This window comes from Plecotus auritus (assembly GCF_963455305.1).
Source record: "Plecotus auritus genome assembly, chromosome: 4".
Lineage (NCBI taxonomy): Eukaryota > Metazoa > Chordata > Mammalia > Chiroptera > Vespertilionidae > Plecotus > Plecotus auritus.
In genome coordinates this window covers 85873414-85945502 of record NC_137775.1, presented here as the reverse complement: position 1 = coordinate 85945502, position 72089 = coordinate 85873414, and positions in this window count along the sequence as shown.

The following is a 72089-nucleotide window of genomic DNA, read 5'->3' as shown; positions in this document are numbered from 1 at the left end:
GCATATGTATCAGGCAGATACAACATGGCACCTTTTTTTAACTTATCTTTTCCTTGTAGCATTCCTTGCCAGCAGGAGGGCCCCTCTGCATTTTTTCAGCATATATTCTGAGCATCTCTGTGGATCGCAGCTGTGTATGACACTATCTCCTCTTTGCTGGGCCAGAACATAGTGGAACAAATATGTCTTTAGCAGATAAGCTTTTTCATTTTTATGCTCACGTACAAAAGGCACAAACATCTACAATACAGTGAACATATCATTCACAATTGAGTGAATAAAAAGTAGCTGAAAACCAAAAGCTGGAGAAGGAATTAAAACAGTATCATAAAAATGAAATGGAGTTTTTAGGCTCTCAACTAGTTGATTTTGAAGTTCCACAGAGGCCCATTAATGGATGTGTTTATGTTTACATACAGCAGATGGCTGGGACAGGCAGTGGCTGTTAAATTTTAACAACATTTTGGAAATGGTAAGCAACTAATGCTTCTCCTAGCCAATACATGTCCTCTTTGCATCTCTTCCAGAACTTGTTTACTCATTATCATTATTGCTCTGTATGTTCAACTAGTTTATTTCTATTTTCTTCTTACATTACTATGATCATTTTACTTAATTTCTTTAAGGTAGTTCCAGTGCCTTATACCTGAGGGACAATCACAGTAGTCAAGTAGTCCTGGGTCTCTTAGAAAAAAGACCCTCCACTGTTTGCCCTTGAGGGACTCTAGGGAGAGCAAACTGAATGTTGGATCTTTGCAAATGCTACCAGTGTCACAGGGAAAAAGTATTTCAGAGAGAGAAGGGTAGTGATATTACCCTTGTTTCTTTTTCTTTCTTTTTTGTTTTGTTTTGTTAATCCTCACCTAAGGATACTTTTGCCATTAATTTTTTAGAGTGGAAGGGAGGTAGGGAGAGAGAGAGCGAGAGAGGGAAGAAAGAAAGGGAGAGGGAGACAGGCAGAGAGAGGGGAAGAGAGAGAGAGAGGGAGAAAGAGAAAAACATTGATGTGAGAAACACTGATGTGAGAGAGACACATCTATTGATTGGTTGTGCTGGAGGCTAGAGGCTAATTCCAGCATGTCATAATAATGCAGGAAGTTCATCAAAAGGTTGATGGAACTTGAGGCTTCAGCAGGGCAGCATCTCTGCTGCATTCACCACCATCTGGCAGCCGACCCAGAGGAGCAGGTCCTCCCAGGGCCCAGGAAATCATGGGACCCAAGACTGTTCTGTTACACTAATAAAACTTTCAGGGAGCCAACATATAAAAATAAACATAAATATATAAAGTTGCAGAGAAAAAAATAATGATCAAATACAAAACATACTGATCAATCCTTTTTTATTCCTTCCTCGGTGCAGGGGATGCCTAAGGACCAGAAGGAAGGTTGCTGACGGAGCACAGAATCCGACGATAGGTAATGTCATAGAGTGGGAATAAATATAATAAATGGATTACTTTCAGGTAACTCAGACAAATTCAGTGATTTATAAAAGATATTTTAAGGTTTAACTGTCTAAACATACACCGTTTTCTTCTTCAAGTGACATCTGTGTGCAAAGGGAGCTTTTGTATCATCGTTCATAACCTTTCTCATCTTAGTTTGTTAGCATCAATCAAAGTACAAAGTGTTAATAAGTATTTGTTGAATGAGTAAATTAATAAATAGTAAAGTGTGCCCAGGTTTAAAATATCCATGGTAAATTTATAAAAGATAGCTGATATTGAAATAATTGCAGATTCTTGATTATGAGGGAAGAGTCTGTCTTACCTAGTTAAAACTTTTGGGATCTGAGTATTAAGGTTATAATGTCTAATACTTCTTATGTAATTTTTTCCCTATACCATAACTTTCTATCATCAGAATATCTAAGCTATGAAGAATCTAATTTGTAATATTACACAATGTTTTCCAACTAGGAGAGTATTCCAAAACCTAGGGCAAAATTGAAATCGTACGTCAAATTTGTCACACTGATCAAATTTGAAGAATTCAGAGACAGGTATCAGAGATGATAAGATCCTGAAATGTACAGGACATTCCCACACAATAGGGAATCATCTCACCTACCATACCAACCACCCTCTAGTTGAGATTCATAAATCTGGGATGTCAGAAATGATGTTTAGCTGATCTTTATCTAAATTCAGATTCTGGAACTCCACCCCCCCACCAAAAAAAATTAAAGGAATGATAACTTAGGAACAAATCTGAGAAGTCCAGTTGGATTTATCATTCCCACAAATCTTAATAACTAGATTCATGGATATTTGGCTGGAAATCAGGTTGATTCAGTGTGCTAAGTATGTACATACTATGCTCCCTGAGTAAGCTCTGGGGGGAGTGTGTGTGTGTGTGTGTGTGTTTGTGTGTGTGTGTGTGTGTGCGCGCGCACGTGCGCACATGTGAGAGGAAGAGAAAGATGGAAGGAGAGAGTGACAGAGACTAAATATGTGTTTTAAGTTGCTAAGCATACAGTTGATCATTTTTTTCTGTAGCAATAAATAACGAACACTCCTGTTTGGAGGAGTAAGGACAGACATTAGATATTACTTTCAAAATTGAACAAAGGAAACAATCCAGAAATCCGTAGATTAGTGTTGATAAAAGGCCTTGTAGTAAATGCACTACATGCACATTTATATGTAAATGCAGTAAACTGGAGAAATGCGAAGAGAAACTCAAGTTAATAGCAAGTTTTTTCTAGCTGGCATCCCATCTATCTCATGACAAATGTTTTCTGTTACCTGTAAATAACAGCAAGGAGTTCGCTTGCTAATCATACCTTCTGTTCTCTAGTACGAAACAAAGAATAAAAAGAAACTTACATTTCAATCAAGGGAAAGACAAACAGAATATTTTGCTCCCCTCCTGCCCCTGCTCTCTAAAATCTTCTCACTTATCTTGCTTTGTTCATTTTCTCCTTGGAAAAAGGTAATGTGAATGTTACAATGTAAGAATGAAAATAACAGCCTCTCTTGCCTTCCTCCCAGTTTAATTTTCCATTCACTTCCTCAGAATATAGATAGTGCCAATTAGCTTATAAAGAACTTGCAGCTCAGCAAAAATATTTGCCTTATGGAAATGGTGCCATGCAGCTGAAAATATCTGTCATGTGGAAACTGATTGGCCTTAGTTAAATAGAGGTTGTGTTCCACAGAATAAGGAACTAGAACTTAGAAGCTAGAAAACACTCAAATTTGGAAATTGCTTCAATAATGTACTAGCGTTCTGACTCCTGTTTTTAAATCTCACTGAATCTGTTTTCTCAATTGTAAAATTGAGATGAAAACACTTATCTTGGTATGGTTTTGATAAATATATTAAGTAATAAATATAATGTCCTTGGAATCTTGTAACAGTTTATCAAATAGCAACTACCTTCTCTCAGCCTCCTTCTCGTCCCTTCTACCACCACGAATACACTGGCAAACGTACATTTCCCCCCCACACACCATTTTCTTCTCTTTTTTAAAAAAGTTTTCATTCTTTTTTATTTGATTGTCTAATTCTCTGCTTTTTAAAATCAAAGTGTAATTGACATTCAACATTATGTTAGTTTCAAGTATACAACATACTTTTTCGACATTTGTATACATTGTGAAATGATCACCGCAATTAAGTCTATTTACCACCTGTCGCCATACAAAGTTATACTTTTTTTATTGTGATGAGAATATTTAAGATTTACTTCCTTAGCAACTTTCAAATTTGCAACACATTATTGACTCTTGTTACCATGCTGCTCATTAGATCCCTATGCTTATTTATTTTATAATGGAAAATTTGGACCTCTTGATCCCTTTCACACAGTTGCCCACCTCCCAACACCCCTCCCCTCTGGCAACCACCAGTCTGTTCTCTGTATCTAAAAGATTGATTTTATTTGTTTTGTTTTTTAGATGCCACATATAAATAAAATCATGTGGTATTTGTCTTTCTCTGTCTAACTTGTTTCACTTAGCTAGGTCCATGCATGTTGTCACAGATGGCAAAAGTTCATTCCTTTTTCTATGTCTAGGTAATTTCTATGGAACAACAAAAGATCCTGAATATCCAAAGTACTCTTGAGAAAAAAGAACAAAACTGGAGGCATTGTGCTCCCTGATTTCAAACTATATCACAAAATGACAGTGATCAAAACAGTATGGTGCCCTGGCCAGGTAGCTCAGTTGGTTGGAAGATTGTACTGATACTACAAGGTTGTGGATTCGATCTCTGGTCAGGAGACATGCAATGAGACAACCAATGATTACATGGATAAGTGGAACAACACATTAATGTTTTTCTCTCTCTCCCTCTACATTTCTCTAAAATCAATAAAGAAATAAATTAAAAAAAAAACACAAAACCACACAGTATGGTACTGGAATAAAAACAAATACATAGATCAATGGAATAGAAGAGAGAGCCCAGAAATAAACTCACACCTATGTGTTCAATTAATTTACAACAAAGGAGGCAAAAATATACAATGGGGAACCCAGCCAGTGTGTCTCAGTGGTTGAGCATTGACCTATGAACCAGGATGTCACAGTTCAATTCCTGGTGAGGGCACATGCCTGGGTTGTGGGCTAGATCACCAGTAGGGGGAGTGCAAGAGGCAGCCTATCAATGATTCTCTCCCATCATTGATGTTTCTATCTCTCTCTCTGTCCCCCTCTCCCTTCCTCTCTGGAATATATATATACTATATATATATATATATATATATATATATATATATATATATCCTCACACACACACACACACAATAGGGAAAGGGCAGACATTAATAAATGGTGCTGGGAAAACTGGAAAGTCACATGCAAAAGAATTAAAATGGACCACTATCTTACACCATACACAAAAATTGAATTAAAATGAATTAAAGATTTGAAATGAGACCTGAAATCATACAACTCCTAGAAGAAAACACAGGCAGTAACTCCTTGCCATCAATCTTGGCATTGATTTTTTGGACCTGACTCCAAGGACATAGGCAACAAAAGCAAAACTAAGCAAGTGGAGCTATATCTTACTTAAAAGCTTCTGCACAGTGAAAGAAATGATTGACAAAATGAAAAGGTAGCATACTGAATGGGAAAAGATAAAATCCTACAGCTATCACTTTCTGCAGTTGGTTGTTTCTTGGAGAAAATTATGGGATATGTTGCTCTTAGATGAGAACTGATCTCTTGTATAGGCCAGTAAAGTCAAGTTCATAAAAACACTTCAGCTTATTTCTGGACCTGTGACCTAAGTTCCTTATTTTCCTGTGAAGGAAATGGAATTGTAATGTGAGTTTATGATTTCCACAGTTCATCTTTGAAACACTCAACTGAAGCTGTTCATCAAACCGAATAAGTCTGTGATTCCAGGCATTGACATCCAGGCAGGTTAGCTTTCAGAGATAAAACAGAACAACCTCTGACTTTAATTCAGAAAAAAAAAAGTTATGTTTATATGAAGCTCTGATTCATATTTACATTTAAGAATTTTCCTTCATATTTTAAAATGTTCAAGCTCTAATGAGTTTCTATAGCAGTGATTCAGTTGCAGGCCATCCATGCCTTACACCGGTAAGAGGACATTTGTGTGTTCCTTGACAGAAAAACACATATTTGCCTTTTCCCCCTGTTTTATAATTAAGTTGACACATGCTACAAATTCAGTATTTGGGTGGTCATAATTTTTGTTGTGTCAGAACAGTTGTTCTGCTTTCTCTTGCCATTAATTAAGTTTGTATATTAGCCATGAAGAAGGAAGTGACTTTACTTTGGTCTTGACTGGATGTCAGACTATTTACCTCTTGACTCAAAGGAAATCTTTGAAATTAGATGAATTGGAGTCCTGTTTTCAGTGTGCGTTGCCTGATATAACTATCTAATGCTTCATTATTTGTAATTTGTTTAAATTAAATTTTGGAACATAATTTTTTTGTCAGTGTTAGCTTGTGTCCACTCAGATATTGGAGCTGCACTGTTCTCTAAACTGTATCAAGTTGAGTGGTGGTCCTAGAACTAGACAACAGATTAAATCTTGAAAATCTTGAAGCATAACAGTAGGGGGTACATGTTCAGGCTTTTTGTTTCAGTTATTTGCAAAGAGGTATTAATGAGGTTGACATCTTAGATTTAGTCAACTGAAATCCATATATATATCCTTACCTCAGAGTATTTTGCAAGTATCTTATCATTTGACTTCAGGAACAATTGCTAATAACTGGGTGGAAAATCTCTCATTTTTATCTGAAAGCCTTACGGATGCTGGATAAGTAGAAGTGATGGGCTTTAGCATAAATGGAGTAGATATCTTTAAAAGTCAAGGTGCTATCTTAGTTTGGATTTCCTCCCCAAACACTGCAGACACAAGAACTTACATGAGAGAAGGTTTGGGGATGTGATCTCAGGAAGTGCATGAAAATGGCTGAAGGGGTGCATTAACAAGTTTCTGTTCTAGGTCATTACCTCAAGTCTGTAGGACCTCTGAGAACTATATAGAATGATACCCAGAATTGTTGACCTAATAGAAAGGAAGCTGTAGCATTGATCCTATCACTGATCTCTAATTGCTCAAGGTTTATCTTTGGGAGCATTAACAACCCAGCACTTCTGAAATTTTCTAGCATGCAGGGGCAGCAATAACTTTTATTAGAAAAGACCCTAAGGCAAAATGAGAAAAGATTGGTGGTGGGATTTACAGTGAGACATTGGTAGCACAGATGAATTCCAACCCCTCAGAACTGCAGCCTGGGACATACATGCCAAAGTTCTCTTATAATTATTGAATAGATCTTTTCCTTGAATTCTTCTTTAGCTAATTTTTAAAATCCCCTTATTGGGAAAGAATGATTCTTATCCTTTTTATCAAAGATAAGTTCAAAAGATGAGTGCTCCTTATAGTTCAAAGAGTCAGATACCTCATCATATCATTATGGAAATGGCTGTTTCTATCAGAGATCCTGAAAGGTGTGAGCATCAACCAATGAGAAGAGAACATTTACAGCTAAGTCTGATTCACTTCATTTTCCTCAACCACTTGATCATCACTGATTTCCTAGCTATAAGCAGATAGAGACATTGTTTAAATTATCTATTGCTGTGTAAAAAAACTATCCCCAAACTCATTGGCTTAAAATTACCATTATGTTTTATCTCAAGATTTTGTGGGTTTGGAATCCAAGCAGAGCACAGCTTGGGTGAGTCTTCTGCATCAATTAAGGTCATTCGGTTGTATTTAGCTGGTTGATATGCTGGCTCTGCATGGATGTCTGACACTTTGATGAAGATAGGTGCAAGATTGTACTAAACTATGACTGCCAACTGGAGGACCTGTCTGTGGCTTCTCCTGCATGGTGCTCTCAGGATAATTAGATTTCTTACAGAACTCTCAGATCTCTCACAGAGAGTAATCCCAGAGGCGTAGGTGGAAACAGAAAGCTCTTAAAACCTAACCTTGGTAGTACCAAAAAGCCACTTCTGTCTCATACTATTAGTCAAGCATGTCATCAAGCCAGCCCACATACAAAGAAAGGAGAATTAGATCCAACTTCTTAATGCAAGGAGAAGGGAAAAATTTATATCCATCTTTCACCTACCAGAGCTGTGATACTTTATCTTGATTTGAAATCAATGTTATTTTGAGAGATGTGAAGTTTTGCTTCCCTGCATTAAGGTTTCTTCTCTTAAGAGGCAAGAAACTAAATTTCAGTTTACATGCCAGTCTCAGGAGGAACGAGAGATCAAAGAGGAAATCAACAGAATTTTGAAAACAAATGGAAATTCAGCCCAAGATTATCATACTGCTATTGTTGAAACTTTGGAATGTAGTTTACTAGTTGGGTTCATACCTTGAAATAATTAATATCATATAGTGAGTTGATATTTTTGACAAGATAGATTACATGAAAACAACTGATCCAACTAAAATATTTGCAAAGCTTCTCATAAAATGTTTAGTCACCTTTAGAACCAAGCATGTGCTCGTGTTTAAATTTGACATGTTATTGAGTGTGTCTGAAGGTATTATAGTATTTTCAGAAAATTAACTTTTGTTGAATTAGCTGCATCAGAATCTTTCTGCTCTTACAATTTTCCAGTAAATAGTTAACAAATCCTACCTCTATAGGAGTAACATCCTCTCAGGTTTACTCTTGTAGTTCATTTTATTTGTAGCTTTTAAAGTAAATCGGAGACTCTGTGTTCCATTTCTCCCGTGTCATACCGGAATGTGCTCAGCCTCTGTGTGCTTACTTGGATTGCAGTGAATTCAGAGGCTTGCCTGTTTGCCTTAGCATTCCCCGAAGCACAACTTGAGCAAAGATAACAGTCATAGAGTCAGCACGATTGAGCAGAAAAAGACTGTTTGTAGCCTTGGGGCGCTGCCACTGCTTGCTAATTTCCTCTGAATCTTAAATTAACAGAAGAGCAGCTCTCCCTTCTTAGGTTCTTATGTGTCAGTCTAGATTTTCCCTTTCACTCCAATGCTCGGGTCTCACAGGGCTAGTAATGGGACCACCAACCAAATTGTTAATGAGATGATCTGAACTCTGAACCCAATGTCAAGGTTTTAATTTAGAAGCAGTTTGACTATAGATCCCACACATGTTCCCATTCAGTGCTTCTGTCTCCTGTTTTAGAGTATTACATCTTCCTAGGTATCTGTCCTGGTCAGCAAAAGGCCTTATTTGCCAGCTAGTGTTCTCATTTGAAAGTCTGATATGTCACAAGAATTTTTCTAAATTTTCTCTTGTATCTAATATTCCCCACCAATCTAAAAATTATTATTATATTAATCATGCTAAAGGAAAATTAAAGTTTGTAAAGAAGGGGAAACATTATGGCCTGAAATTTTGCATCCTCATCCATAGCTTTGTGCTTCATGTCCTAGGTCGTTCTATCATCACACCTCTTTAATTGTTTCAATGTCCTGGTCTACTCCCCTATCACTAACATGAAAGCTCATCTTAAAAGCTATCTTCAGGAAGTTATCCCCCATTTTGAAACTAAGATGATGATTTTTACCTTTTCTGGAACTCTATTATAAATTTACACATTCATTTTATCAAGTATTTTTGTTTGTTTTGAAGTATAGATATTTTTACTTAACCTCTCCTTCTTCCCCACTGCATCACTTTTGAATGCTCTGTGGACAAACATTTACTTTACTTTAAAGTGAAGTTTTCCCTTATTAGATAGTTTGATTTGAAAAGTCAAGTAACCAATGCACTTTGTAAAAAGTATAATCAAAATAAAAAGATATACAATGAAATTTAATGTCTCTTCAAGTTACCTCCACAAAAGCAGCTACTGTTAATAGTTTATACTTCAAAGGAACTCTACTACATACACTAATGTATATTTTCATATGTATATATGTGCATATATTTTTTTTTAAAATATGTATGTGAGAATGTGAGAATAGATATGTTCTATGCCATAGGCTTTGTTTTCTAATTAACAATTTATAATTTACAGTTTCTGCCACATCAGCAAATATTCACCCATTTATTTATTTTCAATATGTGTGTAATATGTCATCGTATAAATGTCCTACAACTTTTTTAAATACTACCTGTTAACTCTACTTAGATTATTTCTAGCATTTGCCATTAATCATAATGATGCAATAAAAGTTCTTGCATACATATTTATGAGCATATGTGAGTACATCTGTAATAAATTTTCTAGAAGAGGTATTCAAAAGTAAACATAGATTGTTAAATTGCCCTCCAAAGAAGGTGAATTGATTTATATTAAAGGCCTATACTCCCTTATCCATACATTAAAAACACAGAGTTTGCACCCACCAAAAAAGGAGGCTATTTGTTTTTTATGGTGTACTCCCTTTCTAGCTATATATTTGTTTTAAAAGTAGACCATGCCACATAATTTGGCATGAGAGAGACACATGGCTAAGATCTGAGGCAGGGCTCAAGTCTCTGAGAGCTGGTAGCAAGGAAATGGTGACCTCAGTGCTATAGCTTCAAGGACCTGCATTCTACCCATAGCCTGAGTAACATCGGGAGAGGACCCTGAAATGCAAATGTGATCACTGTAGCCAGTACCTCAATTATGGTCCTGTGACACCACAAGCAGAGAGCTAAGCTCACCTATACCCAAACTTGTGATCTGGGGAAACAGTTTGTGATAATGGTTACACAGCAATGCAAAACTAATATAGCCTAAGGGACAAGCAAAGGTAATATACCGTAGTTGTTACGAGCACATTACAACTAAGAATGAAAACTAGGATCTGTTTACAGCATTTCTACTTTAGTACAGATATGACTTTTCATACAAGCAAGCATCCAATACCTATACTCAATGATTGCTAGCAGTATCAATGAACTAAAGCAGGTTGTGTACTTTAACACAATGCTTGACATACTATAAATATTTAAATAATGTAGCAATGAATATTGTGTAAAGAAAAGTCTTTATTTTGGGGTTGTGAATATCCATAGTCCAGGTTAGGCCAATTCCACAGGATATGTGGATTGTTCTAAGAACAAATATGCACCTGGAGAAATTATTTTCTTCTGAAATTAGGAGAGTAGACATCATATTTTCCTTGTTTATTATGTCCCCCTGATTTAAAGTACCCCCGAGTTGAGATCTGGTGAGTCATAAATTACATTCCAACAGTTTTGATAAAGATGGCTTTATGATAAGTTAGGACATTATATACCACATGGATGTGTGTAGTCTCTGAGAAAATAGATGCTTCTACAACCAATTTCCTTTCTTTACTCTGGGCCTGCTTTATATGATGATAAAAGGAACTGGAGTCTAGTCAATATGGGAGAGATCAGTGGTCAATGTCAAGGACACAGACAGTCTTGAATGCCATGGTAAAGAATTTAAGTCTTTACCTTGGATGTGATTATAAGTCATTAAAGAATTTTAAGAGGAAGACAATAGAAAGGCCCATGTGAATTTTTTAGGAATACATCTAACTAGCATAAATCTTCCATCATCTTAGATGGCAGAAATGTTGTGAAAGTAAAGAATTCATTAGGTTTGAGTATGGTTTGTTAAAAAGCTAAGGGGTAGATCAACACATATTTAATAAATAAATGAATAAGGAATAAGGAAATAAGACAAATGATATGTTGAAAGCTTTTATTATACTTCTCAGTTTGTCTTATCTTTTTTCCCTCTCCTCCACTTCATTACCTACCCTTCTATCTCTATTCGTCTCTCTGTCTCTGTCTCTCTGTCTCTCTTTCTCTTTCATATACACACACACACACAGCATGGTAATTTGGACTGGTGGATTAGATGGGTCAAATTCACTTATATAGAAAAACTGTTGAATCAGAAGCATTGATCACCTTCTTAATAGCTTCTGTTAACCCTAACTAGCCAAATTTCTCCCTAACTAGCCAAATTTCTCCCTTTCTCTCCCTTGACCATAATTCTTTAAGCTCAATATTAATACCCATTATTTCATAGAATTTTTAAAATTATTCACAGGAAGGAATAATGATTTATTATTAAGCATTAAGTGAGGTATTGATGTTTTGAGTTATAAAATCTCAGTGGACTATATTTTAAAGAAAATTTTTCATATATTAAAAGTGTTTTTCTTTTTTATTACTCTGGCTCTTTTGTCACTTTTCCTAGGTAAGTGCTTCTCAAGAACTTACCCTGATTGATAAATATATAGACTGTATGTAGAGGATATATAGACTGAAATGCAATGGCCTTGATTTCTCCCTGTGAAGAAAACAATGGTATGAGTCACTATTGAGTCTTATAATGGAGTGTTTCTATTAACTTATCAGACTTTAAAACATTTTTCAAGGTAACTCTATGGAATAAAGACTCAAAACCTTCAAGATGATAGAAGATTATCTCAGGATGTGAGATTTTTATGTTATACTAGAGGCCCGATGCATGAAATTCATGCAAGAGTAGGCCTTCCTTCCTTGGGCTGCTGGCACTGGCTTCCCTCTGGCATCCGGGACCCAGGCTTCCCTTGCAGCCCCGGCTTCGTCCAGAAGGTCATCCAGAAGGACACCTGGAAGGATGTCCGGTCTAATTAGCATATTACTCTTTTATTATTATAGATTTTGTGTGAGAAAGAATTAAATTATGTAGCTTTTAATTTTAAGAATAATCTGCAATATAGTTACCACAGCACTAAAAATTTAAGCAAAATTATCAGAGGAGATGTTTTTGAACTAAATAAATTAATATATAAAGAAAGGACAAACCCTCATTTCTAAAGTGCTGTGTAATTCACCTTCTTTGAAATGTAAGTTCTAAAGTTTAATTAATAATGCATTTAAAAATATTATGGTGCTACATACTATACATAGACCCAAGAAGTTTCTTCGACCTTTATATAAGAAAAATTATAATTTATTTAATGTAAGGAAAAGAAAAAGTATACTCTGAACACTTGAATTAACATTGAAAATGCACATGTATTTAATAAGTTAACTGTACTCCTAGAATGTTGCTGAAGTAGACTAATTTACCAATAGAAAAACCTAATACTTTATGCTGTTTTATGTTTCTCTGCCTTCATTACTGCTCTCTCTGATGCCTAAACGTCTCTGCCCCTCTTTCCCAATTATTAAACTTCCATAAATAAACTCAGGTAACTCATTTTTTTTTTTGGCTTCCATAGCATTTAACTTCTTCATCCCTCTTTTCCCAGTACCTCTATTTTGAATTCTCACACTAGATCATAGTAATTATTTCCTTTTCATTTCTTACTGTAGCCAACCCATCTAACTAAAAAATAAAGACTAATTTTGGTGACTGTTCAATAATATTTTGTTTTCACAGAGAAAACAAAAAATTAACATTACTATTCCTCAATATTTTCCAAAGAACTATGGAAGAAATGTAAGTTAAATGAAGCAGTACTTTTGAAGGCATGTATAAATTACTCACCTAAAATATATCAAGCAGAGTCATGAAGATACCTAGTTTCCATTGAAATCAAATTCTCAGTTCATCCAAGCAAAACAAGGTTCTCCAAAATAGTTCTGAAGCAACAATGAGCCCCAAATAGGAATACATTTGAAGGTGGTCTAAACCTTACAGAGAGCTGAAAGTAGGTGACCCTGTGTAGACCTCCAAGAGGTCTCATTTTGGATGATTTATACCAATAATTGGTGCAGAGACCATTTAGAAATTCATCTCATAGAAACTTAATGACATTTTCTACTCTGCTTTTGAAAAATATTGAAGTTCTTTTTCCTTTTTCCTGTCTGACATGCACGATTGGAGAATTGCTGAAAACAGCCCAATAGCCCTGCCAAATGAACATCTTGGGAAATATCACTTCTATTCATTAGAGCAAGGCTTGCTGTTTGGGAAGCCTGCTCACCTGCTGGAGTAGGGGAGAGAATTAGGCAGGCAGATGTTTGTGCTTCTTAACGTGGCAAACAAACAGCCAATTTTAAGGGCTAGAGCATTAGCTGAAGAACTGCCTGGAAGAAAAATGGACTTTTGAACTTATTTTATAATGTTTTCTTAGTGTTCCCAAAATGCTACCATTTTTTATGAGGTGAAAAGAAAAAACAAATGTGGTCATGTCTAGTATTTTCCCACAAATTTAAGCCAGCAAATGTTATTATTCTATTATTTTATTGTCTTTTACATTTTCAACTTTACATCTCTTTTGAAACTATTTTAGTATACTTAGCAGAGGATCTTTCTTGAATCTTCACCCTCATAGGAACTGGAATGTTTAGCATTGTCAAATATTTGAGAATGATTTTAAGGAAAAGGTTAAAAGTATTGATCCCTGTGTTTTAGAGATAGTCTTGCTTGAAGAAAATAAATTTTAAGTCATTGTACCTCAAGTTTTCATATAATAGACCCCAATAAGTAACTATATAAAAAATCTGGAGTCCCACCATATGTTTATTTATTCATTCAATATTTTAAAACTGAATCTACCATAAAACAGGCACTGTTCTAACAACTGAGAATATACCTATTTGGCAAATGGGAGAAGAGATTAGAGAGACAAGAAATATAAAAAGTCCTATCTAATAAAACAGTAATATGCAAATTGACCATCACTCCAACACACAAGATGGCTGCCCCCATGTGGTCAAAGATGGCTGCCCCCATGTGGACACAAGATGGCCGCCACAAGATGGCCAGCAGGGGAGGGCAATTGGGAGGGACCAGGCCTGCAAGGGAGGGCAGTTGTGGGTGATCAGGCCTGCAGGGGAGGGCAGTTAGGGGTGACCAGGCCTGCAGGGGAGGGCAGTTAGGAGTGACCAGGCCTGCAGGGGAAGGCAGTTAGGGGCAAACAGGCTGGCAGGGGAGCAGTTAGGCATCAATCAGGCTGGCAGGGGAGTGGTTAGAGGGTGATCAGGCTGGCAGGCAGAAGCAGTTAGGGACAATCAGGAAGGCAGGCAGGTGAGCATTTGGGAGCCAGCAGTCCTGGATTGTGAGAGGGATGTCCGACTGCCTGTTTAGGCCCAATCCAACCAGGATCGGGCCTAAACGGGCAGTCGGACATCCCTCAAGGGGTCCCAGATTGGAGAGGGTGCAGGCTGGACTGAGGGACACCCCCCCCGCCCCGTGCATAAATTTCGTGCACCGGGCCTCTAATATATATATATATATATATATATATATATATATATATATATATGTATATATATATATATATATATATGTGTGTGTGTGTGTGTGTGTGTGTGTGTGTGTGTGTGTGTGTGTATCATTATATAGTACAATAGGAGGTGATAAGTACTAAAGAAGAAGTAAGGGAAGTTGAAAGAGCTACATTAGAAGCTGCAGTTGTAAACAGGATGGCCCGGGTAGGACAAAGATTTGAAGAAGCAGAGGTTGTAAGTCCTGCTGATATCTGTAGGAAAGACATTCCAAGAAGAGAGAACACAAATGCAAAGCTCCAAGATAGGATTGTATTCCTGGTAAGCTCAACAAGCAGCAAGGTAGAGCAAAGTGAGCAGAAAAATAATTGTAGTAAATTATGTCAAGGTATAATAAACACCATTATTGGGATTTCATATTTACTCTGAAAGAAATGGAATATCACTGGAGGTTTTGGAAGAGAAGGTGTGACAAAATCTGATGTACATTTAATGGGATGTTTTGAGAATAGACTTTATGGAGACCAGGGTGAGATTAAAAAGACCAGCTGAGTGTCTAATGCAATTATCGATAACAGAGATGCTAATGCTTGGAATCAGAGTAAAAGTGATGGAGATGGCAATTAGCAAGTGGTTCTGGATATTCTTTTTTTAAAGTATATTTTATTGATTTTTTTACAGAGAGGAAGGGAGAGGGATAGAGAGTTAGAAACATCGATGAAGGAGAAACATCGATCAGCTGCCTCTTACACACCCCCCTACTGGGGATGTGCCTGCAACCAAGGTACATGCCCTTGACGGGAATCGAACCTCGGACCCTTCAGTCCACAGGCCAACACTCTATCCACTGAGCCAAACCAGTTAGAGCTGTATATTCTTACTTAATGTGTACTACGTAGCCGTGACCCTAAGGATATTCAGTATTATTTGACAGAAAATATTATAAAATCACAAATTATAGTTTGGCTCTAATCAAATCATTCAATTTAAGTAAAAGATGTGTACATCTTTTATGCTGACATTCCTTTATGAAGATAAGAGCACAGTAAAAGTGAAAACTGTTAAGGCTGTTTGTAGTTTAAGTATTGAGGTTAACTAGATATGTTAGAGAGACTATAATGTGGGATTCAGAAATTAAACTTCTGCAGGATATCAAAAAATGACCAGATTTCAGCCTGTTATTCTAAGTAAAATATAAAAACAGAGTTAAAATGTTTAGTAACATTGTTAAATGTAATTTTTAGGTAAATGTCTATTTAAAAACAACTGATGGGAAGTATTCTAAAAAATTCAGAGAAAAAGTATTTCAGTCAAAATTAGGAAGTAAACAAGCGTGTCAATGCATACCATTGTTATTTGACATTGTATTGGAGTTGCCAGGGAATAGAATCAGGTAAATCTCTGTCACATATGTTGAAAATAAATTATCATTGACTATGATAGTATACATATATAAAAAACTCTATAGAATCTATCTAAAACATTTCATCTATTTATCAATCATCAGTAAAGATTTTATAATGGAAATTGGAAAAAAATTCTAGTAAAAAAAGGAAACTATAAAATAATTAATACTAAATTTGACAAGGAGGGCATCAGATTTATATCAACAAATTTAAGAATTTATTTCTAAGAACCAAAAAGAAATAAATCAAATGGAATTATAACATGCTTAGGTTCCAAGATTCAACTTCTAAGAAGCAATTCAAATATAAAATTATAAATTCACCAGGTTCCCAAACTTAATATTATTTTAAATCTAATTCTAGATTGATATACAACCAAGTGGTTTTTATTGTATCAAACTGATTTTAAGTTCACATAGAAAAATAATCTTCCTAGAAAAGGCCAGAAATGTACAAAAATAGTGGCCATATGTGTGAACTTGCTTACCTGGTATACAAACAAACTATAAAGCTGTAAGAATCAAATCAATATGTTACTATCATAGGAAAAGAGGGAAACTTTTTTCAGAAAAAGAGATTCCTAGAATAGTTTACTATGTGTATGAGACAGTAATCTTTATAAGGCAGCATTGTAATTTAGTCAGGAAAGAAATGAATAATTAATATATTATTAGGACCCAACTGGCTGTAGGATTGGACCCTGTATCAGGCAGGAATGTTTCCTGACACAAATAACAGAAAACAACTGTCATGTCGGTGTTGATCTATCTCACGTTGCACAAAGTCTACTAGTCAGTAGTATAGGCCGAGTTAGAGGCACCAGGATGTAATAACTAGTCTCCAAAACTAGTCTGCTACTAGCTTTCTGCTCTTCCAGGTTTGCTGAGAACTTTATACATGACTCTCTGCATGGCTGCAAATGTCTAAGGCAACTCTGGGCATCCTGGAGATGAAAAGGAAAAGCATAAAAGAAAAAGGACTTTCCCCTAGCTAGGTTTTTTCATTTTTTAAAAGAGACTTCCTATACTAAGCCTGTATCTCTTCGGTCAGAACCTGACTTTTCTGGCTTTAGGGAAGGCTACTGGAAGATTATATATTGAGCTTTCCAGCCACTATTATAAAAATAGGGCTGTAAAAGTGGTTGAATTAGGAAATTGAATAAGAAAATTTCAGACACTGAAGTTACCACTAATCTATATCGAGCACAAAAAAATAAATTTCACATATATTTAATACTTAAATGTAAACCACAGAAACCTACAGGAAATCTAAGAAGACTATCTGAACCCTCTAGGTGTGAAAGAAGCAATTTAAACCAAATTCTCTAAGAAAGAAAATAGAATCTTATCAGACTCTATAATAATTAAAATACTTTATTTGGTATGACTATATTGAGTGATACAATTATATTTTTAAAATTATAATGAAAATGGATGTCAAAAGTATAGTTTCCAAAAATATACCCTAAAAAGCACCTTTATATGTTGAGAATAAAGGAGCCAGTTGAGAAGTGAGGGAGAAACATACATTCAAATCTAAAAAAAATGAAAATGCCCTGGTCAACCACACAATCTCCAAGTTAATTCTTGTTTTGTCTATTTCCTTCATCTCTTGACGAAGCTGTTGAATAAAAGTGTCCATGCTGTGTACCTTTTCTCACCTCCAACTCTGAATTCCACTCACCCAATGTAGTTTCCACCTCACTTTGCCACTTAAACTGCTCTTTCAAAGATAACCTCCTTGAGGCTTAATCCAATGAACAGGTTTTAGATATTTTCTTCTTCATTTTGTTGAATGCTATTAATCATGCCCTTCTTTGCAACATTCTCTGATCGTCTTTTTAATTTTGTATTTGCACTTATTATAGACTGACAAGAAGTTGCAAGCATAGTACATAGAGTCAGCTTCTCTGAACTGTATAATCTGGTATAATTGTAGAATATCATCAAAACCAGGAAATTAACACTGGAATAATGCTATTAACAGGACTACAGACCTTATTTAGTTTTCACATGCTTCACATTTTGAGTGTGTATGTGTGTATAGTTTTATGCATTTCCCCCCATATAAAGTCTCATGTAACCATTACTAAAACCATGTCTTGGTTTTAGTAATCATCACAGAGGAACTCCCCTGGTGCTACCTCTTTATAGCTACCCACTCACCCACATCCCTATCCTATGACATTTCTTTTGTTTCTATTACGATGCAACATTTTGCTGGTTTTCCCTTACCTTGTTGCTTAGCATCTTTAAGCATTTGTATTCCTCCCAGCTCTGCCACTAACTCTTCTCTTTGCACTCCATATCAGTACTTTTTAGCCAGAGTAACTCTTCTCATGCTCAGTCTTCTAAATCAGAATCTATCCGGCCCCAAGGCATTTACACTCTCTGCCTTCAAGGCTTTTATAATCCGCCTGGCACCAATCCACCTACATTTTGCTGACCACTCATACCATTTTATCTCTCAGGAGGCTTTTCTCTCCTTCTGCCCCATTTTATTAAGTTAGGTCAGCTTTTTATGTACTCCCTTTAGCACTTGTACTCATTATAGTAGAATCATAATATGTTATTTTAATTACTTATTTAATGGTGTGACTTCCCTGGTTAAAAAAAAAAGAAATGTAGCCCATAGGGGCAAGAAACATATCCATCTTACTTTCTGCTGCACTCGCAGAACTTAACCTTACGTTGGCTCATATTATGCAGTCCATAATCTAATTCAATATGAACGGATGAACTGAGTCGATTTCATTGCTGGTCTGACCTCAAATGGGAAGTCTATTGCCATTATGACCTCTTTCTAGTTCTGATAATGTTCTAGCCATCTCAGATATTGGCTTATAACACAGCAGAGCCATATGGAAAAAGAACAAGGCATGATATTAAAAGACTATTTGTGTGGTAGGCAAAATTAAGCAGAAGAGTATTGGGCAATTTCTGATGGATCAGGTTTCCTTGGAGAGAATGAAAACTCCCCTTACTCAAGCAATCCTTTCTGAATATTGCTAATTTCAGTTAATAAAGAAATTTCTATCAAGTGGAGAAAATGAGGACATATTCTATAAACATGCAAAAAGGGTTAATGTACTACCTCTTCATAAATCTGTTCTCTCCATATTTATTTCTGTCTTGAGCCCAAGGAAAAGCCAAACACCCCAATACACAAAGGAGGATTTCTAGTTTGGATGCTGTTTTTAACATTTGACAACATGAAATTTATGTGCAGTTTTATTAAGCTAAACAAAAGTTTTTTCCAATTCTCAAGTATATTTTCATCTACTTTTCCTAAAGCCTAATAGACATTTTCATTATTGTCATTTCTCTTCCTCTTTATACATCCTACTGTCATTTCTCTTCCTATTTATATATCCTCTCTATTTTCCAAATGCCCAACTGCAGTGCTCATTCCTTCATTTCCCAAATTCCACTTCTACTATAGGCCTAGGGGTACACAGGTCTTTGACTTTTCATTACCCCTGCTCATTTGACCTTTCCCTACTCTGTGCACACATATTCCTTCCTGTCAGCCATTTGAGATTTCCCTTCTGATAATGGTGAGTAAGTCTGACAACAGAGCCATAGAAACATAGATGGGGGAAAGGATATAAACTAAATATCTTGTTGAGGGAAACATTTTAATATGCCTACTCCCATCCTTATTTGCTTTGTAACACTCAATAATCTCAAATGGAATGAAAAGTGTTATTGTTTGCGGTTTTATTTTTCTCATCATTTTTTTATTCTGGTTTAACTTTTTTAAAATACCAATTCTCCAGTAATAGTTAAGCATATGCCTTCTCTTCACCAGGCCCATTTAAACAAAGTATTTGTTCTACAAAAGTGTAGTTACTGGGAAGTCTTGCAACATCATTCTGCAGTTGATCAAAATTTTAGTTATGGCCTGACTATGAAAGATACAGGAGTAGAGGTTAAATAATAGAGAAACTGACACAGAATAGTTCTTAATACTTATCATTAACCATGCTACATTTATGCCCTTTATACAGAAGTAGTTTTATTATATACTAGAGGCCCAGTGCTCGAAATTCGTGCATGGGCGGGGGGGATGTCCCCTCAGCCCAGCCTGCACCCTCTCCAATCTGGGACCCCTCGGACATCCCTCTCACAATCCGGGACCACTGGCTTCTAACTGCTCACCTGCCTGCCTGCCTGATCACCCCTAACTGCCCCCCCCTGCTGGCCTGGTTGCCCCCAACTTCCCCCCCCCCCCGCAGGCCTAGTCACCCCTAACTGCCCCCCCCCCACCAGCCTGGTAGCCCCTTACAGCCCCCCCTGCCGGCCTGGTCACCCCACACAGCCTGTTTGATTGTCTATTCAGTTGTTTCAGTTGTGACGGTTGCTTAGGCTTTTATATATATAGATGGTGTTAATCTGAAACTACAGCTACTTAGAAGACAAAAGAAATAGGGGATAGTGTTAAAATTATAGTAACTTTGGAAAAATTTTATACATCATATGATGATATTATTATAAAAGAAGGTACTAAGCTAATTTATAAAAACTATTCCCCAAAGATGCACATTTTTATTTTAAACTCTCAAAATATTTAACCAATTTTTTCTCAAATGACTTATTTCGTAAATGCATTAAATTGAAATCAAAGTTACACTGAGTTTTTTGGTAACCAAAATGTATAAGATCTATGGTATAGTTGGAGATTCTCCTTTATATGAACTAGAATCTAGTTACTAGATGAAAAGAAACATTACTGTGGATGTTGTATACTTTTTTATTGCTGAATCTTTAAAACATGAACTTGAATGAAGTCTATGAGGAATAATAAAAAGAAAGTATGCAAAATATGCTTATGATGAAAGGGGCAACTTACTGCCAAAGTAAATTATTCTCGTGGCTTCCTGTAATGTTTGTAAGCAACTCATTTTTTCCTCTTACAAACCCATATTTTTTCCTTTTAAAAATATGTTTTTATTGGTTTCAGAAAGGAAGGGAGAAGGAAAGAGATAGAAACATCAGTGATGAGAGAGAAACATCCATCAGCTGCCTCCTGCACACCCCCTACTGGGGATCAAGCCCACCCAGCTAGGAATGGAACTATGACCTCCTGGTCAATGCTCAAACACTGAACCAGACCAGCCAGGCTAGGCTGGCATTTTTAATATTCAAAATGATCTTGCCTTCATGATACTTTAATAATTCTCTGTGTTGCCAAGTATCACTAAAAAATTCAGCAGTAGAAGCAGTGTAATGGACTAAATAATTATCCATATTTAAAATTTTCTTTTGTTTCTGTCTCTTTGCTCTAACCCACTATCAATTTGAATTAACAAAAAGTTGAGTGCTTGGCACATGTGCATAATTTGTTTGTTTCCCTAAGAATTTCAAATATAGATCTAAAGTTATGCCCCTTTTCCCTAAAGTTGAATAAAAATGTTACATATGGGAAAAATTAAAGGTCTGTTTTATTATTAATGTAATTATATTAATTTTCTTTGCCTTTCAAGCTGCTGTGTGTCAAATACATTTTTTTAATTTAGTGCAGCTTCTTTTTAAATTGCATTTTCACAAATTCCCAGAGCAATAATGGAGGATAACAGAGGAAAACAAAAAATCGCGAGTGGCCTCAAAGATTGCCTCAGTTGAGCTTACTAAGTAGATGGAGAGCATATTGAACACACTCATCAATAGTTGTATCATGACACTTTAATAATAATTTTGTCTCTTTTAAGGAATATATAATTTAAAATTCTGATTCTGTAATATTGTTGTTAATGGTTTCTATAGGATAGATTTATCATTTAGAATTCATCAATGGCATGAGAATTATCATCCACATGATGTAATCTTTGGACTTTATCACTAAAATATCTGCCTTCCTCAGGGAAACACAAAAATAATACACAATACATGATAACTGTACAGCAATCAACAACTAACAAAGTGCTATCTTATCACATTTTAGCTATTTTATTTGGGCTTTATAACTCACATACTAAAGGGGTAAATCTATGAATATGCTCCTTGATGTGTGGTATACAGAGCATATTGGAATGAGAATGCAGAGCCGTAATTTGGTTTAATTCTTAACTCTAAAATTAATTATCTGACAGTGTTTGGGTAAATCACTTAATTTATCTAGTTCTGAATTCTCTCATCTGTAAACTTTTACATATGTGTGTGTATGTAAATATATACAAACACACACATATACATATATATACATACATTTAAGTACATACACAAAGATATTACCCTGTCTCTGAAAAAGACCAAGACTTAAAAATTTTCTTATCATTCAAGCTTCATTCAGCTCCACATACTTTTTTCATTTTTGTTGAAGACAATACCATCTATCAAGTGATCTATGTTAGAAATTTTAGGGTCATTCTTTTCTAATCTAGTCACGCTTACTCTCAGGATCTTATGAGCCAACAAATTTTAAATATGCTACTTATGCAAAGCTCTCAATTCTGCTTAGATGTTTGTAAGATTTGATTCCTTAATACAAAGAATTCCTGTATTTACCATATATTGAAAATAAGAATAAATAAAAACTGAAGGCTAGCTTCAAATCAACTTAACCACTAATTGGCAGTGTGGAATCTAAAGAAAAAAAGTCAAACTCATAGAAAAAGAGAGTTAAAACATGGTTTCAAGGGGCTGGGCATTAAAATGAATAAGGTCTAAGGACCCACATAATGACTATAGTTGATAACACCATATTGTATAATTGAAATTTGCCAGTAGAATAGAACTTAAATATTTTTACACACATAAAAGAAATACATAAGGTGAAAGATATATCAATTAACTAGATGGGGGTAATCCTTTCACAATGTGTACTTATATCAAGTCACTTTGGTGTACACTTTAAATATCTTACAATTTTAGATGACAATTATATCTCAAAAAGCTGAAATAAAAAATAAAATCACTGATTGGTTTAAAAATGACCTACCCCTAACCTTAGATGCCTGAAAAATGTTAAGGTAAAGCCTCATTGGAGGAAAATAACATAAATCCTGAACTTCATTTCATCTCTTTATTATACACCAAATATTGAAGTTATCATGAAGAAAAATTAATGCCACATATATAAAGATATACTATATTCATGAACTGAAAGATCCAGTAATAAAATGATAGCAATTGACTTAAAATTGACTTGTAAATTCAGTACAATCACAATGAAATTCTCAGATGTTTATTCTGGAATTTGACAAGGTGATTTTAAAATGTATTTGAAAATAAAAATGAACAAAATAGTTAAGACAATCTTGAACAAAATTGCTGAAATCAAACTACCATATTTTGAGACAAAATTATGGGTTTGATCCCCAGTCAGGGCACATGTAAGAAACAATCAATGAGTCTACATATCAGTGGAACAACAAATCAATGTTCCTTTCTTGCCCTTTCCTCTCTCTATAAAAATCCATCAATACAAATTTTTAAATAAATAAAAATACTTAAAACTCCTAGAATATAAAATTAGTGAATATCTTTAGAAGTTTGGGATAGGCAAATATAACTTTAATAGCACACAAAAAAATCAGTGTTACACTAAATTAAAAGTAGAGTTTTCTTTTCATCAAAAAATGCCATTATGAGAGTGAAAAAGTCTGCCTTCCAAAGCAGCTAATTGTTAATCCGTAGCTGAGCCTAAAAGGTGGGGTCCAAACACTAGTGCTTTCTACCAGAACAGAGTTCTCAGCCTCATCCAAACCTGGTGGGTCAAGTGTCTGAAGTCATGTGACTCAGCTGTGGAGGAACTGACTTAGGCACCTTATTCCTGATAGCATAGACTCTCTTAGGGCAATTGGCACACTGCATTGTAATGATTTGTACCTCTGCCATCTTGACAAATTTTAAGATCATCATGGCTTATCTATCATTGTATCCTCAGCACATCACTGGAGCATGGAACAGGTTCAGAAGTACATTTTTATTGAAAAACTAAGAACTACTAATAAGTGTCATTATTTCAGTGTGGAGAGCGACACATCCACATATGTAACTGTATTTTTAAAATGAAATTAAATCAAGTTTGTAAATCCCGTGGTGTGATGTTCTATTTTCTGTGCTTTTCCAAATGCCCCAAATGGTCCAGGAAATCAGTCAGCACATACATTTGAAAGGACTCCAAGTAGCTTCTTCAACTTAGCACTTCATTTATATCAGCTGAAAGCGCTTTATCCCTAAGTTCTCCCAATGTAAGTATACACATTTACTTCCCCTTTCCCTGATCATGAGTCTTTTTGTCATCCCATGACTTGTTTACTCTACCTCATAAGGAAACCAAGAAGCCAAGTATAAGAAAATCTAATGAGTTACATTCTAATTCTCTTGTAATTTGCCCATAAAATAGATTTTAAATTGTAATTAAAAAAACAAATAATCCTACTAATTGGTCAGAATGTACTCTCCATTAGTTTTTATTTTCTTAACAACCCCAGTGGTGTAAGGGTCCCAATACTGTGTTTCTGTGCTTGTATACAAATTTGTGTATTTGTGTAAAAGAGAAGAATAGGGGACAGAGAAAGAAAGCACAGAAGGAGAGACTATAGTTCATTAATACTGTAGTTGTATTAGTCTGGGTTTTCCAGAAAAACAGAAGGGGATGGGAGAGAGAGAGAGAGAGAACACCTACTATGAGGAATCATGTGGATCACATGATGATGGAGGATAAGAAGTCCCAAGATAAGCAATCAGCCAACTAGAGACTCAGGAGAGATATTGGTGCAAGTTTCAGTCTGAATCTGAGTCTAAAGGCAGAAGATCCATGCCCCAGCTTGGAGACAGGAAAAGAGAAAAAATTATTTTTCACTCAGCCTTTTAGTCTATTCAGGCCCTCCGTGGAATTGATTAAGTCCACCCACATTGCTTTACTCAATCTACTGAGTCAGATTCAAATGCTAATCCCTTCTGGACACATTCTCATAGACATATCCTGAAATAATGTATAACCAAATATCTTGGCACCCCTTTGCCCCAATCAAGTTGACACATAAAATCCATCATCATAATAGTTAACACCAATCATTTTTAAACATCTTTTGGACAATGCCTTTAAGAGCTGCCTTGGTTGGTCAATATCAGAAATAATCAAGGTAACAAATGAGGGGACTCCGATTCTACTAGAAATTTATATTTGCTCCTTTAGATGATGGAACAGAAAAGAAAGAGCAAAGTGGAGACTGAAACAAGGAGATGGAACATTTGGTACCAAATGGAGTGTTTTCACAAGAAAATCTCCATTATTTCCTTTGCCAGGGTGGGAAAAGAATTCTGAATAAGACTGTCTATGTGCAGCTTTAAGTTGCTTGATGTGGATATGCTTTGTTACTCATTCCCAGGACCAACCAACATTTACAAGCAGAATCCTTATATTTGTAGTCGTTTGCACAGAGAAGTTGGGGAAACAAGACAAATGTTTCCCCCATCCTTACTTGTCTCCCCCATCCCCTGAGTCCCTATGGCACAAAATAAGAAATACAATAAAATGCCAAATACAAATAAAGTTTTTATGGACACAAACATTGTATCCAGAAGTAATAAGGGATTTGAGAAATCTTACATCTGCAATTTCAAGAGCATGGCAAAGGAAAACTGAACCCATCTCATCTGGGTCTCCAGTGGCCAGGAAACTTGAGAGAGAGAGAGAGAGAGGGAGAGAAAGAGAGAGAGAGAGAGGGAGGGAGAGAGGGAGGGAGAGAGAGAGAGAGAGAGAGAGAGAGAGAGAGAGAGAGAGAGAGAGAGAGAGAACAGCACCTAAAATCTATGTTCTTAGCAAATTTCCAATATTCAATGCAATATTATCAACTATAGTCATCATGCTGTACACTAGATCTCTAGACTTATTTATCCAACATAACTGCAACTGTGTATCCTCTCACCAACATCTCCCATTTACCCCACCTCCCTGCCCTGCATAACCACCATTCTACCCTGTTTCTATGTGTTTAACTTTTTTAGATTCCACATATAAGTGAGATTATGCAGTTTTTCTTTCTGGCTTATTTCACTTACCATATGTCCTCCACTACTTTTTGTAGTGTCACTATAAATATCAAGGATTTATTTTCTAAATTCCCAAATAAAAACACTGATAAAATGCCAGTGGATAAATTAAGCCTCCTATCTTGACTCCCTTGAGCTATTGAGTTTGGGCAAATGAAAAGAAGGGTTGGGAGAACCAATCTAGTCAGATCAGTCAGTTGACTCCATTAGTAGGTAAAGAATTAGCCAAAAACTTTCACTTTGAATTACCTGGTAGGACTTTCAGACACTCAAACAATATCCAGTAATCCTGAGTATTCTTTATCAGGGCAAATAGCTGTTATGCAAACAAAGCTGTTCTAGATGTTATAATTATATTGGATTTCACTCTTGATATAAATCTGGTAAAAATCACACACAAAAAAAACACCAAAAACAACAACCCCACACCCATCAATGAAGCACTGTGATCACGTACATGTCCCCATCTGCAACAAATACAGAAGGATCCTCATGCCTGAAGGACAAACAAGCAGCCTCTTTTTGCCTCTCCAGTGCGGAAGTGTGCTCTCCACTTCTCTTGCAGGAAGAACAGAATTGAGACCAGTAGAGAGGGAGATGAATGTGTTATCAGTATCTCTCTCTGTCTGAGAATTTCTTCCTTTTATTTTGTAAGTGTATTCATCAGCTTCCTTAGATAAGCTCTCAGGCTACACAACCTCCCCCTTCAGCCCACATTCTTCATGGAGGGGCCCTGTCCTAATCACAGGCTGCCCTCATTCTCACAAAGCTTCCTTCTTCTTTATGTGTGGAACCTACTGAGTGTTCTGGACTGCTCTCTGGAGTTGAGGAAGGAAGTTAAAGTATAGTAAATAAATGCTTTCAATATAAAAGAATGTGGTGGGAATTTTTAAGAAATGTGGAAAAGGTTTTGAAAGTGTTAAGTTAACGAAAAAGAGAAAAATTTACATAGTAACTCTGTTTCATAACACAATGTTAATAAACATAATCTTCCTTTTCCTGGTTTCTCCATCTTCATTTTGATGATGTTTTGACTAGCTGTTTTCCCAAAACATAGGGCTCTAAAATTTTCCAGCATTTTCTAAAGTCAACCCTGAGGTTAAACCAATATAAATTTTTATTTATTGCCACTGATTGCAACCTCCTTGAGCTCCAGGTGAGAGTGTGGGAACACAAAGAAAAGTGGTACTAAGAAAGAAAAATGTAAAAGAAGCTAGAAGCAAAGAAACTATAAAATCAAATCAAGAATTGAGACAACTTTGTAGTAGGTAAAATACACAAGTAAACTACACTCATATATTTATTATAAGAAACCTCCAAGGCTTAAGTGAGCAGTGTTCGGGAATGCATCAGTGTATGCAGGATTATGTATTTATGTGACAGATTGAGAGCTATTTTAAAACACTAAAGTTGGTTTATATGTTGCTTGAATGACTAATAATGTTAAAACAGATAATCAACATATCAGTGTCATACTAAGATATAGCTGTGACAGAATCATGTGACAAACGTCCATGGTGTTTGGAATAGTGTCATTTCTGCATGCTATTGCAATGAAAATAATACTGCTTGAATATTTTTTAAGTTCATTTGAGACTAACCAGAAATTAACATACCAAAACAGATATTAATCTGATAAAATGAAAAATATAATTTATTAAATTATCTGGTTTGCTTGTGGGTGTCATTCCTAGACATAGATTCAAATAACTCTGACTCTACATATACCAAGAGTATTCCCAGAGGATGAAGTATTACTACCCTTTCTGACATTTAAAATAATGTTGCTGATGGTCCATAACCAAATACATACATTTACCTGATTTATGTCAAAAGTAACAATGCAGTTCAGAGATTAAAGTATTCATTTTTCAAAAAGGGATTCTAGATATCTATCTGTATTTTTTAAAATGGATATGGCCTCTACATCATTTTATACTCAAAAATTAGTTGAACATGAATTAAAGATTTAAATGTGTAAGGCACAGAAGTAGAGCTATTGGAAGAAAAGATAGGGAAAAACCTTTGTGACTTTTGAATAGACCAAAACTTCCTAAATCATACTCAGAAAGAGTAGCCACAAAAGAAAAATAATAGGACTGAATTAAACACCATGAAGAAGCAATTCATACAGTTATAGAAGACATCCTAATACATATTTCTGACAAAGTACTCATAACATTCAGAATACACATAGGGAACACACACACACACACACACACACACACACACACACACACACTATAAACTCAAAAGTCCAAACAAAAAAGAGACAACCCAATGAAAAATGGACAACAGACTTGAGAACATACTACAAAAAAGAGAGATTATCTAAATTTTCAGTTAACATTAAAAAAAGGCTTAACTTTAATAGTGAAATGCAAATTAAAACCTCAATGAACTATCATGACACACCTATAAGAATGCTTAAAATTTAAAAATGTATACCAAATTAGAAATATTGTGGAACAACTCAACAGTAACACACTGCAAGTAGACAAGTAAATAGGTGTGATTTTAACAAACTTCTTGACAGCACGAACTAAACAAAATATGTATATTGGGTACAATGTGACCTAACAATTCTATTTCTAGATGTTAGATTGTGTCCTATGGAACTGCCAATATTCAATTATCTGTGATTTATAAAAATGACATGTTCATATATTTCAATACCCCCCAAAACGTTTCCATATATTCACATGTTATTTTTAGAATGTATTCATAGTAACCCCAAATGAAACTAAATGAAGTGTGGTCTATTCATATAGTTGACTATAAAGCAGTGAGAAAATATGATTTAGAACTATACCCAACTAAATGGATGAATCAAACAAAGATACTGTTGGTGAAAGAAGTCAGACAGTAAAAAGCATGTACTGTATGATTTGGGTTACATAAAGCACAAAAACAGTAAAAACTATTCCAGATGATAGAAGTAGAGCTTGGTTATCAACATTTGAGTTAAGCAGTGACTAAAAGCGACCAGGGGGGTACTCCTGATGTGCAGATGATCTGTTTCTTAATCTAGTGCTCAGTTTACTCTGAAGTGTTCATGAGCTGTGTATTTATATGTGTAATTTCGTGTGATTATATTTCACTAGTTTTTTAAAATAATAAGTGTCTCCCATGCTATAAAGGTACATTTTGAAGATATGTTCAAAAACACTTACAGAAATATTTAGCTTATAGGGAAAGTGTGGAGATTACCGAGAATTCTTCACCTGAAGGTAATATTCAAAGTCCCCCTTTGTTTGTGGTAGAGAACACAAAGTCATGATCAAGGAGTGCTAGATGCTGTAGAAGTTACTGGGTGATTCTGAAAGCAGTAATGCAGCAATCCCAGAGGGTCAAAAAAGACTCTCCTCGCACTATTTGCTATGGTATGGACATAAATTGACATATGTGAAGACTGTCTCATTAGATGTGTGCAGATGTAAAGTCCAAGAACAAGTATGTACAGCACCAGTAATTCAAAGGTGCTCAGAAACTTCAGCTTTATGGTTTCCGTTACCAAATAAAAGAGTAGTGATTGTACAACATGTGAAATGATTGAGAAAAGAACAAACTACTTTTATGGTATCAATCACCTGCCCATAATGGCCCTTTTCATTTCCATAGAGGGACCTAATATAATTTTAGAACAACAGTATTTCATATTAGTGTTCACCATCAGTTTTTACCTCTGGGCTTTGATAAGCTAATGATGCTTGAAGACATTTAATATCTAAGTTGTATAAAAATCTATTTTTACTTTGCTTACATGCATATAAAGTCACATTAATTTATTTGATCTAAATTTACTTCTCTTTGGTAGTTAGGATTACCAGATTATTTTTATTCAGACACAGCTCTGCTCCTCAGTGAAATTTAGGGGTACCAGTTATGTTTCACAAATATTAATAAAAAACTTTCTGTAGGCAAAGAAACACTGCTATAATCAAAGATGGACATTGAAACACTACCAAAAATCTTAAAGCTACAAATTTATTTAAAATAAATATTAGGCTTAAAATGAGGAATTAAATTTTCTCTCCATTAAGACTAGTCTTTACATTGCAAGTCTATGCTTGAACACTAGATTCAGAACTCAAGAATCTATTATTTTTGGAATTAAGTTTGTAGTTGAAAATAGATGGAAATAAGAAATAATGAAAATAACAACATCTTTGTACCAGTATAGTCAATTGATTTGGAAACAGTCTCAGAAAGCTAGGTAATTTATCCAAGATCATACATTTAGCACAAAGCAGGGCTAAAGAATAAATTTCAGAATTGTTTGCTTAGAATGCTTTCTTCTATACTAAGACTCCATTTTCATGACAACTTGGCCAAAATATATTTTTCTAATTTAATTTGAATGAAAAAAAATAGCAAGGCAGGGGACAGTTTATCTAAAGAAGAGAAATTGTATGCTTAACAAAGAATCAGTTTACAGGGTCTCTATGTAATAATAATAACAGATATGTAAAATGAGGGACAGTAACTTGAGAACCAATGCCACGGAGTCATGGTTTTGTGCCTGGATTTGTTCCAGGGCTCAAGTCCTTAGGCCCCCACAGCCCACTTAAGTCAGAGGAACATGGGCTGTTCTTAGTGAAACTTGGCACATTAGTGCTACTCTTAGTCAGAAGGAGTGGGAGGGAAATAGCAGGACAAAAAATAAATAAGTGGGAAGCCTGATGGGACAATCATAACCACTTAATCTTATAATCTCAGAGATTCTAGAGCAGTCTACTGAGTAGGTGATGCTAAATTTATACTGCATATGTCTCATTCCTTTATCTTAAAGACTAATCCCTAAAGAGGTCATATGAAATTACAAAATATATCTACATCTAGTTTATATCTATGTTGACATAGATATCTAAAATACATATCATCTGATTTCACTTCTGTGTGGAATCCAAAGAACAGAGAAATGAATAAACAAAATTGAAACAGACTCATAAATACAAAGAACAGACTGGTAGTTGGATGGAACAGGGTTTGGGAGACGGGGTGAAAAAATTAAAAGGATTAAGAAGTACAGATTTGTAAATGCCAGATATGAAGCTATATTACCAAGCCATGGTTCTCAAAACTGCCTGGTACTGGCACAAGAACAGACCAATAGACCAATGGAACAGAACAGAGAACCCAGAAATCAACCTAAGCCATTATGCTCAATTAATATTTGACAAAGGAGGCAAGAGCATACAATGGAGTCAAGACAGTCTCTTCAATAAATGGAGCTGGGAAATTTGGTCAAATATATGAAAAAAAAATGAAACTAGACCACCAACTTACACCATACACAAAAACAAACTCAAAATGGCTAAAGGACTTAAATGTAAGACGGGAAACCATAAAAATCCTACAAGACTCCATAGGCAACAAAATAGCAGACATATGTTGTAGCAATATCTTTACCAACACAGCTCCTAGGACAATGGAGACTAAAGAGAAAATAAACAAATGAGACTATATCAAGATAAAAAGCTTCTGCACAGCAAAAGAAACCATCAATAAAACAACAAGAAAGGCTACTGAATGGGAGAATGTATTTGCCAATGATATTTCAGATAAGGGTTTAATCTCCAAAATTTACAGAGAACTCATACAACTTAAGAAACAGAAGATAAACAATCTAATCAAAAAATGAGCAAAGGACCTAAATAGACACTTTTCGAAAGACAGAAGGAAGGCCGAGAGACATATAAAAACATGCTCAAAGTCACTAATCATCCGAGAGATGCAAATCAAAACAACAATGAGATACCATCTCATACCTGTCAGAATGGCTATTATCAACAAATGACAAGTGCTGGCGAAGATGTGGAGAAAAAGGAATACTCCTGCACTGCTGGTGGGAATACAGACTGGTGCAGCCACTATGGAAGACAGTATGGAGTTTCCTCAAAAAGTTAAAAATGGAACTCCCACTTGACCCAGTAATTCCACTTCTAGGACTATATCCTAAGAAACCAGAAACACCAATCAGAAAGGATATATGCATCCCTATGTTCATAGCAGCACAATTTACAATAGCTAAGATTTGGAAACAACCTAAGTGCGCATCAGAAGATGAGTGGATTAAAAAACTGTGGTACATCTGCACAATGGAATACCGCTATAAAAAAGAAGGAACTTTTACCATTTGCAACAGCATGGATGGAACTGGAGAGCATTATGCTAAGTGAAATAAGCCAGTTGGAGAAAGATAAATATCGCATGATCTCACTCATATGTGGGATATAATGATCAACATAATTTTGATGAACAAGAATAGACCCAGAGACAAATGGCAAGGGAGGGGGGGTGGTTAGAAAGCAACCAAAGGACTTGCATGCATGCATATTAGCTTAACCAATGGACACAGACACTGGGGTGGTGGGGGATTGCCCAGGGTGGGAATGGCTGGGGGAGGAGGGTCAAGCGGGGAAAAAGGAGACAGTAAAACTTTAGACAATAAATTTAAAAAATAAAATAAATAAAATTTTTAAAAAAAGAAAGTACAGATTGGTAGTTACAGAATAGTCATGGGGATGTAAAGTACAGCATAGGTAATATAGTCAATAATATTGTAATAACTATGTATGGTGCCAGGTGGGTTTTGGAAATATCAGGGGAACACATTATAATGTGCATTACTGTCTAACCACTATGCTATACACATGAAACTAATACTAAATAATACAGAATATAAATTTTAACTGAAATATTATATCTCTATATATAAAAGGCTAAATGTTCATCCTTCCCTCCAACTGGGAGCTATGATGCACACTGACCACCAGGGGGCAGATGCTGAACACAGGAGCTGCCATGATGCGCACTGGCCATTTAAAAATAACTGGCACCACAGACCTGGCGCCAACAAACCAACACTCAGCTTCCCCCAAGTGGGACACAGGTCCTGCCACCACCCCAGAGTGACACCCCACCAAATCTCAGCCAATGCTGCCAAGACCCCATGGCGCAAAATGCGGCCCACAGCCCAGCTCAGCCCAAAAACAGTCGCTGTGGGTGCCAGGATGGATTTAGTTGCCCAAATGGATTAGAAGAAGATAAGGTCACTAAATTTAGAAATCAAGAACCATGAGGCTGGCCCATTAGAAGAGTTATCTGCATGAAAACTCAACTTTCCCAGAATCCTAGCAGGAATTGGATAGAGAAAAAGATTGTGAGTAGGTACCAAAGTTTTAGGTAAATGTTGATAAATGACCAAGAAGTCAGCATGTGACTGAGAAAAGGACAGATAAAGGCCAGTATGGTATCTGCCTCAGAGGAAAAATATGCTTTTCCTTGAGAGTACTGGAGAAACCAAAATAATACTAAGCCTTTACCCATAGCACCCTTCCCCATTGCTACCTTCATAGCTATGTGATGAAAGGTGTGAGCAACTCCCACCAGAAATCAGTCAGGTTCAATTAAATCAGTGAGATAGAGCAAGCATCCTGTGCAGAGGTTGAGGGGTATGGGAGAGTTCCTAAGATCACAGTGGAAAGAAGGTGAAATTAGGGTAAGAGATGAAGTGAGGAAGTACCTTCTGTTCTATGCTCAGCTAAGTGTGGCATGCTTGAGATTGATGGTCTCAGCCATCCCTCCTTTGGCACAATTTTTTAAAAATATATTTTTATTGATTTCAGAGAGGAAGGGAGAGGGAGAGAGTGATAGAGACATCAATGATGAGAGAGAATCATTGATCAGCTGCCTCCTGCACGCCCCCTACTGGGGACTGAGCCCGCAACCTGGGCAAGTGCCCTTGACCAGGAATTGAACCTGGGACCCTTCAGTCCGCAGGCCAATGCTCTATCCACTGAGCCAAACCAGCTAGGGCTCACAGCACAAGTTATTTTGATATAGAACTGCTTGAATGTCCCAAGGGCTGCAGCATAGGAACATTTCTGAAATTTCAGAAGCTGGCATGAAAAATTGTAGATGGTAGCTATGTCCTGGGATCAGCAAGACTGTCAGACGGCGTGTGGATAGGTAGTGAAGGCCCTGATTTGGACACAGGTAAACCCCCAATATCCAGAGCAGCACGTAAAATCTGGTTGCATATGATGATTTTTAAACAGGCTAACTCTGGGAAAAAACATGTGTAGCATTGGCTGAATGAAGAAATGGAGCTTCATGATTTGGAGGACATTTGAAATCTGAACACAGGAAACTTTTTGTGTTACAGCTATAACAAGAAAGTATGGCTTTGAAAATCAGTACAGCAGTATCTATCTATATATATAAAAGGCTAATATGCAAAGTGTCCCCTTGGGAGTTCGACTGGGAGACTGGGAGTTCAATCACTCATTATGACGTGTGCTGACCACCAGGGGGCAGCACAGAACGAAGGAAAGCCCCAGCCAGCAGCCAGAAGGCCCCAATTGGACCTGATTGCCAGCCAGGCCTAGGGACTCTACCCATGCATGATTTTCATGAACCAGGCCTCTAGAATATATATAAACACATAAAATAAAATTCATATGCTCTATATCTTGCTATATCTGGATAGATTTATAGATATTCAAGTGAGGATGTAAACATTATTCAGAACACTCATGTGTGCAGAAATTATAGTATTTTTATTGAATCAAACTTCATCTGATCCTGAGGCCTCATCCCTCTGACATAGTGGGCAATCGAGTCTTGGAGTTCGGGATTCTTCAGTACCACCCCCATTCCCAATTTGGTCTTCAGTCCATGCCAATTACATGAGATTCCTTTCGCCCGGGTTTATCAATCAGTACCATTTGTCTGTGTGGCTTGGAATCTACACTCTCTTACAGCAGCACAAGACCAGTAGCTTGTGTAGTCTACTAAGTGTACAAGGCTCCAGTTGGTAAGCACATTTGGGGGCTATGGGAAGGGCGAGATCACTGTCACTCTTGTGCCTCTGGACTCTCATACTCTGAGAAAAATTTATCTCCTCATTTCTTTGCATTTCACATGTCTTCTTTTCAGTTAGCAACTCAAACAACACAAAACCATTCTGAAAAGTGCAGAGTTCTGCCAAACAAAGCCAGAAATCCAGGTTTCCTAAGGCAAGGCTTGCATTTTATTTTACACGGCAAGACTCTACTAAGGCAAGGGGTCTCTAAGAATTGGCTATAGTCAGATGAAGGGAGGAGATGTGAGAATACAGAACTAAATAGCCTGAATGAAATTGTGAATAGACTACTTGTTACATGCAAGGCCACAAATATGAAGCATATTAATTTGTACGAAAAAAAACCACAATACCCAATTGTACTTTAAAATTTTTCTATATGCCTTGATAACCTAGATTTTCTCTTCTTTCCATGATTATATTACATTTATCCCTTGCTGCTCTTGTTAGTGTTGTTAATGTTTCATTTGCCTGGATTTGGCTTAATTTAAATTGGATGCTTTTTTTTTTTATGACTCAGCCCTGTGTTAGCTCTTAGAATCAGGATTTGTTTTGGGGGGGCAGAGGGAAAATTATGTGCATTGTTGAGAATTCCTTTTATCAAAAGAGCTCCTATTTTAAGTTTTGCAGCCAGCACACACTGCGGAAACCCTGAATCTAAGATCTAGTCAGAAATGGCAAGGTGGCTCTGGGTGCTGACTGTCCTCTGGGCACTCTGAAGCTTGAAGGGGACTGAAGTTGCAATCACTCTGGCTTCTGAGGGAGACCAATCTCAATGTTAAAGAGGCCTAACTTCTTTTTTAAACAATGTTAGTCACCTATCCCCTTGGCTACAGCCATATGTTATTTTACAATGCAACTATTTTTAATACCCATTCTCATGTAGAGTTTTTAAAAGCAATCAAAACGTAATATGCTAATGATATGCTTAGGCTACTCAACTGCTCGCTATGACGTGCACAGACCACCAGGGGGCAGACAGTCGATCGGTCGCTATGACGTACACTGACCACCAGGCAGCAGATGCTCCGACTGGTAGGTTAGCTTGCTGCTGTGGTCCAGTTGATCAGGACTGAGTGATATGGGTCAGACACATCCTGGAGCTCTCCCACGGTTCCTCCCCAGCCCAATTGTGCACCGGTGGGGTCCCTCAGCCTGGCCTGCACCCTCTCGCAATCCGGGACCCCTCGGGGGATGTTGGAGAGCCGGTTTCAGCCTCCATCCCACAGGCCACTCCCCTTGGGAGGGCGCCAGATGCAGGGCTTATGGCTGTGAACACTGCTGTGGCAGCACGAGCCCCTCCGGATTGGGAATGATTGGGCGCGAGCCCACGGCAGGCACAGTGGGGCTGGGATGAGCAGGAGCGGCAGGTAGGAGATACAGGTGGCGTTGGAATGCAGGTTTCAGCCCCATCCCTGCAAGCCACCCAGAGGGACCCCACCTGTGCATGATTTCATGCACTGGGCCTCTAGTAACAATTATAAACACGTTTCTATGTATATTATATATTTTGCACAAAGCCTCGTTTTAGGGACAGTGTATATGAGACTGAGATGGTGGCACATTTAATCAATGAATTTCAAAATAAATTAGCTTAGGGAGAAATATTTTAAACTTAAGTAAAAACTCAAGGTTTGGGGTAAATTTTTGTTGCAGAGCTTTTATTAAGAGCTGCTCGAAGTAACCTGCCACCCTAATGCAAGGTATCTTCCATGTAAAAAGGAAAAAGCCAGGTCTGTGTGTATAATGTTAGGATTCAAAATTGGTATTTGCTTTTTTCATGGCCTCCAAGTAAAGAAAACACATTTACTGCAATTCTGATTAGGCAGATAGTGAATCTGTATAATGCCATTCAGATTTCTCAAAGTGCAAATTTAAGATACAAGAGTTAGTCTTATAGAATTCAAGTCTAATTATTTTATTTATCATTTAATTATTTATTTATTGTCACTATTACAGATGTCCCCATTTTCTGCCCCTCACCAATCTCCATCCAGCCCCCACCCGCCTCCCTCTGGCTATCACTACACTATTATCAGTGTGCATGGGCTATGCACAGTTCTTTTGCTAATCCCTTCACCTTATTTCATCCAGTCCCCCCCACCATCCCCCTCCCCCCTGACCTCTGCCAGTCTGTTCCATGAATTCATGCCTCTGGTTCTATTTTGATTATCAGTTTACTTTGTTCATTAGATTCCACATAAAAGCAAGATCATATAGTATTTGTCTTTTTCTGTCTAATAATCTCCAGGTCCATCCATGCTGTCACAAAAAGTAAGATTTCCTTCTTTTTTACAGCTGTGTTGTGGAACAGTGATTTAAAAGCTTTTTAATGAAAATGTATTTCACCATAGAACTTAAATTTAAGAGCCTCTCTTTCCTTTTTGAAGTATTCCACTTACAAAATTGAACAAACCTTTCCTAGTTTTTCATGGCTATATGTAATGATGTGATCCATAGATACAATTTTATTTTTTCACTAGAGGCCTGGTGCACAAAATTCGTGCACGGTGGGGGGGCAGGTGTGTGTGTCCCTCAGCCCAGCCTGCACCCTCTCCAATCTGGGACCCCTTGAGGGATGTCCGACTGCCTGTTTAGGCCCGATCCCAGTGGATTGCAATCCAGGACTCACAATCCAGGACTGCTGGCTACCAACCTTTCACCTGCCTGCCTGCCTGCCTGATTGCCCCTAACCGCTTCTGCCTGCCAGCCTGATCGATGCCTAATTGCTCCCCTGCTAGCCCAATAGCCCCTAACTGCCCTCCCCTGCCAGCCTGGTCATCCTAACTGTCCTCCCCTGCAGGCTTGGTCACCTCAACTGCCCTCACCTGCTGACCCAGTCACCCTTAACTGCCCTCCCATGCTGGACTGGTCACCCCTAACTTCCCTCCCTTGCCAGCCTGGTTGCCCCTAACTGCCCTCCCTTGACAGATGGTCACCCCTAACTGCCCTCCCCTGCAGGCCTGGTCCCCCCCAACTGCCCTCCCCTGCTGGCCCCATTGCCCCTTACTGCCCTCCCCTGCCAGCCTTGTCACCCCTAACTCTCCTCCCCTGCAGGCCTGGTCCCCCTCAGCTGCCCTCCCCTGAAGGCCTGATTGCCCCCAACTGCCCTCTCCTGCAGGCCATCTTGTGGTGGCAATCTTGTGTCCACATGGGGATGGCCATCTTTGACCACATGGGGGCAGCCATCTTGTGTGTTGGAGTGACGGTCAATTTGCATATTACTCTTTTATTAGATAGGATATATTGTGCAGTTACAGAGACTACTTTTAGGCCATGAAATGTCTTTTAATGGTGTCACTTGTGTGATTAGTTCAAACTGCATAAATGGTTGTGCCTTCATGAATTTGTCTCTGTTAACACCTATATCTGTCTACACTTTGAGGTCTTTCACTTAAATAAAATTCTGGCCAAACTCTATTTTCACTGTCATGGGAATGCTAATAAGCTAATATGTGTTACCAGTTTTATGACAAGTAGCTATGCTTGAAATTGAAATTCTTAAGCAAGAAAAGTTATTAGCAGATAGAATCAGCATACTTAGACATGCACAATTATAAAAGTTTTGGAATCAGAGATTTCTTGTTCATAAGAGTTTAACTATTCCATACTATAGAATTTGTGCTAAGCAATATACTTCACCCAGTCTGAAAATCTACCTCTCACATCTGTCCCCTATTTTATGATAATTCCATTGATTCTTGAAATTTTTGTACCTTAGCAACCACCTCATAAAAGTGCTAATATCTGATACTGTTAGCATTTGAAAAACTCCATTGGGAACACTTTTGAGCAAATAAGAACAGTGACAGAATATAAATGAAAATAAAATACATAAACTTTAGGAAAAAATGAAGATGAAGAGGTCTCTGAAGGAAAAGGATATTAAAGATCAAATTTTTATTATCTCCAAATTTTGCCTCAGATAACTTCTTTTGAAGTTACCCAAGCCTTCTAAATTGATAGCTTTAAACTATATTAGCTAAGTAAGTTTTAAAAATGTGTCTTCTTTGTTCTCTATGAACATCTTTTATGACAGTATTCTAATTCACAGTACTAATATCAGGGAGTTGAATTTGTTTCCATATTTTCCAACAATCTTTACACAATTGCTGAACTTTCCTTAAAAAGTTATATACTTAAGTGGCGGACTTTTGAAGCACTTCATGAATTTTAAGATAAAGGGTGATGTGAAATATCACAACTGGGTTCGGTGTGTGCCTTTCCATGGGGCTACCTTTTCTTATCAATAAAAGGGCCAGACACAGCATAGTACAGACAGGGAAATAAGTGTACTTTGGAAACAGAGAATGTTGTCTCCCTTAAAAGGTAGATATGAAGTGGGAAGAGATATAAAAAAAGAGTTGTGTTTTGAAAGTTTCCTTAATAAAGCAAATACCCCACATATTAGAGGAGGAAAGAGCTTGACAAACTAGGAAAGATGGTAAATGAAGCTGATCCTGGTTTCCGAGTTGATTTGCCTCTAGGAAGTGACTTCATAAAAAAACCAAGAGAGCCATCACCCTAGGTCTCAGGAATGATGGCATGATGTCAAATATGGAATCAGCATAGAGAGTGGAGGCATGCATCCACAGGACTGCACAGAACTGGACATGTCAATAAGAAACATGGCAAGAGTATGCTGGTCTCACCCTGTTGTCTTATGTGTGGCTTTAGAAGAGTAATGTACGGACAAGAAGTAAGCACCAGAGTTTCTTGGGAAATTGAAAATGTGTGTAAGCAGTGAAGGTCTGTATTTGAATACCACAACCTCTGGTGAATGTCCCTTGTCTTCTTCCCTTACTTAGCCTGTTGAATCACATTATTCCTTCAAAATACTTCCCCACCGTACTGATTTTAGAAATCATATCTTTTACCTCAGGTCTCTGAATCACCTATTCTCTTAATAATAAATGTGCATATATAAATTAGACAGTTACATTTTTTGTTTATTAGCCATTTCAGATAACTTAAAAACAAATAATTAAATACTTCTCCTATCATAAATACACTAAAAACTGCCAATCTGAAATTAACAAGGAAGTTTTATTTTGTTTTTAACAGACATAATATCATGTGTTTTCTTTTGTTTATCCTCTTTCCCATTTGACCAACCATGGTCCTCTACTTGAATATCTTTTAGTACAGTGGTCAGCAAACTGGGGCTCGCGAGCCACATGCGGCTCGCAAGCCGCAGTTTGCCACTCTGTTGACTAATGAGTTTGCTGACCACTCTTTTAGGGTAACCACACTCAGGAAATACTACCTCTAGACAAAAGTAATTTACAGAAGGTACCTTGGAGACTCATAACGTGACAGTAAGAACTCAATGCTATTCTTGCAAAGACTCCGTAAAACTCCAATATATGGGGCATAAAATCTTTGGAATAGAATTTCAAAATCTTTTCAACATCTAATCCTGAGAAACAGCTTCTTACATTTGACCACAACTCCTGCAGTCTCAACTCTGTTGATGGAGACACTTAAAGCAAAGGGTGCTGATTCTTTACACCCAGTGTCTGAGCAGAAGAAATGGAAAGGGCTATAAGGCAGGACTCAATAGCTGCACTGATAGCCCACTTCAAGCCAATGAAAAAGCAATATCTATCTAGCACAGGAATAGCGGACTCAAGCAAAGTAAGCCAACACCGCTTAGTGCTTCCATCTCAGTGCTTATCAGTAGCACCAGCCCTGGCCTCAGAAGCTGTGTCAACACAGCCACACAGAAAGCCACTATAACTGATGATAAAGACTACCTAATTAAAGGCCATTGGTCCTCTTAGAATAGCTTGTTTGTAGAAACTGTGGTTCAGTCTTAATTTCACAGGGCACTCTCTAAGATGCTAACTCACCAGAAAGCTTAGCCATCTCTGGATTTTACATTTGGGGCTTTTCTATCTGAACTTCAATCTTTTGGCAGTGATTCTTACTCCTAGCCCAGTTGTCGGCAAACTCATTAGTCAACAGAGCCAAATATCAACAGTACAACGATTGAAATTTCTTTTGAGAGCCAAATTTTTTAAAATTAAACTTCTTCTAACCCCACTTCTTCAAAATAGACTCACCCAGGCTGTGGTATTTTGTGGAAGAGCCACATTCAAGGGGCCAAAGAGCGGCATGTGGCTCGCGAGCCACAGTTTGCTGACCACTGTCCTAGCCCATACCCATTTCCATATGTTTCCAGCGCAGATTGTGTATTCTACTTTTGAAAGAAACAGCTTATATATTCAAAATTATGTCTAAATATAACACTTAATGTTTATTATAAAAAAGGGGAGTAACCCTTTGGGATCTACTAATATATCCATGATTTTTTCTTCAGTTTACTTATTTCCTTAGGGTAGGATTTTCCTTCATGTTTAAGATATCTCTGGATCTCTCTATAAAGATACTAGTGGCCCGGTGCACAAAATTCGTGCACATTAAAAGGGGATTAATTAGAGGAAATAATTTAATATTGCTATTTGCTCTTTCTCTATAATAGAAGTGTCAGAGATGAAAGAAAATTAGTAAAATGTATATGAAAACCTTCCTCCTGTCAGAGTCTGGGGCTCACCACAGGACCCAGAGTCAAGTCCCCACCCACCCACATGCACCTCAAAATCGCGTGAGACCCAGACCCGGCTGGCCCCCCACCCCCCTGGGCTAGATCCAAACCCAGTCCCACCCTTGTCAAGCCCTGCCAGGCTGGGGGCGTAGCCTCAGGTCCTCTGGCCCAGTGCCAGGATGGGGTCGTGGCCTGAGATACTCCATCAAACCCCACCGTGGCAGGGGGGACATGGCCTGAGATCCCCTGTCAAGCCCCGCTGGGTGGGGGACATGGCCTGAGGTCCCCTGACCCAGCACTGAGGGTGCACCGTGAGGTCCCCTGTCAAGCCCTGCTGGGTGGGGGCACGGCCTGAGGTCCCCTGTCAAGCCCTGCTGGGTGGGGGCACGGCCTGAGTTCCACTGGCCTGGCGCTGGGGTGGGGGGTGCAGCCTGAGGTCCCCTGTCAAGCCCTGCCGGGTGGGGGGCCAGAGCCTGAGGTTCCCTGTCAAGCCCCATGGGGGCGGGGGAGGGCGTAGCCTCAGGTCCCTGCTGATTGCTTGTTAAGGCTCCTTAAGGGAACTTGGCCTCAGCTGTGGGTGCAGCCATCTTTGTGATGGAGTGATGGTCAATTAGCATATTCCCTCTTTATTAGATAGGAATTTTACAGTGTAATTTCATTTAGTCTTAATAGGATAATTTTAAATACCTTTTTTATCTTTTTAACATTCCTTGTGCCTTTGGACAAGCTTCAGAAACAAAGTTTAGAGAAAGAAGACTTGTTTTCATATGTATATAAAATAAATCTATGTCATGTTTCCATAACTAACATAACACTATGTCCCTAGACATTCTTCTATTGAAATCCAAGGAGACTTTGAAATAAAACTCTTAAAAGCCACAATTCCTGTTGTATCAGCTGCATGATTCCCTCACCATATTAGTCAAGTAAACCTAGCTCAGAGAACAATTTCCACAAACAGTTTTTAGGTTATATTTCACTAGACTCATCCAATTCTTCAATCCTATCCCTTTCCCATTATTCTACTGATCAATTCATATCGTCCGAAGTCAAAGAACATTTCCCAAATTCAAAACTTACTATAAAGCTACAGTAATACAAACAGTGTAGTGTTGGCAAAACAGACCAATGGAACAAAATAGAGTGCCCAAAGTAAACCCCACAAATATAATCAACCCCTCTTTGACATAGGAGCTAAGACCATACAATGGAGTCAAGGTACACTCTTGTACAAATAGTGCTAGAACAAGTGGACATCCACAGGCAAAGCAAGAACTTATAGACTTTACATCCTTCATAAAAATATCTCAAAATGGATCACAGATGTAAATGTAAAACACAAAACTATAAAACTCCTAGAAGATTACGTAGGTGAAAACATATGATGATGCCTTATAGATACAACAAAGACACAGTCCATGAAAGAAATAGTTGAAAACTGAATTTTATTCAGTAAAAAACTTCTTAGTTAATGACAACATCAAGATAATTAAAAGACAAGCCACAGACTGGGAGGAAATATTTGCAAAAGACTCACCTCATAAAGGATTATTATTCCAAAATATAAAGAACTCTTAAAACTCATTAAGAATATGAGCACCTAGATTGCTGGTGATCACTACCATGAATTTTTAGGACAGCTACAAGAAACAAAATATTTGGTTCAGGTCCTCTGCCTATCTTTTTTAATTGGATTGTTTGGTGTTGAGTTGTAGGAGTTCTTTATATATATTGGATATTTACCTCTTGTTGGAGTTATTGTTTGCAAATATCTTCTCCCATTTGGTTGGTTGCCTTCTTGTTTTGTTGGTGGTTTCCTTTGATAATGGCCAACAGATACATGAAAAGATGCTAAACGTCATTAGCTATGAGAGAAATTCAAATCAAAACTATAGAGAGATACCACCTCACATCTCTTAGAATGACTATTATCAACAAGACAGGTAATAAGTGTTGGAGATGCTGTGAAGAAAAGGGAACCCTCATTCACTGCTGGGAATATAAACTAGTACAGTCACTATGTAAAATAGTATGGAGGTTCCTAGAAAAATTAATAATTGAATTACCATATGATCCAGTAACCCCTCTTCTGGGTATCTATTCAAAAAGTTTGAAAACGTTTATTTGCAAAGATATAGGTTCATTGAAGCATTCTTCATGGTGGCCAAGACATGGAAACAACCAAAGTATCCTTCCATAGAGGATTGGATAAAGAAGATGTAGTACATATATACAATAGAATACTACCCAACCATAAGGAAAGGTAACATACTACCATTTGCAACAGCATGGAGGGATCTTGAGAATATCATGCTAAGGAAAATAAGTCAGTCAGAAAAAGCCAAGACCCATATTATTTCACTCACATGTAGGGTATAAAACTGAAACTCATAGACATGAACAAGAGTATGGTGGTTACCAGAGGGAAGGGGGTAAGAGGAATAGTAAAGGGTAAAGGGGATCAAATATATGATGACAGAAGATGATTTGACTTTGGGTGGTGGGCACACAGTGCAATGTGCAGATCACGTATCCTGGACATGTACACTTGAAACCTATATGATCCTATCAACCAGTGCCACCCCAATACATTTAATTTTAAAAAGAAAACTAAAGAAACAAATTATTTTGACATTGCTAGGAAATCATGTAAGGCAAAGTAAGAATAAATGGTTTCAGGACCCTTGTATCACATGTTTTAAAGGGAGGATTACTTTTTAATCTTAGATTCTAATTTGATTTTGTGGAAATGAAAAGCTTAAAAGCCCATGTTGCAGATGTATAAAAAATTCATACGCCTTCTTCTTCAGGCACCCAAGCAAGGACTAAGAAAAATACATTAGGCTTTATTTTTCTATCTGAGGTCTCTGTGTGATTACATATATTTTTCCTCAACCTGTAAGGAGAAACAGGTTGTTAAGTTTGATAGAGACAGCACAAAGTCAAGTAACAACTGGAAGTGTTTACTCAACTATCATTAGCTGAACAGCTCTGGGATGAGGAGGTCAAGCCCTTGATTTAGAGAGCACTAATCTGGCATCACAAGCTTAAATGTTACCAAAGTGCAGGTTTTGATTCACGTTGAACAAAGAAGAGAAGTGGTTTTATGCCCTGAGAAAACAAGTCCTTCCCCCCCGCCTTCTTTCTAGTAGTTCAACTTGCCCTGATTTAGGTGTCTTTAAAAACCCAGTTTAAACTTGTTGGTTGAAAAACTTATTCTGAAGCTGAGTCAGACTATCAGGGGTCCTCAAACTTTCTAAACAGGGGGCCAGTTCACTGTCCCTCAGACCATTGGAGGGCCGGACTATAGTTTAAAAAAAAAACTATGAACAAATTCCTATGCGCACTGCGGGCCCGGGACGAGTCGGCTGCTAAGCAGGACAGGCAGTGGCACCGGGCAGGCTGGATAAATGTCCTCGGTGGGCCGCATGTGGCCTGCGGGCCATAGTTTGAGGACCTCTGCTAGATATATAACAAAACAAGACAAAACAAAAACACATCTTTTCCTTATTGAGAATTCTTCACCTATTCTGAACAACACAGTATTCAAGATAGTTTTTTATGCTTTTAAATATGCTTATCTTTTCAACCAATATATTCTTTATTAAAATATTGATTTCAGACAAGAAGAGAGAGGGAGAGAGAGAAACATCAATAAGGAGAATCATTGATTGGCTGTCTCCTGCACCCACCCTATTGGGATTGAGCCCACAACCCGGGCATGTGATCTGATCAGGAATCGAACCATGATTTCCTGGTTCATAGGTCAATATTCAGTGACTGAGCCACACTAGCTGGGCTCAGCCAATATATTCTTAAATATTATTGTAATGAAATCCACTAAGTATTTAAAAATTTCCTGTTTTTTATAGTGATGATGAATTATTTAGTGTTCATATTCCCTATAAACCCAGTATTTAACCATTTTACATGGACTTAAATTTGTTGCTTTAAAAGTGTTTGAAAATTGAGCCTTAGCCGGTTTGGCTCAGTGGATAGAGCATAGGCCTGCAGACCAAAGGGTCCAGGGTTTGATTCTGGTCTAGGGCACGTACCTTGGTTGCAGGCTCCTCCCTGGCCTGGGCCCTGGTTGGGGCTCGTGCAGGAGGCAACCAATCGATATGTTTCTCACACGCTGATATTTCTGTCTTTCCCTGTCTCTTCCACTCTCTCTAAAAATCAATGGAAAAATATCCTCGGGTGAGGATTTAAAAAAAAAAAAAGTGTTTGAAATGCCAGTTATCCAGGTCTTGGCACCCAGTATTACTGCAGAGATCTCAATGTCCTTCCACTTCTACTGCCAAAGAATGATCTAAGCCAGTGGTGGGCAAACTCATTAGTCAACAGAGCCAAATATCAACAGTACAACGATTGAAATTTCTTTTGAGAGCCAAATTTTTTAAACTTAAACTTCTTCTAACGCCACTTCTTCAAAATAGACTCACCCAGGCTGTGGTATTTTGTGGAAGAGCCACACTCAAGGGGCCAAAGAGCCGCATGTGGCTCATGAGCCGCAGTTTGCCAACCACTGATCTAAGCAATTTGATGCCATCATTTGGCTCTGGGGACATCCAATATGGTACCCTGGATATACTGCTACTTACTTCTGCTTAGCACACATTTAACATCAGACTAGATAATAATTTCTGGCCTTCTCTGTCCTGCATATTCTGACTATCGTTTAACTAGTAGTACTAATCAATAAAGAGAACATTGAAACCAATATAATGTAATTAATGTCCAGCAATGTTTAAAGAATCTGCTTAGATGTTAATCCTCACATTTTCTTCCAACAGTTTTTGTTGTAGTAGGTGTCCATTTGATGATCATGTATTCTTCTGTCTAAAAAGCTGGGATATGATCAGAGTCATCATTCTCTTTAGGCTTATCTATGAGTTTTTAGAATGCCTTGACCAGTACTTTTTAAGAAAGCATTAAAATGGCATTAAGACTTCAATGCTTCATCCTTGTTATACTATAAATTTAGTTATATAGTCTGACCTCATTCTGAACCTCTTTTTCCTTTTACTTATCTTTAAATTGAGACAAGTTCTTTACGGTCTTTTCTGCCTCCAAAAATTCTTCAAGTTTATGGCTGGTTATAAAATCTATACTTCAGATGAGCTATATTTGAGAATATATGGCTATTAAAATATAGGCATATTCAGTATATTTTGAGTTTGACATGGTAACTCCTCTAGTGTTAATATCAAGAAGACTAGAGAGAGAAACAATACATTTTTATGCATTCTATTATATAAAGACTCATTGCCATATCAACTCAACTTTTATAATAGTTACTAGGGACCCAGTGCACAAATTTGTGCTCCTTGAAAAGAACTGTGGACCTAAAGGCTCAATAGGCACAGGGGCGGGTCTCAGCCCATCCTCTGCGCCCCTGCCTGGCCCCTCCCGCCATGGCCCCCAGTTCCCTGTCTGCTGGCAGCCCCGCTCCTGCCATGCTGTTCCCACACACTGACAACACTGGCCCCGCTAGCACCCACTGATGGTGCCAAGTGATCGGGACTGGCGCAGGGCACTGGCAGCAGGTGCGAGCAGGGCCACTGCAGGCAGTGGGTGTGATCAATGGCCCCGGTGCCAGCAGCGGATGTGAGTGGGGCCAGTGCCGGCAGCAGGTGTGAGTGCCGGGCAGGACTGCAGTGCGCGGAAGCAAAGAATTTTCAGTAACCAGCAGAGGCTCACCCTGATGACAGACTAGAGAGAGCAACAATACATTTTTATGCATTCTATTACATAAAAACTCATTGCCATATCAACTCAACTTTTATAATAGTTACTAGGGACCCAGTGCACAAACTTGTGCTCCTTGAAAGGAACTGTGGACCTCAAGGCTGCAATAGGCAACCAAATGACTGAGCAGCAGGCTGCATGGGGCGACCAGGCCAGCAGAGGGGTCAGTGAGGGCGACCAAATAACTGAACAGCAGGCTGAGTGGGGCAAGCAGGGTGGCATGAGGGACAGTAAGGGGCAACCAGGCCAGCGGGGGGTGGGGGGGAGGTAGGGGTGACCAGGACAGCTGGGGGGCTGTTGGGGGCGACCAGGCTGGCAGGGGGGGCAGTAAGGGGCCACCTGGCTGGTGGGGGGGGGCAGTTGGGGGGATCCAGGCCAGCTGGGGGGCAGTTGGGGGTGACCAGGCCAGCAGGGGGGGTCAGTTAGGGGCGATCAGGCAGGCAGGAAGCTGAGCAGTTAGGAGCCAGTGGTCCCGGATTGTGAGAGGGATGTCCGACTGCCAGTTTAGGCCCGATCCCAGGATTGGGCCTAAACCGGCAGTCAGACATCCTCCCAGGGGTCTCGGATTGGAGAGGGTGCAGGCTGTGCTGAGGGAACCCCTGCCCCCATGCACGAATTTCATGCACTGGGCCTCTAGTTGTATAATAATAGTATGTAAGGGTTGAAAGTGCCCCATCTGGCCTCATTTAAATTATGAATTAAAAATAAAATTGTTGCGCTAGCTGATTTGGCTCAGTGTATAGAGCGCTGACCTGCAGACTGAAGGATCCCAGGTTCGATTCCATGTGGGATCATTTCCCAGTAGGGGGTGGGCAGAAGGCAGCCGATTAATAATTCTCTCTCATCATTGATGTTTCTATCTCTCTCTCCCTCTCCCTTCCTTTCTGAAATCAATAAAAATATTTTTAAAAAATAAAATAATTCTGAGGGCACAGTAAGGGAGAGATGCGAAGATTACAATATAAGTCTCTTTCCCCCAATAAAAGCAGGGAGAACAGGATCATTCAGTCTCTTATGAATGTAAAGAACACTGATACATATAATGCAAAAGTTTTTAGATTGTACTACATACTCAGCACCGGTGCTGGGAATTGTGAGGGATTTAAACAACAACAACAAAATAAGGGAATGTACAAAGTCCTATTCTATGGAAACTGACTAACTCAGAATTCAAGCTTGGCATAAATTAGATGATTACAAATTAAACAGAAAAACAGCCTTCTAGGATCTAAATTATGGACTTGTCTCTTTGGAAAAATTTTGATTTATAAAGATCAAGTCCTTAATGAGGTATGCAAAGCATGTGAAAAAAAAGATTACCCACATACACTAACATATAAAAAAAATTGTGAAAAATGAGAAAGTGTTTAAAATTTCTAAGAGAATAGATATTATTGAACTTTCCATAATCATTCTTGTGTATAATAAAGAAACATTAGAAGATAATAGAAATTAATACAGTGGTTATCTAGGTGGGCAGAGAATAATGAGGTGGAAAGGATAGGCGTACAAGCTAGTTGTTTCAACAGTGTAACTTTCTGTATAGTTATGAATTACTTGACACAGTTTTGACACTGAACTAATTTTTCATTAGAAGAGATACCTATTACATTGAGCAAGGCTAGAAACAGCATTTATTGTCCGAAAGTTATCAGCAATAATTCTTATTTGCTAGACCAATCAAGTATTATCTATGTATATAAATGGCTAAGTGACCGACCGACCATCCGTCCATCTGTCCAACCATCCACCTGACTGACTGGCTGGTACATGTGAGGTGCACTGGCAATTTAAAAATAAACATTGACTTGCACACATGCAATACATATAAAGCTCTCGCTGATGTCAATCGCACGTGTGTTTTAATTTTATACTACTAGAGGCCCAGTGTGCAATATCGCTAGCCCCCACCCACCTGCCCACTGCCCTGCCATGCTTGTACCCTGCCTACCTGCCCTGCCTCACTTGCAGCCCCGCCCACCCGCCCACCACACTCACAGCTGTGCTCATAGCCATGCTTACAGCCATGCCCACCTTGCCATGCCCACCCACCCACCGCCCCGCCATGCTTGCAGCCCCGCCTACCTGCCTGCTGTGCTCGCAGCCATGCTCACAGCTGCACTCGCCTCACCATGCCCATCCACCCACTGCCCTGCCCAATCACCTAGCTCTCCACCATGCTTGCACCCCGCCCACCTGCCCCGCCTCACTCACAGCCCCGCCCACCCACCCACCACACTCGCAGCCATACTCACAGCCATGCTCACAGCCATGCCCGCCTCACCGTGCCCACCCACCCATCCACCAGCCTTGCTGCAATCAGAGCCTGTGGGACGCTGGGGAGGGCTCCCCCCAGAGGTGCTCCATGCACCTCATGGTGACAGGTCATTTGGTCATTTTGGTCGTGATGCCTCTTGGCCTTTTACTATTATGATATTATATATACACTATTTTGACATCTAATTTTTTGCAGTGATGTAATTACTGAACAAATCTTTCTTCCAATTAATTTCCTTTCAATGTGCATGAATCCGTGCACTGGGCCACTAGTTTCTATAGATTGTGTATTCATTTAAGAAAACAGCTTTATTGGAAAGCAAGATATGATATTTGCTGTAAGAATCAGTAGTATTAGATACCACTGATAAAAGAAATGCATTAACTTTGCCTTTCTTCCTATTTTATCACTTTACTAGAGGCCTGATGCACGACATTTGTGCACTGGGGGTGGGGGTCCCCTCAGCCTGGCCTTTGCCCTATAGCAGCCCAGGAGCCCTCAGGGGATGTCCGACTGACAGCTTAGGCCCAAGCTACAATCGGACATCCTTAGTGCTGCTGCAGAGGCAGGAGAGACTCCCGCCACCGCCACTGCACTCACCAGCCATCAGCCCAGCTTGTGGCTGAGCGGCCCTCCCCCTGTGAAAGCACACTGACCACCAGGGGGCAGCTCCTGCATTGAGTATCTGCACCCTGGTGGTCAGTGCACATCTACTTCTCAGTAGAGCTACAGTAGATCCAGGTGCCCTGCCTCTCACTCTCTTTCTTGTAGAGTCTGCCCTTGGTGAGTAAAAGTGATTTTCGGGTACTTACTCCCGCATTCTTTGTGCTGAATAAGACAATGAAAAAAAGTTTAATATCTAATAAGTTCATCCAACAAAAAAGCATAGGTGTCACAACTGGAGCCTCAAAAGGAAGTTCAGTATATAAAAGTGGAGAGAATTTCTGCTGTCAGCTCTTTTCTTATCCACAATCTCTATTAATAATTAAAAAGTCATGTCTCTTTAAGCTCATGTTGATCCATCTCTCCTGCCTCTTTGTTTATTGCACAAGTTAAATAAGAGAGTCCATGTTAAAAATATAGAAAATATAAAAGAAACATGACTAGTGCTGATGCAAGCACCACACTGGGATCTTGTTATTTGCCAGGAGGACCTTCTTCCTCTTGGCAGAGAACATCATTTTACTTTAAAACAAATGAGTTCTGGCTTGATGCGCGTGAAACAAATGCTGACCATCAATCAGTATGGGAAAAAAGGCATACTTCCCTGAAGTCTATTAATTTCTGTGGCCAGATCGAAGGTGCCAGAACCACACTAGAGCTTTCCAAAACCGAGGGTGGATCACTTTAAAAATTAGAGTCCAGACCCTAGCAAGGAGTAAGATAACCCATCAAATTTAAAAAGAACCTCACAGAAAGATGAAGAGGCAAAATAGAGAAGGGAAGTCCCATTAGGACAGTTTAACAAAGATATACTAAGAGAATAAAGAAAGCACTGAGCATAGGTGAAGACTATAATTGTATCTCTCAACCAAACACACACAATCACCCAAAGTAGAATTCCCTACTGATATGAGAACATACAGTGAGGGGATCTGGCCTAGAGGTGTATGAGAAGGAACTTAAGCCTACAGACACAAGTAGTCACTACAAGAAGAGCAAGAAAGAGTGAAAAGTGCTGTTTCCTAGAAGCCAAAGATGGTAGTGTTTCAAAGATACTGAAGTGGTCAATAATGTTGAGCATTTTTATGATGTAAAGAAAGATGAGAGCAAAAATAAATGTCCACTAGATCTAACAAAATGGATATCAAAGTTGCTTTAGTGAGAACCAAATAAGGCATATATATTCTCACTGTTTGATATCATCGGAGAAGTGACAAACCATACAAGACATAAAGGACAACAAGAAGTAGTTAGAAAGCATTGATTTGGGTAACTTACAGCTATCTTTGAATTCTGCCTCTGCTTCCTATCAGGTCTGTGATTTTGAATAAGTTTATAATCTATCTAATATTTTATTTTTATATTTCTAAAAGATGATAATATAAATCCTACCTGTAACATTTATTGTGAATATTAAATTATATGACATGTAATAAATAGGTCAGGCACAGCACCAAAACCAATGGGAGCAGCTAAATATATTAACTACAAATAATGGTAGATCAACTTTAAAATTGTCAAAAAAAAAGAATTACCTATTTATTTGGCAACTTTGTCTCTAACAAGATGACTATGTTATTTTTTATTTATTTATTTTTAATATGCTTCTCACTGACCTAAGGCGGGGGGCGGGGGCGGAGAAACAGATGATCAACTGCCCCCCTCCCACATGCAAGCACACTCCCTACTGGGGATAGAGCCCACAATCCCGGCATGTGCCTTGACCTGGAATTTAACCAGCAAACTCTCCATGCATGGGAAGATGCACAATCAACTGAGCCACATTGGCCAGGATCAAGATGGCTACTTTAAATATAGGTACTTCATCACATCATCATATGGATATGAAAGAGAAGGGAATGTAGTTATATAATTCTCTCTCCTGAAAATTAATTTAGATAGAAATAAATCTTAAGACAAATTTCAAAATAATAATCCTTTTCCTTGAATCTGAATTTTTAATATTTCATTCAGCACATGCAAATTTCCACTGTTAGCACCAAGGAGCAAAAAATACTTTTCTGTGTCAGATGCTGTACCTTTTAAGGTAGATGAAAGCATGTGTAAACTTACATAATTTTGATCTTCCATCTGAAAATGAAAACCTAGTTTTCAAATATTATAGCCTCTCCTGAATTTAGTATTATAAAAATACCATCACTCTACAGAGACTTTGAACTGACACTTCACAAAAGATGAAGGCCAAAGCACCAATAATCAAATGAAAATGTTCTCATCAGGGAAATGCAAATTAAAACTATGAGGTACTTCCACACACAGATCAGAATGGCTAAAATTTTAACAATGGAAAATACCAAGTATTGGCGATAATTTGAAGCATCTTAGAACTCTCATGCACTCCTATTATGACTAAGTTGATACAACCCCTATAGAAATATTTATTCAAGCAACTCATCTAACCCAGCAATATCTTTTTTTAGGTAATACTCAATAGGAATTCATACATATGCTCACCAAAAGACACATACTATAATGTTTATAGAGCCACTCTTCATAGTAGTCCTAATGAAATTATACAAATGTCCAACATAATGGATGGATCCCACAGACAATGCTGAGCAAAAAAGAAGTCAGACATACAAGCATACAGTATATACAATATAGACTCTAATTAATCTATGTTTTAGAAAGCAATTCTGAGGTTTAGGCAATGATCTCTTTACCTTAGAGCTAATTGAAGGGTTGTTTTCAGTTGTGAGAATTCAGGAAGATATACATTCATGATATACACACTTCTCTGTGTATTATATTGTCAGCATAGTTATGCATTAATTCTATTTCTTTGAAAATTTGTGTTATCAACCCTAGTTATTTTAATAAAGACAAAAATTGAGTATTCAACCCAAATTATTACATTCCCAAATAATTTCTTTCCATTGTTTCAGAAAAAATATATTAAGGCTTAAGGAAAATAGCTAGAAAATATTGAACAAATCCATCCTTTAATCGTACCTGACTTTTACCTAAGGGTAAAAGTCAGGTACGATCTTTTGTTTTCTCTTCTCAAGATTTTGAATTATATCTTTCATCCATTGTTTTGACAAAAAAGACAAATTCAAAAAGTACTTTTTGAAAAGTTTGTGCTTGCCTTGGATGCTAGTACCTGATCAGAGAGGTATCTCTCCTTACGAATAGTTTAAGTTCTACATGATCATTTCTATTCAAAGTAATACTATATACTATCAGCTAAGACCATCTGTGGATGCTGGGCAGAGATAAGTATATTTTGCTCTGTAAGCTTAATTTTATTTGTATTTATAACATTTCATAATTTGAACATTTATAAAGTATTTTATATAACCAAATATAATCTATACAATATGTTCCCTAATCATTCGTGTTCTATACAGTTAGTTATTAAACTGAGAAAACAACAAAAAAAAAACATATTCTCCCATTTTATTTTAAATTATTGGACAAATTCTCTATGATCTCTTTTGTATGGCATCTCAAAAACAAACAAATAAAACACAAGCTCATAGATACAGAGAATAGATTGGTGGTTGCCAGAGTCAGGGAGTGGGAGAAAAGGGTAAAGGGGGCCAAAAGGTATGAACTTCCAGTTATAAAATATGTCATGGGTATATAATGATTTTTTAAAATAATTCATCATTTAATGAAATAAATTCATTGGAGAAGAGATAGGCTCACCACCAGTGAGAGTCCTCCAAGTTATAGCTGTTGACACTTTCAAGGGACTAACATATTAGCATCGCTTATGCTTTGATTTAAGGAACTGTGTTCTGTCCCTTGGTTCTTTCATCTATTCCTTACAATTCAGGCAACAATGTTTAAGGCATGATTTCATCAGTGGCTCAAAAAATGTTCATGAGGACCCAGTTTCTTTGACTCCCACTCCACTTTTCTCTATGCTGACATTATCTCAGACAGAACACCTCTGTCTGATAACATAGTATCTCCAAGCCTTGTCTTCTATGGGAAAGAGCAAGAATTTCTCTCCCATAAATTCCAGCAAAAGCTTAATTTCAACTCATTGGCTCTAATTGATCTAAATGCCCAGCCTGTCAACCACTGTAGCAAATGCAATATGCTAATGGGCCTAGACTTGGGTCATGTCATTGCCATATCCCTGGAATGGCAGTAGGAAACCTATTCAAACCAATTGGATTGAACATAGGGCAACAGACCAAACTCGTTTGGCTCAGGGGTTAAGAGCATCAGCCTGTGAACTGAAGGGGTCCGAGTTTGATTCTAGTCAAGGGCATATACCTCCGTTGCACACTTGATCCCGGCTCTCTTTGGGCACATGTGGGAGGCAACCAATCAATGTGTCTCTCACATCAAGATATCTCTCTCGCCAAAACCGGTTTGGCTCAGTGGATAGAGCGTCAGCCTGCGGACTGAAGGGTCCCAGGTTCGATTCCGGTCAGGGGCATGTACCTTGGTTGCAGGTAAATCCCCAGTGGGGGTTGTGCAGGAGGCAGCTGATCAATGTTTCTCTCTCATCGATGTTTCTGGCTCTCTGTCCCTCTCCCTTCCTCTCTGTAAAATATCAATAAAATATGTTTAAAAAAAAAAAAAAAAAAAGATATCTCTCTGTCTTCCCCTCCCTTACACTCTCTCTAAAAATCAATGCAAAAAAAAAAAAAATAAAACAAAACAAAAAAACACTCCTTATGTGAGGATAAACAAACAAAAAGATGACAGTGATACATTAAAAAAAAAAAAAAAAAAAAAAAGAACATAGGGGAAGAGGGGAGTGTATCTCCACATCATTGTTATTGGAATTTGAATGCATGGATTCTGGTTAGCCGAAAACCTGAAATGTCTTCTACACATGCTTTGGAATAGCAGATACTTCTGCTCTTTTTTATAGACACCTCTATTAAGTACCATTTCATTAGAGAAGCATACTAGATTCATGTAAAATAATCTGGTCCTCTGAATATAAATATCAGTACTATAATTAAAGCACCAACAACGGTTACTATTTATCAAGCAACTACTACTTACTACTAAGTCTTCTCCATTTATTGTCTCACTGAATCTCATACATATAATGTATAAATATTATATTCTCATAATGATGAGACAAAGATTCAAAGACCCTAGAGAGCATGTCTTGGGTTCATGGCTTAATAGAAGATTTACATTTTGCACCCAAGCCTGTTTGACTCTGAATTCTAGGTGCTTTAAATGCCCTTTAAATATATATTCTTGGAGAAAATGACCCTTTGATGAAATATCAAAAACAAATTTATAGTTCCTACTATAGGAACTAGTGTAATTCCTAATATAAGAGATAATTCATGCCTCAAAATTATGTGCTTTTTCACTTCTGACTTTTCATAAAAATGCAGATTTTATTTTCTTTTTCAGAGGGAAAAACATCAGATTATATACTGAAATAGGAAATGTTTATTAGAACAATATCAAATTATAACGAGATTTTTAAATCTATAGGGAATGTTTTTTTTCAAAACAAGAAAGTCTGTACATAAATTAAATATTTGCCTCTCTGAATTTTTGCCAACAAGGGAGTCACATTTCCCTCTTTTCAGCATCCTAGGTACTTCCTCTCAATTCATGGCTCAGTCATGGTCCATTGGTTTAAGTCTTTACAGAAGGTTAAGGTCCCAGTTTATAAAATTATGTTTGTTAACAAAGAAGAAAAGAATTTTAAACAAACTATCCTAGGTTTTCTATTGTACTAAAAACTTTACATGAGATAACTTTGACCATAAATCCAGCCTCAATGGCATGTTTAATTATAACTTGTAACATAAACTTCAATGCCAGCCTATACATGAATAAAATCATCTTTAAAGATCCTTTGTTTTTAGTCCCCTTCACATAATTTTTAGAGGAAAGAATCCCTTCTTTCACCTAACACGATCTAGAGAACTTCACAAATTCTTCCTGAGATCTGTAAATTTTTTTCAAAACCTCTGGTACCAAGATCTGCTGGTGTCCTAAGATGATAACAAAGCACTTCACAGTGACCCATTTGGTCCCTAAACAGAGACTGCCCTAAGCCTTACATATCATCTTCTGTAGATATTGTTCCTTTAGACAAACATAGATGAGACCTTGTATATAGGCAAATCTTAATAATTACTACATGGAAATGGCTGCTATAAGATATTAGGAACAAATGGATTCAGAATTGATGGACTTTATCAGGAAATATTTCATTCAGATTGGACCAACTATCCATTTCCAAAGTATCTATCTTATCTAATAAAGGAGAAACATGCAAATTAACCATCACTCTGCTACGCCCACAGCCAATCAGAGTGATTATGCAAATTAACCCAACAAAGATGGAGGTTAATTTGCATATGCAGGCGCAGTGCGGCCGGGAGGGGCATGACGCCTGCTATGAGGGGAAGGGGGGCGGAGGAGGGAACTACTGGAGCCGTGCTCTGGACAGAAGCGAGGACTTGCCAGCTCCTGTGGACTTGCTGGCTCCCAGGCGGCTGGGAGGGAAGCCAGGGGAAGAAAGGCCTATTCTTGCACGAATATCGTGCAACAGGCCTCTAGTATATATATAAAAGGCTAAGTGTCCACCCGCCCAACTGGTAGCTATGATGTGCACTGACCACCAGGGGGCAGACGCTCAACACAGGAGCTGCCATGACGTGCACTGGCCATTCAAAAATAAACGGCACCATGGACCCGACACCGACAAACCAACACTCCGCTTCCCCCAAGTGGGACACAGGCCCCGCCACCACCCTGGAGTGACACCCCACCAAATCACAGCCAATGCTGCCAAGATCCCATGGTGCAAAATGCGGCCCACAGCCCAGCCCAGCCCAGAAATGGTTGCTGGGTAATGACATCACGTAGCAATGCCCAGCTTCCTCTCCCTAGCGACTAACCTCCTTGGAGTTTCTTCAGTCTAGGAACCCAACTTGCTGTATAGCCAGGTGCAAACATTTTACAGTTTAACCAAATGTTTGTGAAGCATCTTCCTGTGCCTCATCTCATTTGATTCTCACAGAAGTCCTGGAGTAGGTAGATAGGAGATTCGGTAGAATCCTATTTTCTTTTCGTTAGGAAGACGCAAATAGTGGTATTAAAATATTTCTTCTAATTAATTTCCTTTCAATGTACGCGAACCCTTGCACCAGAACACTAGTATATTCATAATCACTTACTAAACTTTCTGCCTTAAACAGAACGACCTATTTGCTACCTCTGAACATATTTGCTCATTTTTGTCTTAGGTCTCCTCTCAAACTATTACTCCATCTCCCTGTTTCTTACCTTTCTTAATTGCTGATCAAAATACTACTTCTAGAAACCAGGTAGCCTTCAGCTACTCTCAGCTATTAATGTAATCATTTGAACATCAAAGCTCTGTAAACAGTTGTTGATTAATTTTAATTAAAACTACACTTTTAGCTATGAAAGTAAGCATCTGCCATTTAGTCCAGGACTTAGTAATCTAAGAGTTTAAGAAAAGGCAAGTGAAAATGTGGCACATAATACAGTCCAATATTTTACTGAGTTCTAAGTGCCAGACACTGTGTTGGGTTTAAAGTAAAAAGTAAGTAAAAGAAACATGGTCATTATCCTCAGGAAACATAGAATTTATGGTTGGAAAGTAACATCAGATGATCACATATAATTATTATAAACTATTAGTGACCCAGTGCACGAAATTCGTGCACGGAGGGGGGGTGCATGCGGGGACCCCGGATCACATGGCGGCAGCTGCCAGGGTCTCCGAATGCCCCCAGGGCCGGCAGCCAGCCCTGCATCATGGGTGCTGGGCTGGGGGCATGGACCCGGACTGCCTCTTGGCATCAGCGCATGCATAAGCAGCTGGGGGCCTGAGCCCGTAGGCCCAGAGTAGCCAGAGGGCATTCTGGGACCCCTGCAGCTCAGGGCCTAAGTGCGGACCTACAGGCTAGGAGCAGCCTGGGTCCCGAGGATGTTCCTGGGACCCAGGTTGCTCAGGGCCTGCATATGCAAACTAACGGCCATCTTTGTTGGGTTAATTTGCATACTCGCTCTGATTCGCTGCTGGGTGTAGCGGAGGGACAGTCAATTTGCATGTTTCTCTTATTAGTGTAGATAACACAGTCAATGCCTGTCTATAAAACAAGCTGGGGAGTAGAGATTTTTTTCAGCCTTGGCATTGTGTATGTATATGTGTTGGCTTCACAGGAGAAGAGCTATCTGAGATGATAATATGAAGGATGAAAAATAGAGAAAGAGAAATGACCGTATCTTAGAATGGCCTGAGCAAAACCCCTGAGGCAGAAATGTGTATGATGTTGTAGGAAGTGTAATAACCCAAAGCTGACCTTTTAATTTTGGGAGAGTTATGGAAGAAAATGTGGCATAGTTACAGAAGATAATCTAACTGTGACATAGTTACAGAAGACAATCTATATGAGGTCTCTTTGGCATGCTGAAGAAATTGATTCTTATCCAAAGAGTTATGGGAAACAATTAGTGGGTGATAATCAAGGACATGGCAAAATAAGGTCTACTTTTATAATGAGTTCATAAGTTGCCGAATAGAGAATGAGAATAACCAAGTTAGTGAGAGTTCCTTATCATCCTAGGAGGACATTGCAGTTTTCCAGGTCAACAATGATTTCTTGAATTACAGGAGTGCTGATGAAGATATTGAGAGGTGGAAGGGTTTGAGAACTACCTATAAGGGGGAAAAATCAACAGAATTAAATAATGAAGTGGTTACAGGGTTAAGTCAGAGACAATGTTAAAGTAATGTAATTTTTGCATTCAGTTAAATTAAAAGGGATGTCATTCATTGAGAAAGAATCCTATCTAATAAAGAGGGAATATGCTAATTGACCATCACTCCATCACAAAGATGGCTGCACTCACAGCTGAGGCCAAGTTGCCAAAGGAGCCTTTTTTTAAAAATTTAATACATCTTTATTGTTCAGATTATTACAAGTGTTCCCCTTTTTCCCCCCATAGCTCCCCTCCACCCAGTTCCCACCCCACCCTCTGCCCTTACCTCCCCCTCACTGTCCTCATCCATGGGTATACGATATTTGTCCAGTCTCTTCCTGCACCTCCCACACCCCTTCCTCCCCGAGAATTGTCAGTCCATTTCCTTTCTATGCCCCTGATTCTATTATATTCACCAGTTTATTCTGTTCAGATTTTTTATTCACTTGATTTTTAGATTCACTTGTTGATAGACATGTATTTATTGTTCATAATTTTTACCTTTACCTTTTTCTTCTTCTTCCTCTTCATAAAGAATACCTTTCAGCATTTCATATAATACTGGTTTGGTGTTGATGAACTCCTTTAGCTTTTTCTTATCTGTGAAGCTCTTTGTCTGACCTTCAGTTCCGAATGATAGCTTTGCTGGGTAGAGTAATCTTGGTTGTAGGTACTTGCTATTCATCACTTTGAGTATTTCTTGCCACTCCCGTCTGGCCTGCATAGTTTCTGTTGAGAAATCAGCTGACAATCGTATGGGTGCTCCCTTGTAGGTAACTAACTGTTTTTCTCTTGCTGCTTTTAATATTCTCTCTTTGTCTTTTGCTCTTGGCATTTTAATTATGATGTGTCTTGGTGTGGTCCTCTTTGGATTCCTTTTGTTTGGGGTTCTGTTAACTTCCTGGACTTGTAAGTCTATTTCTTTCACCAGCTGGGGGAAGTTTTCAGTCATTATTTCTTCAAATAGGTTTTCAGTATCTTGCTCTCTCTCTTCTTCTGGCACCCCCATAATTTGGATGTTGGTATGCTTGAGGTTGTCCCAGAGGCTCCTTACACTATCTTCAAATTTTTGGATTCTTTTTTCTTTTTGCTTTTCTGGTTGGGTGTTTTTTGCTTCTTTGTATTTCAAATCTTTGACTTGATTCTTGCGGTCCTCTAGTCTGCTGTTAGGTCTCTGTGTAATATTTTTTATTTCAGTCAATGTATGTTTAATTTCTAGTTGGTCCTTTTTCATATCCTCAAGGGTCTCGCTAAACTTATCGGCCTTTTCTAGAAAATTCTTGAAAAACCTTATAACCGTGGTTTTGAACTCTATATTCAGTCGTTTGCTTTCCTCCATTTCTTTCATTTGTGACCTGTTTCTTTGTCTCTGCATTTTGGCTCCTTCCCTGAGTTGATAGAGTGGCTTTGTGTGCTAGGTGTCCTCTAGGGCACAGTGGCTCAGCCTCCCCAGTTACCTGAGGTGGACACTCTTAGTGCACCCCTTTGTGGACTGTGTGTACAGCCTTGTTGTAGTTAAGTCTTGATTGTTGTTGGTATCACTGGGAGGAATTGACCTCCAGGCCAATTGGCTGTGAGGATCAGCTGTGTCTGCGCCGAGAGAACTTCTGTGCTGGAGACACCCTTATGGGACAAGACTTGCAAAATTGCAAAAGCCTCTGTGCTCAGCTTGAATGGGGCGGAGTCTCAGGGCGGAGCAGACAGCCTTGGCTTCCCATCAGCCCTGCCCTATGAGGCCCCTGGGTCTCAGTGTCCTTTGGTAATCGCTGCAAGCACCTCTGAGAGAAAGCCGCCCTCATGTTTCGCCCGCTGCCAGAGAGTCCAGTTTCTCCCCAAATGAGTCTGTGTTCCCAGAGTCTTGCCCAGAACTGGAGTTCAGTGCAGTCGGGAGCTTTTGTCTCCCTCCTGCTTGAGAAAGCCAGCCGTGCACTCAGCAGTCAGTCCTCTCTGTGTGCGTGCCCCCGGACCTCTGCCTTCCGCAGCTCCCCTGAGTCTCAGTGTGCTTTTCTCTTTTCCTGACAGTCCATATTCCCCCCGAATGGGTCTGGGTTCCCAGAGTCTCGCCCAGAACTGGAGTTCAGCACAGTCGGGGCTTCCCTTCTCCCTCCCACTTGAGAAAGCCAGCCACGCACTCAGCCACCAGTCCTCTCCGCACTTGCATCTCCCTACCTCAGCCTTTTGCAGCTTCTCTGAGTCTCATTGGGCTATTCTCTTTCCTTCTAGTTGTAGAATTTCCACTCAGCCAGCTTTCCTGTGGTTCTGGATGATGTCTGTTTTGTCTTTTAGTTGAAGGTTTGAAATTGTTGTGCGAGGCAGCAGTATTTACCTATGCTGCCATCTTGGTTTCTCCCCCATAAGGAGCCTTAAGGAGCAATCAGCAGGGACCTGAAGCTAAGCCCTCCCCCGCCCCCATGGGGCTTGACAGGGGACCTCAGGCCGCACCCCCCACCCAGCAGGGCTTGACAGGGGACCTCAAGGTGCGCTTCCCGTCCTGGTGCTGGGCTAGGGGCCCTCAGGCTGCTCCCCCCGCCCCAGCACCAGGCTGGGGGCCTTCAGGCTGCGCCCCTACCAGGTGGGGCTTGACAGGGGACTTCAGGCCACGCCCCCCACTCCGGCACCAGGCCGGGGGACCTGAGGCTATGCCCCCCTGCCTGGCTGCGCTTGACAGCAGACCTCAGGCCATGCCCCCCGCCCAGCGGGGCTTGACAGGGGACCTCAAGGTGCACCCCTAGTGCTGGACCGGGGGAACTCAGGCTGTGCCCCCCACCAGGTGGGGCTTGACAGGGGGCTTCAGGCTGCGCCCCCCACCCCAGCACCAGGCCAGGGGACCTCAGACTGCACCCCCACCCAGCAGGGATTGATGGGGGACCTCAGGCCATGCACCCTGCCCCAGCACTGGGCCAGGGGACCTGAGGCTGCACCTCATGCCTGGCTGGGCTTGACAGGGGACCTCAGGCCGTGGCCCCCACCCAGCGGGTCTTGACAGGGGACCTCAAGGTACACCCCCAGTGCTGGGTCGGGGGAACTCAGGCTGCGTCCCCTGCCCAGCAGGGCTTGATGGGGGACCTGAGGCTGTGCCCCTCTCTCAGTGCTGGGCTAGGGGACCTGAGGCTGTGCCCTCCTGCCTGGCAGGGCTTGATGGGGGACCTCAGGCCATGCCCCCACCCGGTGGGGCTTGACAGGGATCTCAGGCCGTGTCCCACACCTGGCAGGGCTTGACGGGGGACCTCAAGTCATGCCCCCTGCCCCAGTCTGGGCTGGGGGACCTCAGGCCAAGCCCCCTGTCCTGGCACTGGGCCTGGAGACCTGAGGCTACGTCCCCTGCCTGGCGGGGCTTGACAAGGGTGGGACTGGCCGGGTCTGGATCTAGCCCAACGGGGGGCGGGGGCCAGGTCTGGGTCTCACGCAATTTTGAGGCGCATGTGGGTGGGCGGGGACTTGACTCTGAGTCCTGTGGTGTGCCCCAGACTCTGACAGGAGGAAGGTTTTCATATACATTTTACTAATTTTCTTTCATCTCTGACACTTCTATTATAGAGAAAGGGCAAATAGCAATATTAAATTATTTCCTCTAATTAATCCCCTTTAAATGTGCACAAATTTCGTGCACCGGGCCACTAGTATTAAAACATTTTTTAAATTCTGCTCTCTTTTATGTTAGTATGGAAGAGGTTGAGGTTATATTTGTTTTATTTTTTAAAACATCAGATTCATATGCTTGCAGCAAAGAGAAGGAGGAGATTAAATTTTGGAGAGATGGGACTGATTAGTATTTTGATCGACATGGAGCACATGCCCCACAGGGGAGCAATTTGATTTTTAAGAGGGACATTTCAAGAATAAGATATTAACAGTGAATTTTTTGCATTTCTTCTGGTTCTAGGGGCCTCATATACAGCATATATATATATATATAGTGACATATTTATGCATTTCAGTTCTCTATTATATGTTTGAATCTTTATTTTCTATTTTTCATATCACATCATATTATTATTATTTTATTTAACAATTTCTTAGTGATTTATTTCTCAATACTTCAACTGTCCTTTTGTTCTTTTATTTTTCTCTTTCATGGATGTCATGTTCTTTGGAATCTTGTTTAGATCAACTTAATGGCCTTTTAGACTTCCTCCATGTGAACAGGAATTCACTTTTTGAATAATAAGAATTATATGTCACAGGGCAGGGGTCATCAGGATTTTAGAGATGCTTAGATGGTGCATGGACAAAACAATGGTTGAGAATCACTGGGCTAGATGAAGCATATAGATATACATACAGCCATCTGACTACAGCACAGTTTTTCATATTTCTTACCCATTTTTGGTTCTCCAGTATAGTTGTCCTATATTAGAGCTTTTTACCTTAGTTACAGTTGATACAGGGCACACACACATGCAAGCTTACTCATGCTTTAAGTTCACTTCCCAATTTTTCCCAATTTCCTAATCTCTTTTTTTCCCTACAAAACACTTCTAGCCATGTTTCCCCCACATTCTTGCCTCCTATTTTATGAAAATATAGGTGATAAAATAAATGGTAATTTCCTTGCCGAAACCGGTTTGGCTTGGTGGATAGAGCGTCCGCCTGCGGACTGAAAGGTCCCAGGTTCAATTCCAGTCAAGGGCACGTACCTTGGTTGCGGGCACATCCCCAGTGGGAGGTGTGCAGGAGACAGCTGATCGATGTTTCTCTCTCATCGATGTTTCTAACTCTCTATCCCTCTCCCTTCCTCTCTGTAAAAAATCAATAAAATATATTTTTAAAAAATGGTAATTTCCTCATTTTCCCATTACCTTCTTGTGCTCTTTAATTTCTGCCCTCCATGATGTTAGAAGGAAGTGTTCCCAATCCTCTCAAAAAGCCACCCTTCCCTTTTTACTCAGAGAGTGTCTTCTTGTCTTCTCCAGGTATTTCCTTCATCAATTCTACCCCCTTTCTTCTGATTTACAATGTCCTCCCTCTCTTCTGAACAATTCCAACTGCTTATAAACATTCTAGTATTTTCCATTAAAAACTCCCTTTGCCTTTACATTCCCTTCAGCAACTATCTTATTTCTGTGATGAAATGTCAACAAATAAAATGTTTATACTTCTCTAATTCTGTGTTATTGTTCTGTTGGCAGTACCACACTGTGGATTTCTTTCTCTTGGAAGGTTTTCCTTCCCATGATCCTCTCCTGATGTGCTCCTCCCCCATTTCCCTGTCACATTTCCTCTTCCTTACTGGTTCTAACTCATATATATATATGGGCCATCTGTAATAATGTCAATTTAAAAATTATAATAAAAGATTAACTATAAGATGGAAAGAGAATTCTAACAAATCCCCTACTACGGACAGAGAGTAACCTAGGAAGAACAAATTGGAAATGTGGTTCCTCTCTCCAAGGCAAGGTTCAGATCTCATTGGAGAAGGTGTCCTCACAACACACCATATGGCAGAGAACTAGGTAGTCCAGGCCACTGGTATGGTATGTGGTCAACTGTCAAACAGAAAGAGATTCTCCAGGCACAGGTGAGCCATGCCTTTGAGCAGGCAACCCAGCATGCTAGGGCTGATGAGATCCCTGCTGTGGGTGGAGACGGAGCCACAGGTTTTTAGGAGGGCTGTGGGATAGGGGGCACTGGTCTGGCCAGATCTTTCCTGCAGCCCAAATGCTGTTAGCCAATTTACTCCCAAGAGAAGTGACAATGCCCCAGAATTTGGCACTATAACCTTGATTACCCCAGGGGGAGGGCTGGGCCTCCCTTCACCCCGAATCCAGAGGTGGTAGTAAGAGATAACATTTTAAATGAAAAGTGGTCACGTCAATTTATATCTTTTTGGGGGTTGTGTTTTAGTTAAACGTTTAATTCCACTGGATGCACCCATGTTAAAGCATGAGAGTGTGCAAGTTACAGCAGACGCCTCCTGGTGAAGGCTCTCGAGATATGATGGGGATGTGGAGCATGCAGGCAAGGGGGCTCTGTGACCAGGCAGGCCAGGCCACACATTGTGTGTGCATTCCTGGGACAGAGCATCACAGAATGTCCTCTCACCCACACCACTGACCAAAGGTGCAGCCTCTAAAAACTCCAAGAGAAGCCCTTTCCTCCTGCCATATCCCTTCAGGGCCTTACATGGAGAAACCTTAACATCATGCTGGATGCAAAGTCCTTAAAGGAGCTCCTGCCATTCAGTGTGTTAAAGCAGGAATTGAAGAGTGATTTTGGAATAGGAAGCAATAAATTGGTAACATTTTATTGGAACTATTTATAAATTTCTATGAAACTTTATCATGAAATTTACAGACTCTTAAGATTCATATTGTAAGCTCTTCTGTGTCAAACAATAGGATTGCTTGATACATCTTTAATTTCAATCCAGGATGAAAAATTTAAATTAAAAAAAAGTTGTTTCTGTGATTGACAGACCTGGGTTTGAATCCTGGCTCTGCCAATTCCTATGTCTGTAATACTTTAAGTACACATGTCCCTATCTATAAAACAGAGCTAATAATATTACCTTCATCCTAGGATTTTTGGAGTGATTCTAGTATTTAGTGCAGCATCTGACACATAGTAAGAGTTCAAGAAATGTGCCAATAAGACCATAATTGTCAAGGTTTCTTACTTTATGAGGCCTCAATGAATCACTTCAAACGTGAGTCACATACTCTGTGTTTCATATATTATCAGCAGTCAAATGGAAATCATTAACCTTTCATCATAATGAAATTTATAGATCTTTATTCCTTCTTGTCTTAGCTGGAAAACCATTACCACTTGCAAAAACTCTCCCATTTTTAAACCTCAAAAGTATAAGGTCATAAGATATAGTCTCACTTTGGGTCAGAAATAAAAACTACGATGTCTTGGATTATTTGCAATAGTCTTTAATGAGACACTGCTGAAGCCCAGTGGCATCTATAAAAATGAATGGATGAGCACTCAGAAGTTCATGCATTTTTAATGCTGTGCGTGAATAATACCAGCAGACTATAAATCACACTCAGAATGGCAAAGCTTTGACTGTAGAAATCTTATCAGTTATATTTCCCATTTTAGTGAAAATGGGTAGCCAGATAAATTTTTGTTGGGAATTGGTTGGAAATTCTATGACCTAGGAGCTTGTCCAGAAAACAGAGAACAAATACTACCCTTTTCAATTGTTCCCTGATATTGTTCATATGGGACTACAGTGAGAGGAAGGTGTACTAGTTTAAAAAAAAAAAAAGCAGAGAATATACTGACAGATTTTTAAAAGGTCTCTCGTATTTTTTTTTAATCTGTAAATCTTAAAGAGAAAACCTTACTTGAGTGGCAGGTTTATATTATCTTCCAATTCCCATTGTTATCTGTTCCTACCATTTACTATGACTTCAAGTAAGTAATGCTGCCTCCCTCGTGCCATCACCACCAAACTCTTACACCAAAAGTAGTGAATGACTTCATTTGTTGGTCCTCGGTATTTTTACTTTTCATACTTCTAAAAAATATTTTTTATTGATTTCAGAGAAGAAGGGAGAGGGGGAGAGAGATAGAAATATCAATGATGAGAGAGAATCATTGATGGGATGGGAATCAAACTGTGACCTCTTGGTTCATAGGTTGATGCTCAACCACTGCCACACATTGGCTGGGCTATTTTTCAGTACTTTTTATTGTAGAATAGTTATTAGTAAATATAGAGAAACATTGCCAAGAGAATGCCTGTATTCAGACCCTGATTGTAGCTGGCATTTCCCTGAAGCATTAAGGTGAACATGTCACTTAAGTTTTGAGTAATATGTTCTCCACTTAGAATGACCTTTAAAAGTAATAACCTACCCAGCTTTCTGTTGGTTCCTCTGGGGTATTTGTTCTGTGTGAACAGAAGTCATAAAAAAAAGAGTAACTGAGCTTTTTCAAGACCAAGTTAGCTTAATTGGCCTTATTCGTGGAAAAGGTTATGTGAGTAGGTTGCAGAATGAGGCACAGCTCCTTTCCCATATGCTTCCTAAAGCCTCAATCCCCCCTTCTAGAGAGGACTTTCCTGCCCAAGAGGCTTATCCCTGGAAACTGAAGCCTTGGAATTAAGGTGACACTATTTGCAATTCTAATTCTCCTGGATTCCAGAAAGACAGCTGAAACTGTCCTGACGGGGAGGGAGGAGAGCAATAGGAGAGTGCAGTACAAATATAAGTGTTGAAAAGATTATCTGTAATGTAGAGTCAAACCAGGACTATCCTACCTGACCCAAGTGCTCTTAAGTCTCAGCTTTTCACTAAAGCCCTGTCAGCTGTAATGCGACTTCAAGGTGGGAAAGGCTAGAAGAGCAGCTGCTGCAAGATGATCGCAGGTGGCAGCTCTGGCCACCTTCAGGGAAGGCAGCCGAGGCTCCTCCCGCCGCTGCCCTTTTGGCCTATCTAGAATCCCCCTAAGACGGAATTGTGTGGTGCTCTGCGCCTCTCGTCAAAGCCCCATGGGAAACAGATGGTGGTTAAAGATGCTCAGGTGTGTGTTTGCAACTCAAGGAAGTTCAAGTGGCTGCCTGATGAAAAGTTTCACATCTCACGTCATCCTGAGACCAGACTCCTATGTCTCTGCACTTGATAAAAACTGGAGAGCCAGCTGCCTGTTAGCAGATGGGCAGTAGGGTTAGGAACAAAGGACACTGAGGACTATTCGGATCCACCACTTTATTCTTGTGATTTTGAGTCCCTGAACAGGTGGCAAGTACAGGTGGCTCACAGTTGTCAGAAGGCTCCTACATCACGCCAGGCTCACAAATACCTGCTGATTCCATCTTATTCAGAAGTTAGCAATTCCCTTTCTAAACGATGAAAAAAATCTCTGGCTATGTTGGACCACTAGGCTTCAAGCCTTAGAGTAAATAACTGTAAAGAGATCATTTTGTTCACAAACACCAGCGATTTTCTACCTTTTTCGTCTCATAGCACACAAACTAATTAGTAAAACTCTGTGGCACATCAAAAAATATTTTTTGACCAATCTGACAAAAAAGTATAAGTTTGACTCATTCACACTGGGTGGTTATTGTTGTGTTGGCTGTCATTTTTTTTTTTTTTTACAACCTAAGGAAAAAATGTCAGTATCCCTCTTTTTGCATGTTTTAAAAATTATTGTGGCACATCGGTTGAAAATCAATGACATACACTATTATAGAATCAGATGTTCATTTAAATGATGGAATCCATTATTCGTTCACTACATGCCTCTCATGGTGTGATCATCTTGACATATGGGTTGCAATTTCATTGTTTAAAATTGGTATTATGAAATGTTGCAAGGTTTCAAACTGCACGCCTCATGCCTAATCCTTTTTCTGTTGTTCAACTGAAGAAAGTCCTTGTCTCTCATCAGGAAATAAACCACCCATGACTGCATTAGTGATATGTTCATTCATCTCTATCTAGGCATCTTCCTGAAGGGTTTTCCAGGATCATTTTGAACAAAGGTCATTTTACCATATAGTGTCCTTTGACATAATCCCCCTCAAAGCCAGAACACCACTTCCTTGGACATTCCATCACTGAGGAGCAGACAGGGAGCAAAGGGTCCAGCTGAATCTTCTAAGGGCGATCACCCAAGGTATTAAAGGGTTGAGACTGACTGGCTGTGGTATTCTGAGGAACAGGTAATTAAAGGGAGAGTGAGAAACCCAGGAAGGAAGGGCTGATCATGGAAGAGAAGAATGATACAGTGAGGGTGTTCTCTGGGATTTGAGAATGGTGAGAGTGGGGGTAACACCTGTGAGTGCTGCCAACTGAGCCTTAGGTTATTTTGAGAATAGATTGTGCAAAACCTATACATTGTGGCCCACCTCTGAGAGAGAAATGGATTAACGTGCAAATAGAAATATAGAAATAAACACAGGAAAAAAATGATAAAACAAACAGCATACCAAAGTTTAAAAAGATAGTAGCATAGTATTTTAAAGTCAATGGAAAACAACTTAAAGCTCTAAGAGATTCATCATAAGAAAATCTTTTAGAAGACCAAGACTTTCAGCATGAAGATATGTTATGCAGTGGTCGGCAAACTGCGGCTCGCGAGCCGCGGTTTGCCGCTCTGTTGACTAATGAGTTTGCCGACCACTGGGATAGGGGCTTAATCACAAGAAACAACAACAGCCTGTGATTATTGGAATTGAGAGTCTAGGTCAGTGGTCGGCAAACTCATTAGTCAACAGAGCGGCAAACCGCGGCTTGTGAGCCGCATATAACTCGTGAGCCGCAGTTTGCCGACCACTGTTATAGGAATGAGCATTATAGTTTTAAAAAATTAATAATTAAAATGTCCCATGAGAAAGCACAGAACCTGGAGAGAATAAAAGGCTCAGGAAATGAGAACACGGGCCCACAGCAAGGCACAGTTTAGTATATTTTATGGGGAGTTTTGACCCTAGACTCAGAATAGTTGCTGTGGCAATAAATACTCTAGAAACCAAACTAAAAAAGAAAATCAATAACCTCTTATATTTATTTCCTCCCATAAAAAAAAAAGTGCTATTGAGCCTTCAAGGAGAAAGAGGGGGAAAACAATCGCAAATTTAAAAGCAGCAATGGCGAGAATTTTTCTGGTTCTTTACCTCCAACAAAATGTGGCACTTGCCCTGCCTCAGAGCTTTCATTCTAACAGAAAAAAAATAGACCCTGCAGAAGGACCCATGCGTGAGCAGCACTCTACCACTCCATGCCAGGCCGAGCTGCCAAACTGCCCTAGGATTCTAAAAGTAGAGCAGGGTAGGTGTTGTGTAGCCGGGGGGGTCATGGGCTCTGTAACAAACTGTTAGAATCATGTCGGAAATATCTAAAATCTTACCTCACTCATTCTCAGATTTCCTGTGCCTCGCAGTTGCTGTGTTGCTATTAAACCACTGTCAGATCCAACCTTCTACAGTTTCTATGATGCTGGGGCTACTGCTACAATTTTGCTGTTAACAGCAGAGGCTCTGCCCAGATGGGGAGTTGGAGGGTAGCACAGGGTTGGAGGAGGGATTGACTTTCCTGTTCCTGTCGGTAACGCCCCAGCAACACCCACCCAGGAAACAGCAGTTTGGCCAGTAGCAACCACTGACTCCAGATTGCCATTTTCCAGCCCTTGCACAACCAGTATCATCCTGCTGCTCAGAGATCAGCATCAGGTGTGGAGTAACCAGCCTCAGAGGTCTGGGAGCCCAGCTCCAGTCAGCCAACACACACTCCTCATGGGTGGGAGTTTCAGCTCCATGAGACTTTTCCTCCAGGTTTCTAAATCATAATCATCCCAGCCACTTCCCTTTGTTCTGCCAGTCCTAGAGGTGACAGCTGCTGCCTGCAGTTATCAACTTAATGACAGGCAGCTGCTCCCTGTAATTTATGACAATCAGTTTTCCCTGTTAACCTTCTCAGTTCTCCAGGATCTGACTTAACAGTTTATACAGAATTATTCCTGTTAGAACAATACGGACTAAGGTTGCCTTAACATTTTCCTGAATTAAAAACCCACCTAAAAAAAAGATACGTTCCTCAAATCAATTTTCTAATAATTTTAAACCCAATTTTTATAGAGAGCAGTGAACTGAACCAGATTTCAAAGAGCTAGCTCAACTACTTGGTGAGCAGACTACAAATAAAACTTGGGGTTGAGGATGAGGGGGTGGTTATACATACTAGAATGATGGCGTGTGCAAGGTATCGCAGCATATTCATACAGAATAGTTTCCTGTCACAAAGGTTTTCTAGAGTTTCTTTCATCATAGTTCTTTGTGAAACTATCTATTTACCAACATATACTTAGGGAATTCTATTACGTTTTATTCATATCCCACCTCACCACCTCATTCTGGAAGTCTGTTTTCAATAGAGAAGTAGATTCACTATGCATGGTGTTAATTTTCTCTGTCCAGGTGTCCTCAAACTATGGCCCACGGGCCACATGCGGCCCGCTGAGGACATTTATCCGGCCCGCCAGGTGCCACTGCCTGTCCTGCTTAGCAGCCGACTTGTCCCAGGCCCGCAGTGCACATAGGAATTTGTTCATAGTTTTTTTTTTTAAACTATAGTCCGGCCCTCCAACGGTCTGAGGGACAGTGAACTGGCCCCCTCTTTAAAAAGTTTGAGGACCCCTGGAACCGTCTAAGCCAGCCGTGGGCAAACTACGGCCCATGAGTAGTAGTTGTTCTATCCGGCCCGTGGAGCCGAAAGAGTGGAGGGTTCTCTTGCTCTCCCCTCCGCTCCGCTCCTTCACCAGCAGCAGTGTTAACATGGCAACGTCGGGAAACACGGCCGCAGCTCCTTCTTCTGAGTGGGTGGATTTATATCCGCCCATTCAGTAGAAGGAACAACCTCTCAATCTTCCAGAGGCTCCTTGTAATGCCCGCGGACGCGTCCCCCGACATCACCCTGGGAATGCGGAGACACGTTATCGTGGTGATGTAGGGAGACACGCCCCTGGAGAGCACAGTATCAGAGCATTAGCTAAAAGGGAGACCAACAACACTGTTCCCACTGAAGTTGATGTTTTAAAGACCAAAAACCTTTCAACCCAGTCTACATTGCCATCTACATCTACGTCCCGGGCATAATTTGGAAGTTGCACTAAAGAAAATGTTTAATTTACTGTTTACACATTTTGTTCTTTTCTATTTGTTTTAGTTTTAAATTATTTTATTATATTTAAGTTTAATTTGAAAGGCTTTTGTACCTTTCTTTTGTTAGGCAATTTTATTTTGCCTTTGCCATCTTCAATATAAGGTATGTTATTGTGCTATGATTCCTCCATTTTTTGAAGTTTCAAATTATAATAATTAGTGTTTACATTCTTGTTAAAATGTTTGAAATGAATAAAACTATTGAAATAAAAAAAAAGACCGTACCCTTTTATGTAATGATGTTTACTTTGAATTTATATTAGTTCACACAAACACTCCATCCATGCTTTTGTTCCGGCCCTCCGGTCCAGTTTAAGAACCCATTGTGGCCCTCGAGTCAAAAAGTTTGCCCACCCCTGGTCTAAGCACTAGCCAGTTTTCTATCATTAAATTCAAGCGTTAATTGGTGCTTACTCATTAAACATATTGATTTAACTGTTGTGTTTGCTATACACTGCAAATAATTTAGATTTATATTGTGCTTTAAGGCTTTTGAAGTTATTCCCCATATTTCATTTCATTGAGTTTCAACATAATACTGAAACAAAGAGAGGACATGTTTTTGTGTTTTTTTTGTGTGTGTGGTTTTTTTTTTATCATAACTCAGTAAAATACAGGTGGCAGAATTTTATGTGATGTGACAGGGACAAAATTAGAGCCTAAGTCAAATTATTT